This window comes from Heloderma suspectum, chromosome 10 (genome assembly GCF_057233095.1).
Source record: "Heloderma suspectum isolate Gila_16-S chromosome 10, 16-S_ref, whole genome shotgun sequence".
Taxonomy (NCBI): domain Eukaryota; kingdom Metazoa; phylum Chordata; class Lepidosauria; order Squamata; family Helodermatidae; genus Heloderma; species Heloderma suspectum.
Genome location: NC_139467.1, coordinates 46960255 through 47032081, shown reverse-complemented (window position 1 = coordinate 47032081; position 71827 = coordinate 46960255). Strand labels below are relative to the sequence as shown.

Here is a 71827-nt window from a genome sequence, read left to right as displayed (position 1 = left end):
TGTTATTTCTTGACTAGCCCAGGGCCAAGACGGTATGCATGCAACCTACAGTGAATTTCAGTTCAGTGAATTTCAGTGAAACACAAAAACTTCTTTGTGTTTTTGCCTGCAAAATAAATATCGAAATGAATTTGCAATTCCCATTCATTTCAATGGTGCTGGCACAAGAGTTTCCCTGGATGCCGGAACCAGATGTAGCTAGCCCAGTTCCTCATCCCTCCCCTTTCTAATTCTACTTCCAGCCCAATTACATGGGCCTGTAGTGCAGGGCATTCTTATTTTCTTGCTGCTGCTCAAGATGGGCAAAGAGACGTGTCATTTCTGTGCCCAAATTTCCAGAGGGAGTCGTGTTAGTCTGTTGGAGCAAAAACAACAAAGGGTCCCATGGCAGTTCTCCATGGGAGGGCGGGTGCTAGCAGATCTCCTTACAAAGGCCTTGGCAGGAGGAGGAAGCGTTTTGCAGTGGTTGCAGTGGTCTAGCCCTTCTCTTTCTGTCCAGCTGGAAAGAGACACCCCTGCTCTGCAGCCCTTGGAGAGGGAGATTCCACAGCCGTGGAACGTGCATCAGGGGAATGGGCTTTCTTCTGGTAGGTTATTTCAAACCGCCTTGAGCACACTTCGGTTTAGAAAGGCAGGATATATGGTCTTTAGACAATAAGGTTATTCTGGCTCTGACATGAATGCATTAGTAGAGAGCAGGATAGCTGTTTTTAAACCAAACATCCATTTTGTTGAAAGCAGATCTTTCAGTCAATTAAATAAAAGGATTTCATGATTCTAAAATTCTCTGTCAAAGTATCCTTCAAAGTGCTGACAGGCAGCAGGTGAATGTGTTGCTTCTCCAAAACATCTCTTCTTACACCTGAATCAGCTCCACAGCTATGATGTGGTGAGAGTTTGGGGCCTCTCCAAAGACATTCAACTTCCAGGAGATCAGCAGTGGTGCTAGTTGGTTGCAGCAAAACCAGCATCCACTGGTGACACCTTGGAAGGCTACCAGACGCCTTGTGGGGCAGTGATGTGGGGCAGAAAAATTTCCAAGGCTTTATTTTTCTGTGGAAAACTTTCCATTCCATAACTTCGTTAGTAAAAATGAATGAATGCCAGTTGCAAATGCAGTTAGGAAAGTGTGGCAGTTTCAAATTAAGGTTTTTCGGGGGACTGTTGTTAACAAGTATGTGAGAGAATACATACATGTCTCGGAGTGGAATGGAACTAATTAATAAGGAAAGTGAAACTGAAGGTGCCCCAACAAACTTAGTAGAAGAGAGTTGAACTCTGTTGAAATAGGTGAGTGGTTGTCAGCATATTATGGACATTTCTTTGGGCTGCTAAAATTAGTGTCTCAACAGTTTTCAGTATCTTTGTTTCCTTAAATTTAAATAATGTAAGGGAAGTATATGCTATTGTCTTGAAATTTTTAAATGTGTTTCAATAAAAAATTATACTTAATATAACATTTAAATCAATTTAAACATGCTATAATTTTTTCCTCAAATATTTGAGATCAAATACTTCTGGGTATTGGGACAAAAATTAGCATGGGGTACTTTATCTTTGTTTACAAAATATAATTAAAATAAACATGCTAAATTAAATCTCCATCAGAACATTTTCTGATGCAAATGAACCTGATTTGTATTGGAGAATTTTCCCGTACAACCTGAAAATTTTGCAGTGCCCATGAGCCCTCTCCTGTTCCTGTAGTCAGGGCTGCTTCGTCTTTGTGGTTGCTGCTCCCCAGGATTGCTTCCCACACCACTCTGGGGGGATGTCTGCTGTGCTTTCCTGGCAGCATCACCCAAGGCGCTGTTTGTGATTTTTGCTGGAGAGTCTCTGGGGACCTAACATGGGGTCAGAGGTGCCCTTGCTCTAGGAAGGCAAAGAGCGGCTGCAAGCCCTGTCCGGCTCAGGCTGGACCCAGCTGCAGGTCTGAAAGCAATTAGGCAGAGTTGTGTGCCTTGCTGAGGCAGTAACCCAAAACCACTGCACACATTAGGTTGAGAATAAAGTAGAGGATGGATTGGAATTTGTTACAGAGCGAAACACAACTTGTGGTAATGAAATAGAAGCATCAGGTTCTGCTCATGCAACCCTGTCACATAAAAAACTTTAATAGAATTATCCCATATGAGGCCTTTTATTGAAGAACAACTTATTAAAGACAAATGGAATATTTAAAAAAAATCATTCTAGGAAGAGGGAGGAGGAAAAGGCAAAGCTGGGAAGTAGAAGTAGAAATCAGCTCCTTGGAATCGGAGACCCCTGAAGAACTACCCTGAGCTGCAGTTGGTATCTTATTCCTGAAAACTGGATAAGAAGGGCAATTCTTGAAAGAATCTCAAGAAGGGAGCAAATGGGCCATCCAGGCCCAACTACTTTCCAAAACATGATCTGACCCACTTGTCAGATCAACCTGTGCAAGAAGCCAGATCTCCACGTACCAAAAGCCTAAAGCAGATGGTGAGGAGCAAACAGCTTGCAGCCCAGTAGCTCCCAATGACTGAGCAAATGCACAGAGCCGCAAAACAACAGCAAAGACAACCAGGGACAGTGCAGTCTTCCCCAACCTGGTGCCCTTCTGGTGTTTTTCAATCACAGTTCCCAGCATCCTCAGCCAGCATGGCACATGGTGAGGGAGGGTGTGAATTGAAGGGCAAAGCATCTGGAGGGTACTGGCTTGGGGGAGACTTGTATAGAAGGTCGGATTTGGGCCAGGGAGACCATTGTTCAGATCTTACTTTGGCCGTGTCACTTACTGGGTGACCTTTGCCCATTCTCAGCTAGCCTGCCATACAGGGTTATTGAGGTTAATATGGTATGCTTATGCCAGGATTCCTCACCCTGAATGGTTGATTCACAATGGGCTAGGATTGTGGGAAAAAATGGCCACCTCCTTTGCAGTGATGGCAAGCAGTGAAAAGTGCCAAGAAGTGAGGACAAGAGAAAAGAGCCCCTGGCAGTCCACAGAGCTGTTGGTGGCTGCTGGGGTAGAGGTCCAGAAGGCATAACTTGGCTCAAAGATTTGCAAGTGAGAGCCCAAGTGTGCTGAAAGATCCACTCCCCTGAATTGGGGGAGGTTGTCCCAATAGCTGGGCTTGGATCCAGCATTGGCTTTCCTCTTCAGCAATGGAAAGGCAGCTTGAGACACTGGCGATGGAGGCTGCTGTCCTGGCCCAGCCACTGTTTAGAGAGCCTGTCACGAGGCTGGACAGCCATCTGTCAGGGATACTCTGACTTGGATTCCTGCATTGAGCAGGGACTTGGACTCGATGGCCTTGTAGGCCCCTTCCGACCCTACTATTCTGTGATTCTATGATTCATATCCAGCAAATTAGCAGAGATGTTGGTGACCCCACCAAGCTGCTGCTCTCAACAGGAACTGCATACAGGGCTGGCAGCCTTACTGCCTTTGAAAAGTAGAGACCGTTCCAAATGAGGACATCAATGGAGTCTGGTGGCCTCAGAAGATTCGTTTATGCCAAATGGTGATAGCAGGATGGACTGTCTCAAGAGAGTGGCTACAGGCAGGCTGTTCAGCCAGTATGGTGAGGAATCTTTTTCCCAGCATGGCAAAAGAGGAGTGATAGATGTATGAGGGATAAACTAGTGCTGCCTCCCACAGGACCACCCCCTCTTGAGGCCACCCCAGATGGTAGGTGTGGGGCACTATTAAGGGTGGCAGATCCAACCCCTGAAACACAATTCACCTGAATGTTAGGAGCAAGTTGAGTTGAAATGAGCTGCGTGAGCGCTCTTGGTTCAAGCCAGAAGGAGCATCTGGCTTGAAACAAAGGCGTGTTTGTGGGACATGGGAGTGTCGTTTTGGGTCTTTGTGGAGCAAGGCCTTCTCAGCAGTGGCCCTGATGCTGTAGAACATAGTCCCGTGGGATGCTCACAAATGGCCATTCCCAAGGACTTTTGGAAAAGCTCTCCAGCCACCTTACCAGGATATTGAGGACTAACACTGCTGGAGGTGGCATTGATGGTGCTGTATTTGGGGGTTGGGTTTTTTAGTGGTTATGATTTGGCATTTTAATAATCTTAGAAAATTTGTGGTTTAAAAGTAGCAAAACCAACATGGAACCTTAAAGACTAACATTTATTATGGAATAAACTTCCATGCAGAGCTCTCCAACATGGCACCCACACGACCACTTTCAAGAGTAGCTAAGGCTCCTGCCAAGCTATTCCCCCCGCCCCACTTTTTTTGCAGGTGAATGGAGCAATCCCTCCATGCACTTGTGTAGCGGGGGAGGGGGGAGGCATCCTCCCTGACAAAATGGCTGGAGGAGTGTGTGAAGTGCACCCCCCACCAAGGACCATTTGGGCAACAGGTTCCTTGATAGGCTCATATGGGAGAAGATGGTCTTTCAGTAGCCTGGTCCCGAGCCATATAGGGCTTTGTATTTCAGGACTTTGAATTCTGCCTGGGAAGAGACCAGCGGCCCCTGAAACCCCTGTAACAAGGGGGGTCACGTGCTCCCTGTAACTGGCCCCAGTCAAATGTCTGGCTGCAGCATTCAGGACTAGCTGAAGTTTCTGAATGTTTTTCAAAAGCAGCCCCCTATAGAGCGCGTTACAGTAGCCCAAACGGGACGTAACTAAGGTGTGTGTGACAATGGCCAGATCAGGCGTCTCTAGGAATGGGCACAGATGGCACACTAGCCTCAGGGGTGCAAATGCACTCCTGGCCACTGCCAAGACCTGGGCATCCAAGTACACCCAAACCGTGAGCCTTCGGGGGAGTGTAGCCCCATCCAGCACAGGTTGAGTCCCTATTCCCTGATCTGCCTTTCAACTGACCAGGAGGACCTCTGTCTTGTCCAGATTACGTTTCAGTTGGTTTGCTCTCATCCAGTCCATTACTGACATCAGTTGCTGGTCTAGAACCAGAACAGCTTCCTTGGATTTGGATGGAAAGGAGAGAGAGTTGGGTGTCATCAGTATATTTGATGACACCGAACCCCAAAACTTAGGACAATCCTCCCAGCGGTTTCACATATATGTTGAATAGCATGGAGGATAATAGAATCGTAGGGTTGGAAGGGGCCTATAGGACCATACAGTCCAACCCCCTGCTCAGTGCAGGAATCCAAGTCAGAGCATCCCCGACAGATGGCTCTGTCCAGCCTTGTCTTGAATGCCTCCAGTGTGGGAGAGCCCACCGTCTCTCTAGGGAATTGGTTCCATTGTCGTATTGCTCTAACAATCAGGAAGTTTTTCCTGATGTTCAGCCAGAAGATGGAGCCCTGAGGGACACGACCTTGAACAGGAATCCCCCAGCAGCACCTTCTGAGATCGTCCCTCCGAGAAGGACCAGAGCCACTGTATGACAGTGCCTCCCAGCCCTGTCTCAGATTCCCCAGAAGGATACCATCGTCAGTAGTATCAAAAGCCACTGAGTGGTCCAGCAGGGACACAGTCCCCCTGTCCAGTTCCCGGCGTAGATCGTCCATCAAGGTGACCAAAGCAGTCCTTGTCCCATAATCAGGCCTGAAGGCAGATTGAAATGGGTCTATACAATCCGTTTCTTCCAGAAATCCCTGGAGCTGAGAAGCAAACACATGCTCCAGCACCTTGCCCAAAAATGTAATATTGGAGATTGGCTGGAAGTTATCCCACATGGTGGGGTTCAGGGAGGTTTTATTTTACCAAAGATCTTATCTTAGGTAAGACAGAATCACATCTTGCTGTGAAGAGGCATTCACCACTGACCTTACCCACTCAGCCAGTCCCCCTCTGGCTGCTTTTATAACCCAAGAAGGGCAAGGGTCCAGCACACAAGTGGCAGGCCTCGCTTCTCCAAGGATCCTGTCCACATCCTTGGGCTGTACAATTTGAAAAGTATCCACTGTAACCGGAAAGCAGGAGCCAAAGTTATGTCCACTGGACCTGTATCAACTACGGAGTCCAAATCGGCACGAATGCAGTTGACTTTATCTACAAAGTGTCACGCAAATGGGTCACAGTGGGCTATCGAGTGGCCCACCTCTTCTTGTGGGCCAGAGTGTAATAGGTCTCTGCCCACCAGAAAAAGCTCTGCTGGGTGACTCTGAGCAGATGCAATGGTGGTGGTGAAGTATAATTTCTTTACTCCAGATTCATCAATCCCTTGAGGCAGACCATCATACCTCTCCCCCCCCCCCCCCGGCTGATTACATCTTGACCTAAATGACAGTATTGCTCTAAGGAACTTCCTTTGAATCTTACCTCTTCTTTTGGCAGGACTGCAGGGGAGATTACACAACATGCTTGGATGAGTGTAGATTTGTGTCCACACACTGTCTGGTCCCAATAATTGCTATCATGCTCAGTTGCAGTAGAGTTCCTCACGTTTGTTCTCATAACTTCCCTAGTATGTGTGGTGAGGCTGCTCTTTCTCTCCACCTGGCACCAGATTGTTAGCTGCCTCAGGCATCTTATCTCCAGTCTCCGTTTTGGGATGTTGTCCCATCTTGATTTGTAATTCATGCTGTCAGATTGCTACAGTATGCACACAGGTTGCTGGCGCCCTGAATGTACATCCTGGTTCACACTCATCTTTATCCCACGCAGCTCTGTAGCTGCAAGTGCATACAGGATCATATGGAAGAGCTGGAAAGTGAACCAAGGATGGGTGTTGACACACTATGCCACAGCCATCTACACCTGCTCTCATTGCTGGTGAGGAGGTAGAAGATTTGGGGGGTGGGGAGGGAACAAATTCTTCCCTTTTCCTAACCTTTTCCCTATCCCAAAAATGTTTTTACACAGCTTGTTTGGTTCACTGTACCTTGCCTTTGACAACCTTTGTAAAAACCTTTTTAAAAGAAAGGAACCCATTTGTTCCCTTCCTGCTGCTGCATCATGGGAGGAGGGCAGGACCAAGCAACAGGCCGATTGACCAGGATGGAGCAGGGACAAAATAGCAGAGCAGCTGGGGGGGGGGGGCATCTTGCCCAGTGGGCCCTGCCCCCCCCCCCCCCAATAGCTGGCAGTACAGCTAAAATAGCAGCCAGAAGGTAGGAATGTTGCATTCCTATTTTATTGTATTTTTTTATTCATTCCCTTTTGGGTTGGGGGGGTATTTAATGTGTTTGTTTGGGCAATTACTTCTGAGTAATCCAGTCCACCTTACATATGTGTAGAGATGCATAAGCTAGATGTTTGTACGTGCTGCTTCTCACTGTTACTACTTAGGAGTTATGGAGAGGGGTGGCTGTGAAGATGCTCACTAAAAGAGTTTTGGGTTTGGGATGCTTTTCTGTGTGGTTCTGAGATTATCATTATTATAATCACTCAGTGCCTCTTTTTGCAATGGGTTGCTGCTGGGTTCCAAAGGCTTTTCTGTGTTGTTGCTGTGAAGATACCATCATCATCATCTTGTGTGGATTCCCACCCCACTGTTTTGCTCTCATGATCTCAAAGTCACTTGGTTTTCTGCAGTGGGAGTTATTTGTGGAACAGAATAATGTGTCCAAAGAAATGCTTTTGTGTGGCTGTGTGAATTATCCCACCAAGCACTGTACAGTACAGTGACAGATAAATGTTGCTATATTAAGAAATAAATTAAAAATAGAAGCTATCAGTATCCCAGGAAACTTGTGTGCCCCCCCATTTCATGCTGTTCAGGAACTAATAGCGGTAGCATGGACTGGGGCGCCAAAATATCTTGAGATGGCCCTGTATGGAGCGGGCCTGCTTCCCTTCTCTCCCTCTGCAGCAGCCAGGGGAAAATCCTGCTCCTTTTCACTGCAGCAGCCAGCTTCGTAATGGGTGCAGCTTGCATCTAACTGCACAGAGTCCAAGAGTAGGAAGTCACAGTATGCGTTGCCTTGTTCAGATAAGACTATTATGGGATTGAGGCTGGACTGAATGATCTCTCGGAGATCCCTTCCAATCCAGTGACTGTTAGTAAAAGATGGAGGATTAGTGGGGGACAAGGAGACAGTTTAAGAGAAAACCTGGTTTGATCCTACTCCTTAACTGACAGTTAAGTTGGTGCTTATCAACTCAGCTGCTACCTTTGTGAATGCACCAGGAAAATGGGAACCACCCAGAGAGCTTTGGCTATGGGGTGTTGTAGAAATATAATGAATGAATGAGATTCATCCTTTTGTCCTCCTGGCCTGGGAGAAAAAAGATGTGTAAAAGCAAGCAACTTGTATCCTGGAGGCAGAAAGGGCAGGCTGAGGGTCAGAGAGCTACAGTGGTGAGAAAAAGTTTTTGAACCCCTTATGATTGTCACACATTTCTAACCTAAAATGTTATTAGACCTTAATCGAACCCCCAAATCCTAAACAACAGTAGGTAACCTGATTAAACAAATGCCATACAAACATGCTTTTTCAACGTTTATTTATCCACAACTGATTCAACATTCAATATCCATGTGTGAAAAAGTGTGTGAACCATTCGATGCCGTGCCTGGTCGTGTCCCCCCCCCCAAGCAGCAATGACTTCAAGCAAGCATTTCCTGTAACTGTTTGGCAGTGTCTCGCATCAGTTTTGAGGAATTTTGGCCCATTCCTCCTAACAGAACTGCTTCAGCTCAGTGATATTTGAGGGCTTCCTTGCTTGAACAGCTCGCTTCAGGTCCTGCCACAACATTTCGATGGAGCTTAGGTCTGGATTTTGCCTAGGCCATTCTAAAACACATTTCTTCTTCCACAGCCATTCCTTTGTAGATCTGCTTGTATGTTTAGGATCATTGTCTTGTTGCACGACCGACTTTCAGTTCAGCTTCAGCTCACGGATGGATGGCCTGACATTCTCCTCTAGAACCTTCTGATACACTGCAGGATTCATGGTTGTGTCAAGGATGGCAAGCCATCCAGGTCCTGAGGCTGCAAAGGAGGCCCAAACCATCATGTTCCCACCACCATGCTTGACAGCTAGAATGAGGTTCTTGTTTGAACTTGGCATTCGTTTTTTGCCAAACGTAACGTTTCTCACTGAAGCCAAAGAGTTCTACCTTTGACTCATCCGTCCAGAGAACATTGTTCCAAAAGTCTTGGGGATCATCTGTGTGACCTTTAGCGAACTTCAGACAGGCAGCAATGTTCTTTTTAGAGAGCAGTGGTTTCCTCCGGGCTATCCTCCCATGAATGCCATTCTTGTTCAGTCTTTTGCTGATCACTGAATCATTGGTCTTGAACCTTCTCCATTTGTAGACTATCTGTCTGACAGTGGATTGGTGGAGCTCCAAATCCTTAGGTTTTGTAACCTTTTCTAGCCTGATGAGCGGCAATAACTGCTTTTCTGTGGTCTTCAGAGATGTCTTTTGATTGTGGCATAACATGTTTCCACACAACTGCATGGTGAAGACCAAACTCACAAAGTTTCTGCTCCTTTTATACATGGGGCCTCCCAAACTCACCCCCGAAGATCTACCTAATTAAACACCTGATCCTAATTATTCCCTGTGAAGGATTGCTTGTTTTACCCCCAACAACCCTGCAAGGTAGACCAGGCCCAACTTGGCCACAAGTTCTCCCAGAATTAACCCAGTAGCTCCCTCCCAGGCCAACAGGCATTGTATTTAGCACTGAAGTTATTCAGGACACAACACACCAACTGAAAGTTGGATAAAAGTTTATTAGGGGAAAGGAACAAAGAGGAAGGAACAGGGAGAGGTGGTAGGTTGCACAGGAAATTACAAGCAAGGTACAAAACTCTAAGCAAAACCAGAAGCGCCAATCACCAAGGCACACCCTCCCTGGAGCAAAGCAATAAGCTAGCTAGTCTATCCTATACATACCGAAGTACCGGCCTCCCAGGATAGCCGTCGGCCAGCAGCACACCCTAATGCAGTCAGGGCCCAGAAGAGACACCTGCCCCTTCCTTAGCCCTCCTTTTATTGCCCAGCCCTAGCAACTCCAGGCGGATTTGAAGCACCCAATCTAAACCCAAGCGCAGGACACCCCACCCCACCCTCCAAAGAGGTTTATCTTCCCACCAGGCACGCTGTTATCATTTCCCCAATTAGTCTGAGCAAACTGTGGCCTTGAGCTGCAGGGCTGAGAAACAGCTAAAAACAATCAACCTCCAGGTGGCTGCTTTGTACCTGACTACCCCAGCGGCCCTCATGGCTCCCACTACTATGAACCCATTCTTGACATTCCCTTTGAGCTGATGCAACCAGGGGTTCACTTATTTTTGCAAATACCCAGACTCTTAAGTACTCATTGTTGGCCTAATTTATACATTGCTTTATTTCACAAGACATGAAGTTGGTTAATATAAACTCTATTGGATATTTAGGAAAGGACTGGTTTTGATTCACAAAGGCTATCATGGCTCAAAGCGGAGCAACAAGGGAGAGGCTCTTCTCAGTGGCGGCCCCCCATTTATGGAATGATCTCCCTGACGAGGCCTGCCTGGCACCAGCATTCATCTTTTCAGCATTAGGTTAAAACTGCCCTCTTCTCTCAGGCATTTGGCAGCATATAGTTTTTTTTTATCAGGTCCTGCCTGGATGGTCTCTGACTGATGGTTTTAAATTGTTTTAGATATGTGTTATGTGTGTGCTATCTGTTTTATGTATAATGTGTTTTAATGGTTTTTAATTTTTGTGAACCACCCAGAGAGCTTCGGCTATGGAGCAGTATAGAAATATACGGAATGAAATGAAATGGTAAAACTATGGAATTTCCATAATTAGCATTACGGTTTACAAACATTTTCTCGCCACTCTAAATAGCTTAGGAATGGGGGGGGGGGTGTATGTTGGAGTGTTAAGCTGCGAATCTTCATGTATACTCAACCTGTGTATTTGTAAATAAACACAGGTATCACAGAATGCCAACAAGCCCCCAGTGACCTTATTCCAAGGGACACTGAACCGGGCTGAGTGCTGGAGAATGTGAAACTGCTGGGCTATGCTGCCTCCTTGTGCCAGGATGTAAGTTGCTAGCGAGGCAGCTGTTGCAGAGCCAAGGAACTTGATTTGCTCCACAGTAGCCTCAGTATTTTTTCTTTCATCCTTAATATAAGGGTGGATTGCAGGAAAGCTCCAGATACAAACTGCCATTAGAAGGATTTATTCAAGCTTGGAAACCTGGTGCTACGAAGCTTGTCAGAGCCCTGTCTGCAGATCAGCCAACCTCTGACTCCTCCCCCCACCCCCTGAACACAAATGCACGCATGCGCGCGCACACACAGGGCTGACAAGGCTGAGCAGAGCATCAGCCCCATTGATAACAACCCACAATGGAAATGCTGTTATTGTCCCCAGCAACTGACAAGGCAAATGGCTATTTGAATTACAGCTCCCAGATTTCCCCACCCTAAATTGCATTACAGGATTGCAGCCACCAAATGTATCTAACATCAGAAGAGCTGCACCGGGTTTACACACACCCGTCGAGCCCAGGATTGTCTCCTCTGACTGCAGCAGTGGCTCTCCAAGGGCCCAGGCAGAGGGACAGCTTGTCCTTCACCACCTATCTGGCCCTTTTGATGGGGGCTAAAGCCTGCCAGGACATTCTGCTTGTGTTCTTGGAGCCCAGGGGAAGGGCACTGCCTTTCCCCCCCCGGGACATTGTTGGAGTGTGTGTGACCTGCACAGGACTTGTTGCTGCATGGCCTCCCTGGAGCACCCAGAAGTGCCGCAAGAGGGTATGCTCTGTGCTTGGCTGAGTCCACTCTAAGGGGCATGGCGGGGGGGGGGAGATGGAATGAGGTCTCAAGAGCCCCCACTTGGTCACAGCAAAAGCAGCACCAGCCAAGGTTCCTTGCAGGATTTCTGTCTCGTACCTGACATGCAGGGCTCTGTCACTGCCACATGGTGGAGACATCCTGGTGCTGATTTCTGTCTCTTCCAGCTCCAGGACCAAGCCCTCCTCAGACAAAAGTGGCTGCCTGTGTGCTGGCTGACCGCCCAACAGCGGAGAAGGGAGAGGAATGGGATCTCATTTAAGCCCACTTTGGTTGTAAATAAACTATAATCACTTCAGATGTTTTGCTTAATAAGGAAAGGATGTTAACCATTAGGCAAACACTCAGCAAGCGCATTACTGCCAGATTGGACATACCAATGAGGAATGTGATGCCACTTGAGCTGTTAAAATAAACTCGTTTGCAGGTTTGGAAAAGAGTTTGCATTTCTTTAGATCTGGGTCTTTTTCAGGCCTGCTGCCTGAAAAAGACTCTAGATCCAACTAATCAAATCAGACTTAGGACTGGGGAGAGAGGAGGTGCAAGAGCTGCTTCCTAGGCACTACCCAGAGTGGGGAGTAGCTCAGCTCCTGGCTGAGAAGCAAGTGTCAGGGTGTCAGAAGCTGCAAAGGAAGCTCTGCCAGAACCACACGTTGCCCCTGCTGCAGCAGTCTGGTACCACCCAAAGCCACATGTTGTGGCCTTTCACTGAGAACATGTCATGGGATGCTTCCCAACTGGCACAGGAGATCCCCACATTTCTTGCAATGCCATAGACCTTTGTCACCATCTCCAAGCCAAAGCAGTGTTTTTTCACCATAGGCAGTTCACACATCCATCTGTAGGGGTATATGGATTACTTACCCCGTTCCTCTGGGGCTGCCCACTGGGGGGCGGGGAGGTGATCTATCTCTCCCCCCTGGAATCCTCCCTGGCCAGCTCCACTCTGTGGGGAGCCTGCAGAACCGCCATCCGGGGCCGCCCGCAGCTGGACTTCTGTCCACTGCTGGGCTGCGGCTGCCATTTGTGTCCCTGTGGTAGCCCTGATAGGCTATGTATATATTTACGTACCTATCACGGCAAAAGGCAGGGACGCAAATGGCATCCCTGTGTTAGCCGTGATAGGCTACATACTTATGTAGCCTATCATGGCTAAAGTAGAGAGGAAATGGCAGCTGCAGACCGGGGCAGTGGACAGCTGAAAAAGGTAGGCTCTGTCCCAGGTAAATTTCATGGGGTGGCGGGGGGGGGGGTTGCTCCGTTCTGCCACGGACTCCAGACTTCTTTAGAATCTGGCCTCAGCAGAGTCGGTGGCGGTATTCTCTAACATCCCTATCCATCTGCGAGTCATCCTGGCAAGGAATGCAGTGATGAGCATCCCCATGCTGATCAACCAAGCTGTCATTCTTCAGCACATGCTATTGTACCAAGACCTTTGCGACTGGTGGTGCCTCCTCAACCCTCTTCACTTTGACCTTCCATAATGCAAAGTACCGGTGCCATGGAGACAGCTGGGGAATGCTACTGGCTTTGTAAAACTTCAGGATAACATCATTCAAAAGCTGGACTAGGAGCCTGTGTATTTGCAGCTCTGCAGAGCGGTGGGCAGTGCGGGCAGGAGTCCACTGACGCTGCACCCTGGGGTGCAAGGGCTTCCTTCCCACTGTGCTCAACGGAGAAGGGGAAATAAATACGAGGTCGCTGCCCCCAAAGGGCTGCCCCGCCCGTCCCCATGACAGGTGGAGTACAGGATGCGGCACGAATTAACACCCTCCTCATAGCACACCCACACCCACGTATGGCTCTCCCCCAGGAAGGCCAGGCGCTCGGGCGCGCGCCAAGGGGCCGCAACTGCTCTGGAACAGGATCGCCGTGCGCAGGCGGGTGTGTGTGTGTGTGTGTAAGCCTTCCCGCCCTCCCATCCACACACGCTGTGGGGCGTAAAAAAGAAAGAGCGACGCCAGCAGAGGCTCCCTTTTAGCCCCTCCACGCACAGGGGGTGGAGAACCGTGGGGCTCCGGGCCCGGGCACCCGCATGCTTACAGCAAGGTCAACAAAATGGCGAGGCTCCGCTGCACGCTCCGCCTGTCACGGCGCCGCAGGGCAGCCCCTTGAGCTCGCAAGGGGAGCTGCGGAGAACAGGCGGTCAGTACGCGCGGGGCTGCGCTCTGGGAGCTCGAGACCGGCCAGCGCTCCCCCGCCTGGAAGCCGACAGGCGCCTCCGCCGAGGTTCCGGGCGCGAAGCCCAGCCGCGCGGGGTGCCGGAAGAGCCCCGCCGGGAAGCGAGGGAGGGCGCAGCCCGCCCGCCGCGGGGCCTGCCGCACTCGCCGCCGCGCCCAACTGTATGGCGCGAAGGGGAGCCCCCAGCGCAGCTGCTGGCCCGCGCCCCGTTGGCGGAGGCCAGGCGCCCGCGCCCGCCGGCCGAGCACTCGCCAGCGCCTCTGCCGCGCAGGCCTCGGCGCGGAGGCCGGGCGTGGCGGGACCCGCCCCGCCCCGCCGCGCCGCGCCGCGCCGCGCTCCCGTGCGCGGCCACGGCGCTCTCCGGTCCCACGCCGAGGGCGCGCCCAGGCCGGGCAGGGGGCGCCCCAGGCCTCTCTCCCGCCCTCCCTCGCTGTCTCGCCGCCGCGGGCATCCAGCTGCCGCACGGCGCAGCACGGCAGGGCCTCCGCGCGGGACTCCCGGGGGCCGGGCAGGGAGCCGGACGGACCCAGAGCCGGCGCGCCCCGCCCGCGCGCGCTCCTGGGCCGTCTGGGAGCGGCGGCCCCCGCGCTGCGCAAGTCGGGCGGCGGCGGCCGAGGGGCGCGAGGCGGGGGTCCGGCGGGGCCAGCGCCCGGGCAGCGCAGGGGCCGACGGTCGCGCGGGCTGCCAGGAGCGGGCCAGAGCCGGGCCGCTGGTCAGGCCCGCACTCCCGCTCGCGCAGCGGGCCCCCTGCAGGACAGAGGCTCCGGGCGTGGGCACGGAGCCCCTGCGGACGAGGCCGGAGCTGCGCCGCCAGGGCAGCTGATACGGGGGGCGCTGCAGCTGCCGCTAGGGGAGCTGCTGCCGCCCCAGCTCCTTGGCCCCCCGGACCCGTGCCAGCAGCTGTCTCCTCATTCCGGGGGTAGGGGAACCATTCTTACAATGGCAACTCCCTCCGTTTCTGGCAGTACAGGCAGTTGCCATTTTAAAAACGGCTCCCCCCTCCAGAACAACAAGATGGCTGCTGCCACGCATCCATAGGACCCAGGTTGGGGGCAGCAGTGGCAGTGGTGTGGCAACTGGGCTTCTGGATCATGCCGAAGCATTTTGGAGCAACCCGATTCACTTTGTGCCACTTCATGCCCCCTCCACCTCGCCTTGGAGGCAGCCTGAAGCAGCCTGCTTTGACTCTGGGCTCAGGCTTCGCGCCAAAGCAGTGCACAGCCCTAATATCTGGCCCACAGTGGTTCCCCATCTGGCCCGTGGAGCCTTCACTTGTTCCTTCTTGGCCTCCAAGCCATGCCTCTGGAGGAATCCCTGCTGTTATCTCTGATCTGTGATTAGAGATCACAGCTGGGGATGTGGCCAGCTGAGTCTGTTTCAGGGTTGTGCGCTGCTCCAGGGACTCACCTGTGCAGCGCCCTTCGCATTGGGGACGATGCCACAGAGGCTCCTCCAGCCACCGACTTGGTCAGGACCATATGGTCAGGATTCATCCTATGGGATGAATCCTGTAAGATTCTATTCCTACCTATAGGATGCCATATAGGATTCAGCAGCCACTGCTGCCTGTGTATCAGCGTATGTCTATCCCCAGTGGAACTGGTCTTTGTTGGCCCCAAGGGCTGCTTGTGGTGCCAGGTGGTGGGGTTGAAGGGCTGTGCATGCACCCCTACACACATGGGACGGGAACACTCCGAGAGCATGGGGCCAGTGATTTGGTGGGCTATCAGAAGTGCAGTTGGGCTAGGGAAGAGGAAAGAGTCATCCCCCTGCGGCCTCTTTCCCAGCACAATTGTGCTGCCTTGGGGCAGGAGCCCAAAGGCCATTGGGAGCCCCTGGGGGTCCTGCGGTGGGCCACACAGGCATCAGGTTGCCCACCCCTGGTGTAGAGGATTGCTTGGTTATTTATAAGGCAAGATATTTTACTTGCCAGTTTGCTGCATCTCTGCATTCAAAAACATGCAAGGGATAACACTTGAGACCAGGGACCAAGAATTAAATAACAGAACACGTAACACATATTGTGAGCAAACAGGCAGCGGTTTTATCAGCTAAGCGCAGCCTGACTAATGGAAAGTACCTGGTCATCTAACAGTGGAATCCTACATACATCTACTCAGAATTAAGTCTCAGTGAATTCAATGGGATATACACCCAGGCACAGCCGTAGAGGATTGCAACCTACATCCCCAGGACTTGTACATGTCCAGACTGAGCAAACAGCTCTCCAGAGTGGGCTTTGTTTTGTTTTGCACTCTTCATGATAGACCCTTTGGAACTTATAGGCATGTTTGCTTCGTGTTGAGTGTTAGAGGAAAAAACGGTTTCTTCATCTTCCTCCCTTCCTTCCAAAGTTGTTCCTGGAGTCCCGGTTCTCTTTTCCTCTCTGTGGGTGTTTCCAGACGAGGCTTCTATAGCACCATCACACTACCTCATTCACAGAATTTTACAGGGGGGTCCAGATGTCACCTTCTGCTCATAGTCCTATTGTGTTTTCCCAATGTTTCTTCTTTTTTCCTACCGCAGAAAATCCATTAAGGAAAAAAAGACAGCATGGATGCACAAGGTCTTCTCTTTTGGCCGTGCTAGGACCCTCCCCTGTCTAGAAGCACCTTGTGCATCCACCTGCCAGCCTGAAGGAGCATTTCACTCATTCCCAGGAAAATCCAGACATGTGGAGTGACATGGATTCACGGGAGGGCAGGGATCCAGTAAGCATTGAGATATGGTTGACCTGGATGTTCTCCCCACTTCTCAGGACAGATTGGAGACAGGGCAGAGAGATGCCGTGTGGAGCTCTCTTCACCAGCTCTCCTGGCCCAGCTGGAATGAGCCAGTTGCGCAAATAGAAGGGCCAATGGCCACTGTAGAGAAATCCAAGAACACACCTGCACAATAGATGCGGTGCTCAAGGGTTTCCAAGGAAACTCTTTGAGCTTTACTACACGAGGCATTTATTGTGCGCTTGTAATTCTTTACTCCTTCAGCAAAGGAGATCATTACCTTGTCGTGGTGCTGGAGCTTGAGCACCTCAATGACATCATGAGCTAAACCATGAAGGGACACCCAAGACGGGAATGTCATGGCAGAGAGGTCAGACTAAATACAATCCCTGGGGATGGAAACAGCAACCCACCCCAGTATTCTTGCCATGAAAACTAAATGGATCAGTACAACCAGAGATATGTCGGTATACCATCGGAAGATGGGACCCCCAGGTTGGAAGATGGTCAAAATGCTACTGGGGAGGAACAGAGGATAAGTTCAACTAGCCCCAGATGTGATGATGCAGCTAGCTCAAAAGTTGAAAGGATGGCTAGCAGCTGATGGTGCTGGTGGTGAACGATGAATCCAGTGTTCTAAAGATCAACACACCATAGGAACCTGGAATGTAAGATCTATGAGCCAGGGCAAATTGGATGTGGTTATTGGGGAGATGTCAAGATTAAATATAGACATTTTGGGTGTCAGTGAACTGAAATGGACTGGAATGGGCCACTTCACATCAAATGATCACCAGATCTACTACTGTGGACAAGAGGACCACAGAAGAAATGGAGTAGCCTTCATAATTAATAAAGTGGCTAAAGCAGTGCTTGGATACAATCCCCAAAATGACAGAATGATCTCAATTCGAATTCAGGGTTTCAGGGTGATGCCATTTAACATCACAGTGATCCAAATATACGCCCCAGCCACAGATGCTGAAGAAGCAGAAGTAGATCAGTTCTATGAGGATCTGCAGCACCTACTGGATAGTACGCCAAAAAAAGATGTTATTTTCATTACAGGAGATTGGAATGCTAAGGTGGGTAGTCAAACGACACCTGGAATTACAGGCAAGCATGGTTTGGGAGAACAAAATGAAGCGGGACATAGGCTGATAGAATTTTGCCAAGACAACTCACTGTGTGTAACAAACACTCTCTTCCAACAACCTAAGAGACGACTTTATACATGGACTTCACCAGACGGTCGACACCGAAATCAGATTGACTACATCCTTTGTAACCAAAGGTGGCGGACATCTCTGCAGTTGGTAAAAACAAGACCTGGAGCTGATCACCAAGTTCTTATTGCACAATTTAGAATCAGACTAAAGAGAATAGGGAAGACCCACAGATCAGTTAGATATGAGCTCACTAATATTCCTCATGAATATGCAGTGGAAGTGAAGAATAGATTTAAGGAACTAGACTTAGTAGATAGGGTCCCGGAAGAACTATGGACAGAAGTTCACAACATTGTTCAGGAGGCGGCCAGCAACAAAAAACGTCCCCAAGAAAAAGAAAACCAAGAAGGCAAGATGGCTGTCTGCTGAGACACTGGAAGCAGCCCAAGAAAGAAGGAAAGCAAAAGGCAACAGTGATAGGGGGAGATATGCCCAATTAAATGCAAAATTCCAGAGGTTAGCCAGAAGAGAGAAGGAATTATTTTTAAACAAGCAATGCATGGAAGCGGAAGAAGGTAACAGAATAGGAAGGACAAGAGACCTCTTCCAGAAAATTAGAAACATCGGAGGTAAATTCCAGGCAAAAATGGGTATGATCAAAAACAAAGATGGCAAGGACCTAACAGAAGCAGAAGAGAGCAAGAAAAGGTGGCAAGAATATACGGAAGATCTGTGTAGGAAGGATAATAATATCGGGGATAGATTTGACAGTGTGGTCAGTGAGCTAGAGCCAGACATCCTGAAGAGTGAGGTTGAATGGGCCTTAAGAAGCATTGCTAATAACAAGGCAGCAGGAGATGACGGTATCCCAGCTGAACTGTTTAAAATCTTGCAAGATGATGCTGTCAAGGTGATGCATGCCATATGCCAGCAAATTTGGAAAACACAAGAATGGCCAACAGATTGGAAAAAATCAACTTATATCCCCATACCAAAAAAGGGAAGCACCAAAGAATGTTCAAACTATCGAACAGTGGCACTTATTTCACATGCCAGTAATGTAATGCTCAAGATCTTGCAAGGTAGACTCCAGCAATTCATGGAACGAGAATTGCCAGATGTACAAGCTGGGTTTAGAAAAGGCAGAGGAACTAGAGACCAAATTGCCAATATCCGCTGGATAATGGAGAAAGCCAGGGAGTTTCAGAAAGATCTATTTCTGTTTTATTGACTATTCTAAAGCCTTTGACTGTGTGGACCATAACACATTGTGGCAAGTTCTTGGTGGTATGGGGATACCAAGTCATCTTGTCTGCCTCCTGAGGAATCTGTATAATGACCAAGTAGCAACGGGAAGAACAGACCACGGAACAACGGACTGGTTTAAGATTGGGACAGGAGTACGGCAGGGTTGTATACTTTCACCCTACCTATTCAACCTGTACGCAGAACACATCATGCGACGTGCTGGGCTTGATGAAGCCAAGGCTGGAGTTAAAATCGCTGGAAGAAACATTAACAATCTCAGATATGCAGATGATACCACTTTGATGGCTGAAAGCGAGGAGGAGCTGAGGAACCTCATGACAAAGGTGAAAGAAGAAAGTGCAAAAGCTGGGTTGCAGTTAAGCCTAAAAAAAACAACAAGATTATGGCAACCAGCTTGATTGATAACTGGCAAATAGAGGGAGAAAACGTGGAGGCAGTGACAGACTTTGTCTTTCTAGGCGCAAAGATTACTGCAGACGCTGACTGCAGCCAGGAAATCGGAAGACGTTTACTTCTTGGGAGGAGAGCAATGACAAATCTTGATAAAATAGTCAAGAGCAGAGACATCACACTGACAACAAAGGTCCGCATAGTTCAAGCAATGGTCTTCCCCGTAGTAACCTATGGCTGCGAGAGCTGGACCATAAGGAAGGCTGAGTGAAGGAAGATAGATGCTTTTGAACTGTGGTGCTGGAGGAAAATTCTGAGAGTGCCTTGGACTGCCAGAAGATCAAACCAGACTGCTCACTTGAGGGAAGGATATTAAAGGCAAAACTGAAGTACTTTGGCCACATAATGAGAAGACAGGATACCCTGGAGAAGATGCTGATGCTAGGGAAAGTGGAAGGCCAAAGGAAGAGGGGCCAACCAAGGGCAAGATGGATGGATGATATTCTGGAGGTGACGGACTCGACCTTGGGGGAGCTGGGGCCGACAGGAAGCTCTGGCATGGGCTGGTCCATGAAGTCACGAAGAGTCGGAAGCGACTGACCAAATAAATTATTTACTCACAGTTGTTTACGGGTTCTTTAGATGGCGACATGATCCTTCAGATTCACTTGTTTTTTCAGCGCGCTTCCCCCCCCCCTTTTTTTAGAATGGGGAAAATGGGGTATTATTTCTGAAAGCACTATTTCTACTTACGTATTTGCTATTCTGCTATAGCGCATAGAGGTTATGTAGCAGAAAAGCAGGAAAGGTAAAGCTACTTGTGCAGATCTCAGACCTCAATTCTGCAAGGAAACCAAAAATAAATACAAAGATTAACAGCCTTGTGTAGAAAAGCGCTTTATCAAGGGGAATGTTTAATTCTTTTTAATAAAAATGGGTTGGGACAACTTCACTTCAGCTCACCTAGTAATGTGATACTGAGTCAGACCCTGGGTCCATCTAGTCTGGTGTTGTCAACACTGATTGACAGCAGTGGCTCTCCAGGGTTTCTGGCAGGATTCCTTCCTAGCCCTACCTGGAGATGCCAGGGACTGAATGTGTGACCTTCTGTAGGCAAAGCAGTGGCTCTGCCACTGAACTATGATCCCTTCCTTTTTAGGGAGCCTGCCCACTTGGTCTGTCCCTTCAAATGTGCTGGGAACCATAGTTATTGTGTAGCAGCCTTTCTGACACCATGACTGAGCATGATACACAGTTGGGCTAGAAGACTAGGAAAAAGACCTATCTGCCCCCTCCTCTTTTGGAGTGGGTGGGTGTATTCTGGCCTGTTATTGCAAAATGTTATTTATGCAGTGGTGAGCTCATGAGCAGCTCAGGCACTGTCAAATTTAAAGCTTTTTTCAGCAAAGGGAATGAAAATTATTTTAACATGAATATCCAAAGCAATCCCCTTCATGGATCACTGCCTTGTTGTGGCGAAGGGGATTGCGTAACTCAGTGAAGCCATAAGCTATGCCGTGCAGGGCCACCCAAGACGGACAGGTCATGGCAGAGAGTTCTGACAAAATGTGGTCCACTGGAGAAGGAAATGGCAACCCACTCCAGTATTCTTGCCAAGAAAACCCCATGGAACGTATCACAAGGCTAAAAGAGATGACGCCGGAAGATGAGCCCCTCAGGTCGGAAGGTGTCCAATATGCTACTGGGGAAGAGCAGAGGGTATCTCCAAGTAGCGCCAGAAAGAGTGAAGCGGCTGGGCCAAACCCGAAAGGACACTCAGCTGTGGATGTGTCTGGTGGTGAAAAGAAAATCCGATGCTGTAAAGAACAATATTGTTTAGGAACCTGGAATGTCAGATCAATGAATCAAGGTAAGCTGGAGGTGGTCAAACATGAGATGGCAAGATTGAACATCGACATCTTGGGAATCAGCGAACTAAAATGGACAGGCATGGGCGAATTTAATTCAGGTGACCATCATATCTACTACTGTGGGCAAGAATCCCTTAGAAGAAATGGAGTAGCACTCATAGTCAACAAAAGGGTGGGAAAAGCAGTACTGGGGTACAATCTTAAAAACGATAGAATGATCTCAGTACGAATCCAAGGCAAACCATTCAACATCACAGTAATTCAAGTCTATGCCCCAACCACTGAGGCCGAAGAAGCTGAGGTTGATCGGTTCTATGAAGACCTACAACACCTTCTAGAACTAACACCAAACAAAGATGTCCTCTTCATCATAGGGGATTGGAATGCTAAAGTAGGAAGTCAAGAAATCACCGGGATAACAGGCAGGCATGGCCTTGGTGTACAAAATGAAGCAGGACAAAAGCTAATAGAGTTTTGCCAAGAGAACATGCTGATCATAGCAAACACTCTTTTCCAACAGCACAAGAGGCGACTCTACACATGGACGTCACCAGATGGTCAATATCGAAATCAGATTGATTATGTCCTTTGCAGCCAAAGATGGAGAAGCTCCATACAGTCAGTAAAAACAAGACCTGGAGCTGACTGTGGCTCAGATCATGAGCTGCTTCTTGCAAAATTTCGGCTTAAATTGAAGAACGTCGGGAAAACCACTAAACCGTTCAGGTATGACCTAAATCATATCCCTGATGAATATACAGTGGAGGTGAGGAATAGATTTCAGGGATTAGACCTGATAGACAGAGTGCCTGAGGAACTATGGACGGAGGTCCGTAACATTGTTCAGGAGGCAGCAACTCAATCCATCCCAAAGAAAAAGAAATGCAAGAAAGCCAAGTGGCTGTCTGATGAGGCTTTACAAGTAGCTGAGGAAAGAAGGGAAGCGAAAAGCAAGGGAGAAAGGGGAAGATATAGCCAACTGAATGCAGAGTTCCAGAGAATAGCAAGGAGAGACAAGAAGGCCTTCTTAAATGAACAATGCAAAGAAATCGAGGAAAACAACAGAATGGGAAAGACTAGAGATCTCTTCAAGAAAATTGGAGATCTCAAGGGAACATTTTGTGCAAAGACGGGCATGATCAAGGACAAAGAAGGCAGGGACCTAACAGAAGCAGATGAGATTAAGAAGAGGTGGCAAGAATACACAGAAGAACTATACAGGAAAGATCTGAATGTCCCTGATAGCCATGATAGTGCAGTCACTGAACTTGAGCCGGACATCCTCGAGAGTGAAGTCAAGTGGGCCTTAGGAAGCATTAGTAACAACAAAGCTAGCGGAGATGACAGTATTCCAGCCGAGCTATTTAAAATCCTAAAAGATGATGCTGTTAAAGTGCTGCATTCAATATGCCAACAAATCTGGAACACTCAACAGTGGCCACAAGACTGGAAAAGGTCAGTTTACATTCCAATTCCAAAGAAGAGCAACGCCAAAGAGTGTTCAAACTACCGCACAATTGCGCTCATTTCACATGCCAGCAAGGTGATGCTCAAAATCCTACAAGCTAGGCTTCAGCAGTATGCGAACCGAGAACTACCGGAAGTGCAAGCTGGGTTTAGAAGAGGCAGAGGAACTAGAGATCAAATCGCCAACATTCGCTGCATCATGGAGAAAGCAAGAGAATTCCAGAAAAACGTCTATTTCTGCTTCATTGACTACGCTAAAGCCTTTGATTGTGTGGCTCACAACAAACTGTGGCAAATTCTGAAAGTGATGGGAGTACCAGACCACCTTACCTGTCTCCTGAGAAACCTGTACGAGGGTCAAGAAGCAACAGTCAGAACCAGACATGGAACAACTGATTGGTTCAAAATTGGGAAAGGAGTACGACAAGGCTGCATATTGTCACCCTGCTTATTTAACTTATATGCAGAGTACATCATGAGAAATGCCGGGTTGGATGAATCAGAGGTTGGAATTAAGATTGCCGGGAGAATTATCAACACCTCCGATATGCAGACGATACCACCCTAATGGCAGAAAGCGAAGAGGATCTCAAGAGCCTCTTGTTGAGGGTGAAAGAGGAGAGTGCAAAAGCTGGTTTGAAACTCAACATTAAAAAAACTAAGATCATGGCATCTGGCCCCATCACTTCCTGGCATAGAGAAGGGGAAGAAATGGAAGCAGTGACAGATTTTACTTTCTTGGGCTCCAAGATCACCGCAGACGGTGACTGTAGCCATGAAATTAAAAGACGCTTGCTCCTTGGGAGGAAAGCTATGGCCAACCTAGACAGCATAGTAAGAAGCAGAGACATCACCTTGCCGACAAAGGTCCGTCTAATCAAAGCTATGGTTTTCCCAGTAGTAATGTATGGCTGTGAGAGCTGGACTATAAGGAAGGCTGAGCGCCGAAGAATTGATGCTTTCGAACTGTGGTGCTGGAGAAGACTCTTACGAGTGCCCTGGACTGCAAGGAGGTCAAATCAGTCCATCCTAAAGGAAATCAACCCTGAGTGCTCATTGGAGGGACAGATACTGAAGCTGAAGCTCCAATATTTTGGCCACCTAATGCGAAGAGAAAACTCCCTGGAAAAGACCCTGATGCTGGGAAAGACTGAAGGCAAAAGGAGAAGGGGACGGCAGAGGATGAGATGGCTAGATAGCATCACGGATGCAATGAATATGAACTTGAGCACACTCCGGGAGAGAGCGCAGGACAGGAAGGCCTGGCGTGCTATGGTCCATGGGGTCACGAAGAGTCGGACACGACTGAACGACTGAACAACAACATCCAAAGCAAAGACCTGTGGATTCTGGACAGCTTTATGGAGATAAGCTATACATTCTATGATCAAAAATGTATTTCTTTGCTCATAGAAAGAAACGTCTCAGCTCATGTCTCAGCTCTTTGGCTTCTCCAGTGTTATTTTAAAATTAGTTTTTTGCTACCACTGGCCCAAACCTTCAGCCAGTTCCAAAGATGGACTTTTCATCAACTCTTAGGCCAGGTTCAAGCAGGACCCACAAGCAGGACATGAGTGCAACAGCATCTTCCCACCCATGTTCCCCAGCATACAAAGACATACTGCCTCTGATTATATATAGATCTATCATCTATCTTGAATCTCCAACCACGGCTTCATGGGATGACTCTGGATTCTAAAAACCTCTGCCTCTCCACTTTCTCCACACTGTGGATGATGGTGTACACCCCACTCGTGTCTCCCCCTACGCACCTAAACAGTCCCAGATACCTTCTCTCATAGGACAGTTGCTCCAGGCCCCTTGATCATTTGGTTTCCCTTTTATGCACCTTTTCCAACTCTACAATATCCTGTTTTGAGGTGCGGTGACCAAAACTGTACACGATATTCTTAAGTTTTGTATAAAGGCAGTATGATACTGGCAGTTTTATTTTTAATTCCTTTTCTAATTCTGCCCAATATGGAATTTGCCTTTTTCACAGCAGCAGCACATTGGGCTGACAGTTCCATCAAGCTGCCCACCACAATCCCAAGATCTCGTTCTTGGTCAGTCACCACCGGCTTGGATCCTGTCGGCATATATGTGAACTTCGGTATTTTTAAACACCAACATGCATCGTTTTACACCCTTGCTTAGATTGAACTGCATTTGCCATTTAAATGCCCTTTCTCTTCATCTCTCAGAAGGTGGGGGAAGGAACAAGGGGATCTGCTATCCTGGACTTAATCCTGACCAACAGGGAAGAACTGGATGATGAAGTGGCAGGAACCTTGGAGGAAAGTAACTGTGTCATCTTGGAATTCATGACAGCAAGGGATAGGGAAACTGAGCATTTACACATGTGATTCCTGGACTTTTGGATAGCCAATTTCAACAAGGTCAAAGAAAGGTAGGGTAGGATCCCATGGCTAGAAATTCTGAAGGAGAAAGGAGTTCAAGGGGGATGGGAGATCTTGGAAAGTGAAATACTGAAGACACCATCACAAACTCTTCCAATGAGAAGGAGAAATGGGAAACAGCTAAAGAAGCCCGTGTGGTTTCACAGGGAGCTCTCTGATGAGCTGAGACATGTATAAGAGGGGGGAGGGGGGACATGCAGTGCCTTGCATAAGTATTCACCCCCCTTTGACTTTTCCCCATTTTGTTGTGTTACAACCTGGAATTAAAATGGATTTAATTGGCATTTTACCATTTGATTTACGCAACATACTTAACACTTTGAAGGTGCAAAATATTTTTGATTGTGGCACTGAAGTTAAATAAACAAAGGCAAACAGGCATTTGTTGGTTGCACAAGTATTCACCCCTTGGTAGAAGCACCTTTGGCAGCAATTACAGCTGTGAGTCTTTGGGGGTCTCTACCAGCCTTGTGCATCTGGATCCTGCAATTTTTGCCCATTCTTGGCAAAATTGCTCAAGCTCTGTCAGGTTGAATGGGGACCATTGGTGAACAGCAATTTTCAAATCTCGCCACAGATGCTCAATGGGATTGAGGTCTGGGCTTTGGGCCATTCTATGACATTCAGGTTCTTGTTTTTAAACCAGTCCAGTGTAACTTTGGACTCATTATCCAAATGATAATTTCATTTTTGGGGTCATTATCCTGCTGGAAGGTGAACCTCCGCCCCAGTCCCAGGTCTCTTGCAGTCTGAAACAGGTTTTCCTCTAGAATTGCCCTGTATTTGGCTCCATCCATCTTGCCCTTGATCCTGGCCAGTTTCCCAGTCCCTGCCAGTGAAAAGCATCCCCACAACATGATGCTTCCACCACCGTGCTTCACAGTGAGGATGGTGTTCGCAGGGTGAGGAGCACTGTTGGCTTTGCACCGCACAGAGCGTCCTGTGGTAAGGCCGAAACGTTCAATTTTGGTCTCCTTAGCCCAGAGAAATTTTTTCCACATGTTTGCTGCGTCTCCCATGTGCCTTTTGGCAAAATCCAAATGGGATTTGATATGGGTTTTTTTCAGCAATGGCTTTCTTTTCACCACTCTTCCATAAAGCCCAGCTTTGTGGAGGATCCTGGTGATAGTTGTCTAATGAACGGTTTCTCCCATCTCAGCTGTGGATCTCTCCAGCTCCTTCAGAGTTACCATTGGCCTCTTGGTTGCTTCTCTGATTAAGGCTCTCCTTACCTGGTCACTGAGTTTTGGTGGACAGCCTTCTCTAGGGAGAGTCACAGTCGTGCTATATTCTTTCCATTTTGTAATAATGGATTGAACGGTGCTCCAGGGTATGTTCATAGTTTGGGATATTATTTTATAACCCAACCCTGGTTGGTGCTTCTCCAGAACTTTATCTCGGATTTGTTTTGATAGCTCCTTGGTCTTCATGATGCTGTTTGTTTAGATATGCTCTCCAACAAACTCTGGGGCCTTTCAGAAACAGGTGTATTTAATCTGAGAGATCATGTGACACTTGAATTGCACACAGGTGGACTCCATGCGACTAATTATGTGACTTATGAAGGCAGTTGGTTGCACCAGAGCTTTTTTAGGAGTGTCACAGCAAAGGGGGTGAATACTTACGCAATCCAGAATTTTCCATTTTTTATTTGTAAATCATTTCCCCTCTTTGACATCATGGACTATTTTGTGTAGATCAATGACAAGAAATTCTAATTAAATCCATTTTAATTCCAGGTTGTAATACAACAGAATGTGGAAAAGTCAAAGGGGGGTGAATACCTGTGCAAGGCACTATATGTCCAAGGAGGAGTGCAACAGACAAGTTGAACCTGTAAGGATATCAGGAAGGTAAGGATCAGAATGAGCAGAGGCTTCCAAGGTATTCAAAAAATATATGTATCTACTGTTAAGGAAATACCCAAGGCAGGTTAGGTTGAACAGTCAGAAATTTATTAAAGCACATCACGACCGTGAGAGGGACAGACGAAACTGTGTCTCTCCCAAATAAAAGAAACAGGATGCATTTATTCAGACTGAAAGTTGGAGAACAAAGAAAATACACTATGCATGCTCAGAAGCAGTCTTATCAGCACAGCGGCCTTCTTTAGGGATTAGTTTGGTGGATAGGAATTTCTTGCTTATAAGAAATAAGTCATGGTCAAATAGATACACACTCACTCTCAATCCCATCAGGCACCTCGCCTGAACCAAACTACTTACAGGGCCTAGTCAGGCCGACCTTCACACTACTCATGCCTGAACTGAGCCCTTCTGTGAGTGCTCCCTGCACTTGAAGTACAGAGGGCGGCCATGAGTGGTGGCCCCAGGCTGTGGAACACTGTCCAGTCTGGCCTTTTATGACTGACCAGAGATGCCTTCTTCCATGTGTGGAAGGGAGCCCAGGCAAAATAGTGTGCCGTCCTGCCCCCGCCGCCTTTTTTCCCTTTCCTTCCAGCAACCTTGTCTGCTGCCACCCAGTGGAAATCTTTTCTTGTCTGGCTGCCTCCACCAAACCCGCCTTCAAACTTGTTGGGTCTCAAGTGTCCGTTTTTAAGTAGTGTGGAAGTTGGCTTTCAGCCAAGGGGTAGGTAACCCAAGACCAAAAAGTTTAGAAGTTAATGAAAAGAAATGTTAATAGAAAAAAGGTTTTATCTCTGATTACAGCAAACAAAAGACCATATGAGCAATAGGGCAATACATTAACTAGGCATCCAGCTAACCTGTGTCCCTATTTTATCCAAGTTCCCAGTGATCAGTATATTATTGTCAGAGAACCCACATTCTCTTCTGGGCCTCCCAGATCAGCCTTTTGCTTCCTCTAGGACTGAGTTTCTTTCTGAGGTTTTCTCTGTGGTCCCCTCTCTTCTAAAATTGGCCCTGCCTCAGGCTTAGATAGATAGCCCATATTTCCGCCTCTCCCATCAGTTGGGAGGGAGGGTCGCTTCTTATCAACTTCTCCCTAAATTCTTATCCTGAGTCCTTCTCCTGACTTCCTGTTGAACCTCCTGCAAACCCTCATTATATTATCCTCAGTGCAGACTTCATGACTCCTAACCCACCTTATCTTCTCTGACCATGAACCTCCTGCCCAGTTCCTTTTTTCCTCTTACTCTGCAGAGGTTTGGGTTCCCAGAGCCATCTCCAAGCCCTTGGCTTCCTGAGCACACATCCTGATTCCAATAATCATGAACTAAACTTTTGACCTTTTGGCTCTTACTGACCAGTTCATGTACAAAAAGGATTTAACCCCATAATATCCAGACCAAACTATATACAAAAATCTGACAGTTCTGTTTCCTCACACTTCTACAGTAACATCTTTTTGATGTCAGGCAAATACCTCTTTGTTCACCTGGGACTTTTAACAGAAGGAGGAGGAGGCGGCTTCAATGCTATGGTCCCTAGAAAGGATTCCCAGGAGGGAGCTCTGCCCTCAGAGAAGGATGTCTGCCCTCATAAGCCTCCCTGTTGCAAGTGTGGAAACATCTCCAGCCCTTGCCTCTCAGATGTCGGAGAGGGCGAAAAGGAGGTGTGCCTGGGGTACATGGGGGGAAGCATGAATCTGGCATTCCCTCCTCCCCGCCCCGCATACTGGCCGCAAAACTACACCAGCCCTGGAGCTGGTGTAATTAATTACCATCCCATTGAAGCCAATTGGGGAGGGGGGAAGAAGAATGATGAGGGAACCAGAGAGAATAAAAAGGTAAAAGGCCCCCTTCCTAAGAATTGAAGGCACACATACAGGATAGGGGAGGTCTGCCTTGCTCACAATACATGTGGAAAGGACCTGGTTGTCTTAGTTGATCACAAGAGGGTGATTCACACAACCCGTCCCCCAAACATTGATGGAGTGAGTGAGGGGGCTGCATGGGCTAGCCCTGCCCCTGAGGCAGGAATGCTTCCCTGCTGTTGTGTGTTCAACTAGCGTGGGAAAGGATTCTACACACACCCTGACATGTTTAAAGCCCTTTCCCATGCCTGCCAAATGCAAGGATGGCAGGGAAGCATTTTTGCTGAAGATATCAAGGAGTGGGGCCCTGCAAACCCCTCCCCCCCCATGCATTCTTTTAACATGGAGGGGGCATATGAACCCTCCAGCTGTGTGATGCACCTGGTAAGATAACAGAAACGTAGGCAGCATGAAGCATTGTGCCCAGATCACAAAAATAAAAGGTTCCTCTCTCTTCTGTGCTGGTCAGATTGCATATAGAGTATGGTGTCCACTTCCAGGGATCACATTTTAAGAAGGATTTTGTGAAGGTAGGCCAGACTAGGCCTCTTGAGTAATTTGGTTCAGACAAACAACCAAGGTGCCTGATGGGATTGAAATAATGTATACGTGTCTGACCTTGAGAAGTTAATTGTAACTTGCTCATTATAGGCAGGAAATTCTTTTTTTAAGAAGTAGCTTAGGACTTCAGAAGTAAGAGATAATGATGCAGCTATACTGATAAGACTGTTACTGAGTACTAACTGGTTTCTGAGCATGTGTAGTGTGTTTTGTTTGTTCTCCAAGTCTGAGGATGTATAAATACTTCTTTTTTGAGCTGGCTCAGTTTTTGGCTGATTCCCACAGCTGTGATGTGCTTTAATAAATTTTTGTCTGTTCAAGCTAACCTGCCTTGGATATTTCCTTAACAATTTGGTGCCATGACTCAGATCCCAACTGCTGACAAGAATCAAAACAATTTGGACCACCATTCACTGAATGTCCCAGAAGTGCATCAGGGTAAGAGACCTTTTGAAATCTCCAAGTCTGGGACTCAGTGTGGGGCTGACCGTGGGATGATTCTGCCTTGGCTGATGGGATACTGCCTTTAAAGAGCCAGTCAATAATTTAAGCACTTGGTAAGTTTTTGTTTTGTTTTGTTTTGGGGGGTTACAGAGGTCCATGGGATATGGTGTCAGGTGAATTGAGAGTTGCCTTTTGTGAATTGAGGAAAAGAACTGAACGAGAGTTGCCTGGTATAAAGTGAGGTAAAAAAGATCAAGGCAAATTTTAGTTGCTGGAACCTTGTGTGAGTGGGTTTTCCTCCTTCCCTCCATGGTATGAGCTGGCCACCAAGGCATAGACCTCCTGAATAAATTATTCCTAAATGAACAGAGATTGTAGTACATGACCCGACCTTTCCTTCACTCCCTGCCGTGGTATGAGGTCCCTTGACCGCGAGTGACTGATTGCGCCTCCAGTTCAGTGGGAGTCGGTCTCTGACTCTACCTTGGACTTTATCAGTGACTTTTGTTTCCTGCAACCTGTGAAGACCTCCTGATTGTTTTCCTGTATGCTATGTGAATTGAGGATGGGGTTGGATTCTTCCAAAGAAATTCCGCAACCCCCAAAAGGGACACCTTCACTGTACATGTACAGGAATGATGGACCTAAGGCTTGCAAGTTTTGGACAAAAGGAACTTGACCCATCCAAACAATTTCCCTTGGTTGGGACCTTTGATTTGGACAGAATTGTGCATTTAAAGGGAGCCTTGGAATCTCAAGGTCCAAGGTGGCACAGGGTCAATGGGAATGCATTCTTTGATTAGTATGTTGAGACGTCAAAAAGGTCACCTAAGACCTGGGGAGTGGAGTCTTAAGGACTCCCAAGAAAAATGGAAAGACCAGGTCAAATTTAGAAACATCAGAGAAAAGCCACAGAAATTTAGAGAAGAATTGCGAACAGCGATCACTTGTTAACATCCTAATTGTGCTAGCTTGAACCAACTCATGCGAGTTATTTTGCCCCAAGAAGGGCAAATTATTTTGCCACTAGATTAAAGGAACAAGCAGATTGGCCAAATCAAGAATCAGCTGGCCTTGATACTTTAGACAAAGCGCACATCAGAAAAATGTTCTAGCATTGCTGCCATTTTATTTATTTTGTTGGTAGTCAAAGCTGAGCACAAGAAAAACAAGCATCGCCACTGGCCTGGCCAGCTGATGGAAGCATTTCACACCTCTGAGCCGCTTTTCCCCTCTCCCCCAGAACTTCTAAGGCAGCCGAGAGGTTTGTAACTTCATCAGCGCCAGTTCCTTTCTGTTGACCAGAGACCTTTTGTATAAACTTGGTTGCACTATCTTTGTTCCCTGACAGAGTATATTTAGATATTCCTGAGCCACTTCCCTGGCCTTCCAAGGCTGAATCTGTTTTCACGGCTCCAAAACAAGCACTGTTCTAAAACAATTGGGCTTCTTGATTATTTTATTCACTTTCTTCTGTTATGAAAAACAGGGGGGTGGGGGGGAAGTATTGTGCTCTTCGTGTGCTTACCCAAAAGCATGGAAATAAGAACTGACCAGTAACATATTACAGTAGTTTCCTTGATTCTTCAGCCGCTGCCCTCCTTGTTCAAGCCTCTGAAACTATTGTGTGAAGTTCTCCTTTAACTCATTGTGTACCTCACTCAGTGGCAGCTGCTTAAAACAAAGACTTGTCACCTATCTCAATCATGCCTCTTTAGGTATGACATTTTGCTTCTCTCCAGCAGTCATATTACAGTGCAACGTTGTTCCACTCTAAATCCTACTTCTTTGCTGCCTGGTCCTTCTGAAAGTATCCCTTATGATTGTTTAGAAGTGGTTGAGCACTTAGCAGAGCCACAACCAGACTTGTCAGATGAGCCACTGACTAACGTAGATTGTGTATATTTTGTGAATGGGACTTGTCAAAGAAATGCTGAAGAGATATGCTGTCTGTAATGGAACAAATTATTTTGCCTAACTGTACTTCTGCTCAAGTAGCAGAACTTTTTGCCGTCACTAAGGCTACTGCCTTATTCTTTTCAGCAATAAACCAGTTTCCCATGACAACTTCCGAAGATGTTGCTCAACTCCAATATCAGGCCCAAATGTTAAAAAGAAAAGTGGAGACTGGCTGGTTGTTCTCAGGACACTGACCATTTGTGGCACTCCCCGGACGGCCACCTGGTAGCGCCCCTGGTCCTTCTTCCCCACCATGTAGTAGCAGATAAGAAGGGTGGAATCGATTAAGTGAAGCCCCCAAGGGGTGAAGGTGCCACAATGATTTAGATCAAGCAAGTTGCATCAATGTGAATAATGTGTTTAATGTACTCAGTAACTTTGTTTTTGCTTTTAGAGAAATGTCTTGATACCGGTCTTTGTGCCTGTTGTTCCTGCCATGCGAGAGTGTCAGCTTTTAACTCATCTTAGTCATCAAATGGTTGTCCTTTGGGTCTGCTGGACAGATTGTCCAGTATGCCACCTGAAAGCTACAACAACAACAGCTTTTCCTGTGTAAAAATCAAGATGCAATGAGTGTGTGTGACTGGCAATAGAGAGTGAGTGTTGGCTGAGGACTGTCTGTATGGTCATGCATTAGCCATTGTGTTTGAACATGTATTGTAGCTTAGGCTCAGCCTTCTGTGTGTACCAGTAAGCATTATTTCACAAAGAAGAAAATGCAAGCAAAAATGAATGTTCGTTGAGGGAAGCTGCATGTGCTAGAATGATGCTGTCAAGATGAGAATGAGATTTTTAAAGTGGTCTAAAATAAGTGTAAACTTCTGTTGAAAGTCACTGGTGAGATATATTGGTACACTGAAGTAACTGTACACTGGAAATCCTATGTGTTGTGCCTTATCCCATTGTTACATTAGTTGTTATTTTCTTGCTTTATCTTTTTCCTTTGTATGTAGGCTAGCAAGCTTAAAGATATATGATTTGTTTTTATTGTTTAATAAACAACTGCATATAGAATCTGTGAGAATTCAAGGAGGGAGTGTATTAGATTTGGTTTCGGAAGAACAGCAGGCAGGTGTGAATTTGCCCAGAATCATATGCAGTAATGATGCAGTAATAAATAGCGCAAGTACACTGATTTGCTAGAAAGTTGGCAATTTTCATGATTTAGAGTTTGTTCTCATAGCTGTATTCACATACAGTGAAAGCAACACTTTTTGAGGGGGTTGGACTCGATGGCCTTGTAGGCCCCTTCCAACCCTACTATTCTATGATTCTATGAAAACAAGGCACCGTAATCACTCTTCACACTGTGTGCCTTCTAACCGATAAGGAGTGCTTCTTTCTGTACTGTGAAAAACATAGTTTGCTGCCAAAAGAGAAAGGCCTTGATGAAGGGGGCCAGCAGCGTGTGTACTTTCTGAGAGTTGTCTAACTTCGTGAGACTTGCTCTATAAAATCCTGAGTGAATTGGCCTGTTACCTGTTCTCGTCTGAGAACGGGAAAAGATGCACCACCTGCTCAGATATCCAGCCCTGAAGTAAAGCACTCCATCATTCCCCTGGAAACCAGAGTGACTGAATCAAGAGCTGAGGGACGTGTAAGCTTTCTTTTAGCATACAAATAGATTTCATTCAGATGAAGAAATGTTGTTCTTTTAAATATGCATTCGTAGTTGTGTGTTCAAAGCTCTGCAAATTCAACAGCATTTCCAGTAGGGATGGCAGAGAATTCCGCCACGGATCTGAATTCCCCCGAAATCTGTGGCGGAACGGCCTGCCTCCCCCCGCGGATCCCCCCCAAGATGAGACTTACCTGGGGCGGATCTTCCAGGCGGCGGTGGCTCCGGCGGCCGTGGCTGCAGCGGCTGGTCTTCCAACCGGTTGCCGCCGCCGCCATTTGCAGTCTTGTCGCTTTGTTGTTGTTTTTTTACAAGACATGATAGGCTACATAAAGACTTACGTAGCCTATCACGTCTGGCTTAAAAAACAAAACGCGTATGCAAATGGCGGCGGCGGCCAGTTGGAAGGCCGCTGCCTTTTGCGTTCCTTATTTTTGGCCGTCTTAGTCTACGTAAATATTTACGTAGACTAAGACGGTGAAAATAAGGGGAACGCAAATAGCGTAGCGGACGCTATTTGCGTTCCCCCTTATTTTCGCCGTCTTAGTCTACATTAATATTTACGTAGACTAAGACAGCTAAAAATAAGGAACGCAAATGGCGGCGGCCGTAGCCACCGCCATTTGTGTACGCACGTTTTGTTTTGTTTTTTTTAAGCCAGACGTGATAGGCTATGTAAGTCTTTACGTAGCCTATCACGGCTGACTACAGGGACGCAAACAGCATCGGCTACGGCCGCCACCATTTGCGTCCCTGCTGGCCAGCGGCCGGATGTCCGGCTGCTGGTGGAGCCGGCTGGCGGCTCCGCAGAATCCCCGTGAGGATTCTGCGGGGGGAGGGACGGAGCGCCTCCCCCCCCCAGCGGAACCTGGCAAGCCAGGTAAGGGGACTTTCATACATCCCTAATTTCCAGTGCTTCTACCATCCCCAGCCAGCAAGGCTGGTAGAAAAAAAGAATGGAGTCTTAAAGAACAATTAGCCAAAATCTGTGTGGAAACTGGACTTAAATGGCCTGACGCTCTAACTTTGGCCGTGCTGAGCATGTGTGCCACTTCACACGGACTTAGTAGACTCAGTCCGCATGAGATCCTTATGGGAAGATCCATGACACTCCCGCCTTCAGCACCTATTAAAAAACATCTTACAAACTTCAAGTATTTGAAAGCCTGTCACAGAGAGGAAGGCCAGGATCTCTTCTCCATCATCCCAGAGTGCAGGACACAGAATACTGGGCTCAAGTGACAGGAATCCAGATTCTGGCTGAACATCAGGAGAAACTTCCTGACTGTTAGAGCAATATGACAGTGGAACCAATTCCCTAGGGACGTGGTGGGCTCTCCCACACTGGAGGCCTTCAAGATGAGGCTGGACAGCCATCTGTCAGGAATTCTCTTAGATTCCTGCATTGAGCAGGGGGTTGGACTCGATGGTCTTATAGGCCCCTTCCAACCCTACTATTCCATGATTCTATGAACTTACATTTAAGTGATTAGACTGTGTTGAACTATTGCCAAGAATTAATGAAGTGTGCGAAGGCTTTCCATTCACAGGTTAAAAAGTACTTCTAGATGTTCCTATGAGACAGTATCACAACCCATAGCCTAGAGATTGAGTCTAAATCAAAGTCCATCAGAAGAAGTCTTCCCTCAAGCCTCACTGGAAAAGATCCCATCAGGTGCTGTTGACCACCCATGCTGACGTGAAGCTGCAAAGACAGGCTACCTGGTCCCTGCATCCCACTGCAAGGAAATATTGCCCCCTGAAGACAGCGTGCCCCAGAACCAGACAATGCTGGATGTGCCTTAACACAGAGTTCATCAGCCCTTTGGGTTGATTTGAACCCAAAAGAGAAGAACATCTCTGGTTACCGTCGCAGTACTAGCTGTTGCCCTTTTTCCTGCTATTGTGTGAAATCTTAGACTTTTGGCAGTTTGGTCTCCTCTGGATTACAAAATAGCCACCGCTAAAGAACCAGTAGTGATCCAAGCACTTGCTGGCAAGGTAAGCATAAGCCTAGCAGTGAGCCCAGCTCCTGTTAGTGAAGAAAGAATTGTCTCCACATCCACCAGTGGCACATTGTCGTGATGTGGCCCACCTGCATCTTGCTGCTGCTTGGCATCTTTTGTTGCATGAAAGCAAAGAACACTTTCCTGAAAGTGGTGAATGAAATTCAAGTAGACTTGAATATATCCATCTGCTAGATCTGCAGCCATGTGCCAGTCCATGCCCGTAGGCATGAACACCAATGATCCAAATCCCATTAAATCAGACTAAAATTTATTAAACCCTATTACCTAGATCTACCAGAAACAGCAACCTAGCAAGATGTGCAATGTAAAAAGCATAATTGTTCTTTGTATTGTTTTGTTCCATGTGATCATTGCTTTGATTAAATGTTGTATCAAAGTCCTTACTAAAACTATACATAAAGCTGAACTGCACCTGATAGTAGAATGCAAAGAAATGTGAAAGAAAGAGATTGAACAACTGATGACCATACAAGCATAGATGGTGAGCCTGATAGGCTCAAAGGGGGGATTGTGAAGGTGGGCCTGACCAGGCCTCTTGAATAATTTGGTTCAAGCAATCACCCAAGGTGCCTGATGGGACTGAAGGAATGTATACCTGTCTGACCTTGAGAAGGTAATTGTAACTTGCTCATTATAGGCAGGAAATTCCTTTTTTAGGGAGTAGCTTAGGACTTCAGAAGTAAGAGATAATGATGCAGCTGTACTGATAAGACCGTTACTGAGCACTAATTGGTTTCTGAGCATGTGTAGTGTGTTTTCTTTGTTCTCCAAGTTTGAGGATGTATAAATATACCCTGTTTCTTTTTTGAGCTAACTCAGTTTTTGGCTGATTCCCACAGACAGCTATGATGTGCTTTAATAATTTGTTGTCTGTTCAACCTAACCTGCCTTGGATACTTCCGTGACAGTTTAGACAAATAAGCATGTCTGTAGGGCAAGCAGAATTGTGAGGGGTCTGTGAGGCATGGATGAAAGAATGTATGGGTATATGTTTAGCATGGAGAAGAGAAGATGAAGGGGAGACATGACAGTGGTCTTCAGATATCTGAAAAGCTGTCATCATGCAGAAGATGGAGCAGACTTGTTCTTTGTTGGCAGGACTAGAACCAATCGGTGGAAATTGCAGGGAAGCCACTAAACATTAGGAGAAATGTCTTAGTAAGAGCTGTTCAACGGTAGAACAGTCTCTGCCTCCGGCAGTGACACATTCTCTGTCGGAGGAATTGAAGCACAGGCTGGACGGCCGCCTGCCAGGGATACTGCCATTGCGAGGTCCCTGCATTTCGTAGAGGGCTGGACTAGAGGGGCTTCAAGGTCCCTTCTGTCTCTAAAGCTCTGAGATGGTATGTTTATGTCCCTCGGTGCACAGGGCAGACATTTGTGCAACCACAGCAGACACTGTACTCCAAACTACAGTTGAGTGCATTCGCTAACAAGAGAAATATTGCATAAACTTTTATCCCTGGGGAAATGTGATTTGCATACAGCCAAGGTATTAGAATTCCTTTTCAAGAACTAAGTAGCTAAGAAAAACTAAGAAGGTTTTTCATCTCAGTAGTCATGAGGCCTGACTATTGAGGCAGACAGACTGGTTTCTTTGACGCTCCTTCCACTGCACATCCCTCCAGAAGCTCTCAGACATGCAGGAGGGAAGGTGGGTGGGGAGCTCCTCTAGAACTTACATGCCTTTGCAATCTCTTGCTTCGGAATTATTTCCCCCCATTTTTGAACAACGTGGTTTACATTAAGGTTGCTATATTTTGGGGGGGGGGAAGTATGTGTATGTATTCCCACAAATTATTTTGGGAGATTTAAAGTTTATAAATCCAATAATTCGGGGGAACTGAAAGGAGATTTCATACGAGGGGGAGATAAATCAGCTCTTCATTTGCATGCTTAACTCGTTCCATATTTTGTTCACCAGCCTTCTTGGAAAGGATTCAAAGGGATTTCTCTGAAGGATCTGCCTTTTGCAACATCTCCCGCTGCTGCTCAGACCAGAGATAGAAAGGGAATGTCACTCTAGCACGGGCCAAGTGTTGCACCCAGATGTCATGGCCTCAGCCCCCTCCCGCAGATTCATTGGTTTCCCAAGGCCCCTTGTCATCCCTGCTAGACGGAGAGGATAGAAATGGGCTCCTCTGTCAAATGGAGAGGTGGCTTTAGATACAGCTTCCGCAAATGGAAGCAGGGGGTGTGGGAATGTGGAGCCACCACAAGTACATTCAGCTGGTGCTTCAGATAGGGATGGACAAATATGTCTGTTTTGCTTTCTTCCACATTTATGGTTTTTTAATCTCAAGTTCTTTCTGTCTTGTTTATGAAGAAATCTGAGACATTCGACAAGTTCTTATCAAACAATGAACCGAACGAAATTCTTATCCATCTGTACTGGCCAAATCCAGTCGGCACAGCTATTCCCAGCATGGAGAAGACCCTTCATTTAGCTGTTAAAGATGAGCCTGCCAGGGAAAAAAAGAGGTGGTCATGGCAACCCTAACTCAGCACCATGAACATGGCTGAACACACAGGGATTCAAAGTCAGACTTTTAAGAGCTGAGCACTCAAAGCCCTGGGCCTGGATGGATGGATCTCTCAGTTTCGCTTTCTCCCTCACACAATTTTTTGAAAAGATTTCAAGTTCTTTCTATCCCATTTATGAAGAAATGTGTAAATTTTGATAAGTCCTTATCGAAACCAGAAGCAAATGAAATTATCACCTATCTCTACTCCAGTGTCTGTACTGGCTGCCTGTAGTTTCCAAGGTCTTGGACCATGTCTCCACGACAATGGAAGGAGAAGCGAATGTAGGAATACTGGATTTTTAAAAAAGGAATTGGCTTTGCTATGCTTTGGTCCATGCAGGGCTCCATGAGCAGATTCTCTGCACCAGTAAAAATTGCTTCACAGAACATACTTCCTGGTGGGGGTTGGAGTGAATGTCATCTGACTGGCAGGGGCTGTTCAACCGATAAGAGAGGCTCCCCCCTTTCTCCTTTCCCCTGAAGGTCCAGATGCACCTGCATTTCAGGAGCAAGCCTCACTGAGCACAATGGAGTTACTTCTGAGCAGACACATATGCGTGTGCTGGGAAAGGTGGGGCACAGGTATAGAAAGCCAGCCTCCTTTCTAACTGCAGGATCTCAATCACAACGGTGTGAAGTAGTTACTTCCCAAGGCAATAAACCAAGCAGGTTTGGTAAAGCTCTTTACAGGCTTCAGATTCAATGCTTTAAACTCTGTATTCAATTTAGGGGGATCTCTGTAAATTCTGATGTGGGCATTCAGAAAGCAAGCCTAGTTCAGCACAATGGGAGATACTTCTGAGGAGGCACTGATGGGTTTGTTGTGGGAAAGACAGCCGTAAACACAAAGACAGGAAACCAGCCCCCATTGTGATGCTGTGCAGGATCTCTCTAATGAAGGGTAAAGTAGTTACTTCCCAAGGCAATAAACCAAACAATGGAGAATTGGAGCCTCGAGAGCATGCTTTACAGCACTTGGGAATTTGGGCTTTAAACTGTGCAATTTCAATTGAGGGGGATCTCTCTAAGTTCTGATGTGGGCATTTAGGGGAGAAGCCTCATTGAGCACAATGGGAGTTACTGCCGAGTAGACACTAATTGGTTTGTGCAGGGACAGGAAACACACAGGAAACCCCCCTTGACTGGTGTCATGGTGAAAGGCACACCCCTGGGCAGGGCTAGCATGCCCAGGGTATACGTGGGGTTGGGGCACACAGCAACTATACCAGTGAGAACCCGACTTAAGGAAAAGAATCGGACTTTAAGCAGTCTCAGGAAATCCAGTTTTTCCCTGATAAGCACTGAGGTGGCTGCTAAATGGCCACGACATTGTATATCCCTAACGACCTCCAAACGCAGCCAACTCAAAGTAAATCGCTTGAGGAGACACCCCCTTGGATTCTGTGTGGCCTTAGCTGTGGCAGTGTGGTGGACAGGTCTGGGGGGGCAATGGAGCCCAAATCCATACTTGGCTATGACTGGCCTTGTGCAAGTCACTGTCTCTTAACAGAACTAACTACCTGACAGCATTGCTGGGAGGACAGTATGGGAGGCCTTGTGTGAGTAGCTGCCCTGAGTGCCCTGGAAGACTCGAGGTGTACTTTAATGCTGGCTAGACTGAAAGAGGCAGCACATTTTGGATGGCAATGTGGTCTGGAGACTCCATCAGCCCAACTCTGCCCTCACCATCTGGACAGCTTCCCCTCACTCCCCACCAACCTGGATTGTTGTTTCCTGAAGCCTGTCAGGTGGAGTTTAAATTCTTCTCTCTTCTCCAGTGTTCCACCAGCAGATCATTCTGAGGTTTCTGATCTTCTTATCCAGTGCTGGAAGATGTGCTCAACCTGACTGTCAGAGCGGTTGGCCTCAAGGCCTGCTCTGCTTTGTGTCCAGGAGAAAAAAATCCCGTTTTGTCGGCTGAAGAACAGGTGCTGAGACACCCGCATCTGTTGAAACACCGCAGACGTTGGCAGCCTGGGCCCTTTTTTTGATAGGCTTCAAAGCATTTTTCCAGAGTAATAAATTACAAGTCCAATTGTCAGCAGATGAAGATGGCAACTTTTATGGACTCAGCAGTATCTCAGAGAGCTGTGTTGGGGCAGGGAGTGCAAGAGGCCAGGGACAGAGAGCCATGCCAAGAGGTGTCTGGGGCATGTACAGGCCTCTCCACTATTCAGGGTGATGGCCTGACAAGTGCAAACAGGCTATTGCTGCTCTTGGGAAATAAGGTGGCACAGCAGGAGTAGGAGAGAAAAGAGAGAGTGGTGGGACTTGGGATAAGTTAAGGTCTCGGGGCTGTGTAGTGTTGTGCAAACCACAGTGTTGCATGTTCTGTAATTGGAGCGTTGTCTACCTGAAACAAACAAAAGCATTTGCACTCAGAGCTCTGCATGGACCCCCTCTCCTTCACTGGAAAATGACAGCACTTTCATGTGGGGGTTGCCAGGTGGTCTTTCCTCTTTTCTCCCCCCACCCCCTTTAAACAAACCAAAGCCACTGCTTGGCTGCACATGGCAGCCTGGCTACTGGAGGCATTGAACATGTCGCTGCAATGCCCCTGGGAGCAATGCAACATCGCCCCATCCCCAGGGGAATTCCTGGGGGGGAGGCAGTTGCTCCCCTGGAAAAGGAGTGGTCACGGGGAGCACACAAACAACACGCACACATGGCTCTTGCTCGGGTTCTTTTAATGTTTGCAGGCTGTGGGTGTTGCAGGCAGAGCACCGGCACCTGCCCTTAGCAGAGAAGCGCTGGAACTTCAGCTGTGCCGGCCTCTCTGAGGAGCAGCTCTCCTCCTTCCTGGGCTGGTGCAGCACGCGCACATTGGGATTCCCAGATCACTCTTCTAGTTCCTCCACAAAAGCACAGTCCAGTCCTCACAGGAGGGTGCTTGGTTTCCTGCTGCCCTCAGAGTGTGGATCAAGCCAGCAAAGCCTGTTGTGCCCCACCATTGCCTCTCTGTCTGAGAGGCATCTTCACAATAAGGGAATGAGAAGCATGTTGGAGTACTATCTGGATTTTCATGGAATCGGCTTTGGTCCATCACAAACACACGAAGCAAGAAAAACTGAGTGTACCGTACCTTTAAAAAATGCTTTTCACGGGTCACACAACCCTTGAAAGGACCATATGTCCGGGTGGGGTGGGGGAGTAGAACTGAACATCATCAGCTGGGCAGGGGCTGCTCAACCAATGAGAGAGGCTTGTTTTGTGGCCCGTATCCAGGCTCCCACCTGCTTTATTAATGGAGAGCAACTAATTTTTCCAATGTGTGCAGATTTCCCTGAAGAAGTCAAAATCCCTGGTTCTCAAGTGCAGCATCTGAAGGATCCTCCTTACAGCATCCCGCCCCCCCATTTCACCTCATTCCAGCAATCTGCCACGGAGTTATTTATCCCACCCCATTTCCCCCATTTTTGCTTTGAAAAGCCAATATCCCCAGTTCTCCAGTGCAGGATCTGAAGGATGCCCTGACAGCAGCCCACCCCCACAATTTTGCCCCATTCTAGCAAACTCTCACGGAGTTATTCCTCTCTGCCCTGTTCCCCGATGTGCACACTTTTGCCTTTAGAAGCCAAAATCTCCAGTTCTCCATTGCAGCATCTGAAGGATCCCCCTGAAAGCACCCCTGCCCCAATTTCACCCCATTCCTGCAAACTGTTGCAGAATTATTGCTTACACACACATGTGCCTTTCTTCTTCTCTGGGCACTTTCTCACTGCTTGCAATGACAGGCTCCAAAGACCTCACCAGATCCGAGAAGCGGCTTCATATAGCATCAAAGAAGTGACTTTACACAATATTGGAGATGCGATTTACACAACAGTGGAGAAGCGAAGTACTGCAAACATCAGAGAAGTGCATCATCACAGAGGCTAATTACTGGCGAAATGGGAGTGCAGGGCGATTCTGAAGGCTGGAAAGGCTCAGTGAGGTCACTGCCAGATGAAAGACACACCCCTGGGCAGGGCTAACATGCCAAAGTAAATGCAGAGGATAGGGCCATACAGCACCAGAAGTGCAGAGAATCCGAATTAAACAAAACAGAGTAAAAGTAGTCTCAGAAAATCCAGCTTTTTCCCACCAGAAATCTCCAGGGTGGCTACAGATTGGCCACAATGTCATCTGCCCCAACGACCTTGAAATGCTCATCCCCTGAGAGGACAGCCCCTCTGTCTCTCTGGCAAGGCCAAATGATTCCAGATCTGCTCTTCGTTGATTCTTGAAAGAGGCCACAACATGTGTGATCTGGCCCTCATGCAGCCCTTCCTTCTATTAGACATAAATGGAAACTGGGCTGCTTCACTTTTTGTTTGTTTCAAGAGATAAACCCAGCCAACAGAGACCTTTTCAGAACCGTTATTAGATGCAATATATTTCATTTAAGTAGAAAACTGCCACTCTTCCCTTTGACCTCACCACATCACATGCCCCCAGTTTGCCCAAAGGCTCTGTGGTTTCCACCTTTGGCTGAGGAATATGGAAGGATTCAACAAGGCTCTGCTCACCCTCCTCAGACCTACAACCCACAGGGCCCAGAAGAGAGGAGGAGGAAGAGGCTCAGTGTGTCAGGCTGGCTGGTTCAGGAAGGAAGGTTCCAAGGTCACACCTGCTCAGGACACTTCCCTGCACAGCGCCTCTCTCTTCTCCAGGAGGTGTAACTGAGCCCTTTTAATCTTTCAGAAAGACTTTGTGCAAAATCAGCCATGTTCCTTCATCATTATCCTCCATACACCTTCTCCATGCAGGTCCTGTCTTGTTGCCACCGGCTCCCCATTGGCTTCTGGGCCCAACCCAAAGTGCTGATTTTGACTTTCTTCAAAGCCAGGGACATCAGTGTGGGCCTCCTCCCCACATACCCTAAGGGGATCTATTGAGCTCCTCCTCCAAGCCCCCCCCCTTGCTTGGAGAGTGGCTACTGGAAATAGAGCCTTTTCAGTTGTGGTGCCCCAACCCACTCTGAAACACTTTCCCCAGGGAAAGGTCCCTGGTATCAACATGGTTTTCTTTCCATTGCCAGGTTAAAACATTTTTGTTCTCCCAGGCCTTTTAAATCTTTGCTATTTTAATCCTTATTACATGTTAGTGGTCTTAACTCCTGTTTTATATCTTGGGTGGTTTTAGCTCCATATTTTGTACCACATTTTATCAGATTGGCTGCTGTATTTGCATCTGTATTTTTATTGTGTTGGTTTTGTATTTTTACTTTGTTTCTATTTTATTGTATTGTTGTTGTATTTTAAAATAATTGCATGATGCCTAGAGAGCTTGTTTTACAGGTGCCTTATAAATACAAATAATAAATAAATAAATTTAGTATCTCCTCCTGGAGACTTTGTGGGTTGCCTGCAAATACTCGGCAAGGTCTGCTAGCATTTCATCAGTGACCTCTGTCTCTTCTGTCTGAACTCACCATGGTTATCACATCTCATAGGGATAAAATGTCTCTGCCGCTTCCCTTAATAAGCTGGAGATTGCCATAGCCTGGTCCTTCTCCATGGAGACTGCGTGGAGCATTTGTGACATTTGCCTTCTATGTATATGACCCCTAAATTCTTTCATCAAGCCTCCCAGACTATTATCATTCTCTAATAAGAGGTTCATCCTCCATCACTGTAATTTGTCTTCAACTCATATCCAGACATCTTATTTCCTGCTGTTGAACTGCAGGGTTGTTGGGTTGAACCTATTGTGGTCTTAGCTGTATTTTTGTGGGAAAAGATGCATTTTATCTTAATTCCAAAATCCATATTGGTCTAATTCCTTTTTTAGGCTAATTCAAAGGCCACAAAAACTGCAAGCTTTCAAGATCTCCAGATTTCTTCATCAGGCAAGATGTTGCAAAAAGCACAGGGGGGGGGGGAATAGGAGAAAAAACACAAGCGGACTTGATGTTAAAGTCCTGATGTCTGCATAGTTACCTGTCAGGGATGCTCTGACTTGGATTCCTGCATTGAGCAGCGGGTTGGACTCGATGGCCTTGTAGGCCCCTTCCAGCCCTACCATTCTATGATTCTAGTTACAGCCTTAAGAGGATGTGGTAGAGGAGGGTTTGCAGACATCCAGATGGGGTGCTCTCAGGTGATGTGATGGTTTCAGGTCTTACCCAGCTTGTATGATCGCCAGGTGGTTAACAAGCCACGCTTCAAGCCTGGTGTGGGTGGGTTGCTGCCATGGTTAACAAACTACCCAGAACCCATGGGCTGTTTTAGGGTTTGGGGCTGGTTCCCCAACCATGGCAGCAGGCCACCCTTAGCAGGTCCAGACAACGCGGTGAGCTGCATTGGAGAGGGTAACCGAGCAGACTGGGCCAGCATGCAGCCGGCACACACAGCGTGGCTGACAGCCTGCCGGTTGCATGAGCTGGCCGGTGCCTCTACGCCCACTGGGAGCAAGAGGGTGGCAGACCACTGCCCATCCCCCACTTCTGAAAATATAAAATCCAGCTGTTAATTCAGAACTGTCTCCAGACGGTTTCCTCGATCAGTGGAAAACAGAAGCAGAAATTAACTAGGCAGTTTTTATATCAACAAAGCTGAAGATAATTTTAGATCAGGGGTGAGGAACCTTTTCTGGTCCGAGGGCTGAACTGGTTCTGGCCAAGCACATCACAGGCTGAATGCCAGCAACGGGCAGGGCCAAAGGCAAAGTGACTGGAACTGGGGGCTGGAAACAAAGCCCTGTGAGGAGAGACTGAAGGAACTGGGCATGTTGAGCCTTGAGAAGAGAAGACTGAGGGGAGATAGGATAGCGCTCTTCAAGTACTTGAAAGGTTGTCCCAGAGAGGAAGGCCAGGATCTCTTCTCGATCATCCCAGGGTGCAGGACACGGAATAATGGGCTCAAGTGACAGGAAGCCAGATTCTAGCTGAACATCGAGAAAAACTTCCTGTGTGTCAGAGCAATACGACAATGGAACCAATGACCTGGGGCGGTGGTGGGCTCTCCCACACTGGAGGCCTTCAAGACGAGGCTGGACAGCCATCTGTCAGGGATGCTCTGACTTGGATTCCTGTACTGAGCAGGGGGTTGGACTCGATGGCCTTGTAGGCCCCTTCCAACCCTACTATTGATGCAGATTTCTGCCCCCATGTGATGAACCCTGAAGTCTCCCATCTACAGTTAGCACCTGAACAGCAGACCAAATGGGTTCATCACATGAGGGCAGAAATCCGCATCAATACCAGGGGTTCCTCCATCCAGTTTCATCACGTGATTTGATCAGGCTCCTTTACGCAGGTGTTTCTATCTTGTTATATTCTGTTCCTTACCTTTTCACGTGGTGGCTACTTTTCTGTGAAAAGCCATTACACGCACTGGGAGCATTACAAAATGTCCTCCCTTGTTCCTGCCCTTTCCCTCCCCTCGCAAATTACTGGTGATTTGGTTGTGATTGACACACAATTCAGGTGGACAGCAACCTCCACCAAACTGCCCAAACCCCACCCTCACAGGCACCAGCTACCTGGCGAACTGCTGGAATGCCGGCATGCCGGCCATTCTCTGTTGTGGAGTAAGCAGCTGAAGTTGGGAGTAAAAGTCAGTGCATTGCATGTAGTCACAGCATGGCAGCAAGCCGGCAAGTCAGTATATTGTCATACCCACCACCCCGACGTCATTTCCGTCATCATCATGACCGCACCCCCAACAAACCAAAACAACCACCCACAGCCGTGCACATACAGCGGTTTCTTTGTGCTATGGGAGAAATAGGGAGGTTATGGCACTCCTGTTGCATGGGCTGAAAAAATACTGCATGTTTTCCATTTCGGGATAACACAGGATAGGCAGGGGGAAATGGCAGGAAAACCACTGGAGGATTACAATGTCGTGTAATGGACCCACAAGATTCCCCAAGCAGTCACCTGGCCGCAGTCTCCCACACTGTGGTAAGTGTACTACTGTATTTCTATTTAAATTATAGTAATTATTTCCAAATTTGCATATCAGCATATGTAAAAGTTATGCAAATAGGTGTTCTCCGTTGACCTCTTTTTTGGTGATGTCCTGTTTTTTGGCAATCCTCAAGTGGCCACCCTACATTAGACTAATTTGCAAGAACCCTGCACACTGTTGGTTTAGTTTTACAGTGAGGTTTTATCAAAACCTGAGTCTTCTGTGGCCCTGGGATGTTCCCCTGTAACCATTCAGGAATGTGCCATCTCCCTGCAGAAAGTGGGTGCAGGGAAACAACACAATGCTACTGAGACTTATTGCAGAGTTTGGGCAAGAGTCTGGGGCTAGAGAGGATGCCAGGTCTCTCAGCTTTGAATGGGTCTGGGTGGGAGAACAGACTTGCTGTGGAGGATTCATGTCCAGGTACAAACCAGGCCTCTTTCAAGTGAAATTCCCTCAGGGACACACACACACACACACACACACAAACACACACCCCACAGAGGAGCAACGAAAAGATCCTGAGTGGGGCATCTGCCCCACCTGTGGGCCCATCTTTTCTCACCAACGCTGCTGCTGGCTGGGGCCATACTGGAGGAGGGAGAAGGGCCGCTGCAGCACCCCTTCTTCCTGCTATGACACCAGGCTTCACGGGGAGAGAAGCAAGTGAAGAGACGCTGCCATCTCGGCTGAAGCACTGCTCCCCGTGCAGGAACCCAGCCGCTCCCCCTCCGTGTCAGCATCAGCGCTGCCTCCTCCTGACCCCTCCTCACCACGTGTCTCCAGCATGGCCAGCAAATGGGAGCAGCACAGGAGAGGGGGGGTCCCAGGAGGACCCAGGAGCTCGGCGCCTTCCTGCGCATGAGGGCACCGGAGAGGAGCCGGCGGAGGGGTCCGTGGGTGGGTGGGCAGCAGGGCGCCTGCTGTGGCTGGCCCTTGACAGCCGTCTCCACTTTGCCTCACTTGCGGGGAGCCGCATCCCTTGCGCTGGCTTTGCCCAGGCCAGGCCGGTTCCCGCTGTCTCTCTAAACCACTGTCTGGCAGAGCGGTGAGGAGCTCGGCTCTCTCCACCGTAGGTGGAGCGGATGAGCTGCCTGGCAGGCAAGGGCTGCCCCCACCTGAGGCTCCGCGTGGCCCGGGCCAGGGAACGGCCAGCGGCCGGGGTGGGCAGCACTCCCAGCTGGCGCTCCTGAGCAGCCCTGCAGGGCGCTGGGTGTCGTGGCCCACAGCCTCTCTGCGTCGTCCACAGAACCTTCGGGCAGGGCACCGACGCAGGCCAGGGGCCCAGGTGGGGGGGCTGATCGGGACACGGACCTGGGCGCCGGAGGGCCGCCGCGGGCAGCAGTGGGACATGGCACCCACATGGCGGGGGCCCCGAGGGCCGTGGCTTTGCATGGAGATGCAGGAGCCTGGTGGCCTTCTGCTCCTGGCTGGGCCCTGGGCCTGCTGCTGCTGCTGCTGCCGCGCCAGCCAGGCCCAGGGCCCCGAGCCCAAGGGGTGCCTCCAGGGCCTCCATGAGCCCTGCAGAGGGTGGCGGGTGGGAGTCCCTGCTGGACAGGGCCAGGGTGGGAGATGAACTGGCAGCTTTGGGGGCTCTCTGCCCCTGCCACCCCCATAAGGGAAGAGCCAGCCAGCCTCAACCAGCTGCACGGACGCTATTTTTTCGTGCAGCCACTGCAGCACCCAACACCTGCCCTGCCCTGCCCGGTAAGGACAGCCAAGGAGAGCACCACCGCAGCATGAGCCCTGTCAAGATGCTTATATAGCATGTAAATAAATCCCAGGGTTTAGCCATGATCCAATTTCCTAGCCACAAGAGTCAGTCTAGATGAGAGGAGGACATTTTGCTGGCATGATTGCTTTCTTGGATGGCAAGATGATGGGGGGGGGGGTGCACAGTTGGGACCTTCTCTCAGCCCCAGCTGACATTCTGAAAAGACCTCAGAAATCTTGAATGGAAACAAATGCAAAAATTATAGGTACATTTGTAATCTATTACCACTCAGCCTTTATGAAACCCTAAATGTGCTGGCAAGAGGAGGGAGAGACAGAGAGAGAGAGGGTGGCTTCCAAAATATTTCTTTTTAAATGAGAACGTTACTTCAGATCCAGTCTGTTCTCAGGCAGCTGCCTCTGGAAGAGGCCTGGCTCTGCCATCGAAGCTGAAAAAGCTCTCTCGGGGAAGAAAACAAAGCTGCCCACCTCCCCCCCAGTGCCCTTCTCTCGCCAGAGGCACAGTCGTGAGCCTCTGACACTACCAGGCTAATGGGCTGCCCTTCCGGAGGGACGGGGTGGCCTCTCTTCTCTTGGGGTTCCTCTCCCTACATTTTGCCTCAGCACTTGGGGACTTCCTGGAGAAAAGGCTTTGGGACAATGAGTGCTATAAGCGAGGGCACTCAAAGCGGTCTGGGAAGGAGGAATGTCCCTTCCACATTGGCCTGTTTGTGCCCATTGAAGGCAGAATGATATTGTTTGTTTGTTTACTTTTATAAATAATGTCATTAAAAAGTTACCAGTGAAGACATTCAGTAACATCACCACAATACATGCTAGTCGGTTCATTCTTTTACCAGGGAGAAAGCACAAGAGCTTTAAACTTCCATGGCCGAGGATGCAGATGAGAAGCAGAGCAACCCTGTGGTCTCAGCTGCACCAGTTGCTGCCAGTTTTTGGTGTCATTTCAGCGGAGCAGAGTTGGGACCCTTCACTGCCTTCTCTGCAGAAAAAGTCAACAGCGACCCGTGATCGTAGCACAGACTGCAGCCACTCTGCCAGCCACCTGCCATGGCCCGTGGCAACGCCACCCACCTCCTCCCGCCAGTCACAGAGCCAACGTGCCCACAGCACCCTCACTGCAGCCACACATGGAAGCATTTGCCCACAGCAATGGGGACGCCCCCCGCTGACCTTCCAGCCACAAAGATACCACGGTGCCCCCCACACCATGCACCCCTGTGCAGCAGGCAGCACAAGCCCCCTGCTGGTGGCAAGCTCTTCAGCCACTGTGACAAACAGGAGACTGCACGACTAACCCTGCAAGGTAGGGCAGGCTGTTGTAGATGTCAGAGGTAGGTCTGCCACTATCTATGCAATTAATAATAATTCTCAGCCTGGGCATGGAGGAATCCAGGCTTATGAGCTGGATTTATGGGGAAGGGAAGGACCTTAAATGCCTCTGTTGTAAGGGGGTGAATCATGGGTGTGTGTGAAAGGGGTCTGAAAGAGTCAGACCTGGATGTGTAGCAATGAAGATGCTAGCGCCCAGGGATGCCTGGACCTGTCTGCACATGTTCTTTGTTAAGAGACATTTCTAGAAAGGAGAGGGGAAGTTGGGATCATCACAACCGCTTACACCCAGAGCCTGCAAACAGCTGCTCTTTTGAGTGGCTGGCACACAGGGAAGGAAGGACGGATGGACAGACAGGCCAGGCAGACACCCAGATGGCACCGCTAATCCCCAGCAGCATATGCAGGTAGGGCTAAGAAAGGAATCCTGCCTGCAAACCTGGGGAGCCGCTGCTGCCAGCCAGTGTCAACAATACTGGGCTAGGTGGGCCAAGGGTCTGGCTCAGTGTCAGGCAGCTTCCTGTGTTCCGACGTTCCCTTGAGTAGAGCCAGACATAGCACATGTACTAGTGGGGAGCCACACACATCGGGGGGGGGGGGGCTTTTGCCAGGCCAGGAAAGTAGGGGAAGCCTCAGCAGCACCTCACAGGAACAGGCCCCTGTTACTCATGGGAAGGGGAAGCAGGCTTGATCCTGGCAGGCTAAAAGGGCAACCCTGCTTAGCCAGAAGCAGTCATGTCAGAGGGAGGCCTGGCAGGACCAGGACTGCCCATCACACAGCCACTCTCGAGCCACCTGGCAAGACAAAAGGAGGAGAAGGGCCGTCACGCAGTGGCAGAAGCCCTTCTCTGTCTGGAAACTTGGAGAGCCTCTGCCAGTGCTGCACTAGATGGACCAGTGGCCTAGCTAGATAAAAGGCAGCCCCCTGGGCTCTTACATCACCCCGCAGCTGCTTCCCCCAAAGTCCCAGCCATATGCACCCAAACCGAGCACATCCCACTCTAGGCAATGCAGACTTACATTTGCGCTATGGGCCCGTGACATGCAGGCGCTGGCCTCATCCATCGGCCAGAGACCCAAGGGCCACAGGGAGGCTGCTCTCACGAAGAACACTGCGGCAAGGGGGAGACCACCCTGGCCACATACATCAGCCAGAGGAGCTGCTGCAGGAGCTGGCTTCACCCTTCTCTGCCAGACAGAACACCTATCAGGACACTGAAGCTAAGGACTGGTGCCTGGGTTTCGTTTGTGTTTTCCTCCTCCCTCCCAATCCCTTTTCCTTTTGTGTTGTGTCTTTTCAACTGCAAGCCTGAGGGCAGGGACCAGCTCATTAGTAATCTCTGTAAGCTGCTCCAGGAGCCTCTTTTGGCTGAAGAACAGGGTGAAAATACTGTGGGCATCTCTACACCAGCCTAAAATCCTGCATTTAAGACTGGGCTTTCTGCTTCCCTTTTAAATGCACACAACTGACTCCCTTTACACCCACTTCCTTTCCCCCCTCCCCTTCCCCCCTCCTTCTCCCCGTATCTGAGTCTTCCATTGTCTTTCATTGACCTCGCTCCTCTTCTTGCCGCTTTTCCTCTTTTCACGGAGGGAACTCAAGACACAAGGGGGTATCTTGATAGCTCATTATCTGCGATCTATTTAAAAATGGAACAACGGGCATTTAGTGCAGGAGACGCCCTTGAGGGTTTGGCAATTGCAATTGCAATCTCAATTGCAGGATAAAAGCTCAGTGTGAAGGAGCCCTCAAAATAAATGCAACAACTGACACGAGGATCCCCAGTGACAATGGCCCTGGTCTTCTGCCCTTGATTTAGCTGGAAGTCCTTCCGGCAGGTTTTACCCATTCACTGTGAGGACATGGACACATCAGGTGCTTCTAAACAGATGACTCCTAACACTGCTAGTCAAAAGACTATTCCATCTTTTCCTCTTTATCAGACATTCTGTGGAAAGAAATAAAATCAGAAGAAGTGGTGGGAAGACAATGGAGGGTTACAAATGGAAGACAATATCTGTAACACACATACCCCCATAACATTCTATGACCGAGGCAGGGTGATTGCACAAGAAAAGCCTTGTTTGGAAGTGCAAATAGAAATGATGAACCTTTTGATTTTATGAGACAGCTCAATGGGATAAAACCTAAAATGGCTGAGAACCTGGGGGGGCTGGAACAATATGGAAAGCTGTGGCATCCTGAAAAACAGCAGAGGGAACGCACGTGCTTAGACTGGATTCACGCAACCCATGCAGATATTCATGCAGCCCAGTCCTGTGAAGAACCTCCACCCAAGCCAGCCAACCATCATGAGCTCAAACAGTGTCAGAAAATAGACTTGCGGAGATTCATGGTGGCCCAAAATCTGAACACACGTTGATTTGTTCAGAAGACAGAGCTCCTCCCACCTGAACCTCTTCTGCCACATAGAGATGGGATTGAGCTCCTGGATCCTGCAGCAGCCCAACCTCTTGCAATAGCTGGAAGTCTCTGGATCATGCTCAGCCATATGTAGCAAACACTGGAAGAACAGGGAGATGCAGACATGTTGACGACTTTAAAATGGTATATGGAAGACAGAGGAATGGCTGTAAAACATTCCACAGTGAATAGTCTGGAAATTCAAAGGGTGAATGCATCCTTGACTTGGGAATCTATTGGGACCACAGGTTTTTTTTCCACTAGGCATCAATTATCAATTCTTGGGCCACATTCCATTCAGAAGACTCCATTGCAGAGCCAGCTCGCTTTCCTTTGACTTGCTCAGCCCACAGTGTCCAGTGCTGTTACCAGTTAATATGCATTCCCCTTGTTAGTGATATTTAATGTTGATTAGTCTTGTGGCTGACACAAAACACATGGGCCCTTCGTTTGTTTTTATTGTACCACATCTGTTGCACCAGGGTCCCTGCGCCCCTCCCCCCACTCTCTGCACCATTCAGTTAGCTTTTTTATTGTCATATTATGGGATAAACAAAAACCCAAATGCTATTTTTAATTATTGGCAGGGAAAGGAAAAAGTATACTTACTACAAAACTGAAGATTTGCGCATGAATGAATCCATAGTAGAAACAACTGGGAAATCTGCTGTGGCGCCTCAAGAGGCGAATGAGTTTGTTCGGTATCAGTCTCCATGAGTGACAGTCAGCTGTGTCCGAGCCACCTGAGATGGAGATGTCGGTGGGGCTGGATGCCTGTTTATCCAGTGACACTTAAGCCTCACTAACTGGCTGCTGACATATAGACATTATTGGAGGCTTCCATAATAACAGTGTCCTGAGATCTGGTGCACCTGTAGCCACAGATCTACATACAGCCATTCAAGCAGGTACCCAGCATGGAGAAACTGCTGCTCCAGTTCCTGCCTGACCCAGTCTCTTTGACTCTTGGCAGGGTGGTCATGAAGATCCTGTCCGGCTACTGGAGATCCTTTTCTGGAGGATACAAGCACATGTTGTTCTCCTTCAGGTACTGCCTATTCTGTAAAACTTGTTTCCCTGCTTCACAAGCTGCATCATTCAGAGGCACTTTTGCATAGACGATATCCAACATCCCAGCATTTCCCCCTGTGTGCTCCGTTAGCTGCATGAGATGGAGGGGAGTGGCAGCTGCAAGCACTGGCGATAATCTATGGCTTGGGGGTCACAAAATAGTTTCCCTAATTGGATCATGTTGGAAGGCTGGTGGGTCACAAGCAAAATGACGATTTCATCTGTCTCTGATTGCTGGAGAGCACAGCCCTTGTGGATATTAGCACAAATGCCAGACTTATGAACAACTGGCCAGTATTCTGTGCTTGTGCATGATGCTTGTCCAGGATCCCGTCACATCCTGACCTACTTGACATGCAAGCACAGGCAGAGTTCCTATACTGCAGAGGCTGAGCGAGAGGAGAGGGAGCAGAGCCTGGCAGGAGCAGCTCGGGCTCTTTGACATCTGGCTGGATGTGGAGGGAAATGGAGGCCAGCAGTTTTTCAGACCAGCAGTTCCACAGATCCAAAAGCATTCAGCAGCCATTTCTGGTTCTGCTTAACATTTCTAACAAAGTTTGAAGTCCCCACTGTGGTTGTGGTGGTGGTTTAAACTTCTTTGCGATCTTTTTGGCATTATTTTCTTGATAAAATGTACAGTTAACAAAAATAAACCCTAGGAATCTTGGGAGACATAAAAGGTCACTATTTCATTATGTAACACAAAACAAGAGTGCCAGGGTGCCTTCAAGGATCTACAGCGAATGCTCGCTCCGGTGACTTGAGCACATCTGGACTGTGCGCTGGGGAGAAGCAGCATTGGACCACTTGTGCTCGATGTGTTTGGGCAGTTTGGTTTTGCAACCCTTTTGGTTTCATTTCAGTCTGTCGCAGTTTGGAGAGCTGGGTGTTTGGACAGCATCTTTGGGTCCTTCCACAAGCTGGTCGCAGCCCGTGTCCCAGATGTTTCTCAGGTCATCCAAGCTAGAGTTAGCTGCAGTTCCTTGAAGGACGCCCTGAAGCCCCTTGAGTGGTGGGCGTGGCCCAGCTTGTCAAGGGTTAAGGTTAATTGGAGCAGCTTCTCTTGTTTAGATTCTTTTCGGGTTTCGTGATTCCAGTTATTGCCACATGAAATCACTTGCAGGCGGCCCAGCTCTCTGCTGGAGGGGTGGGGGATGGGGGCTGAAGCTGTAACAGATGTGAGCTAATTGGAAGCAAAGCAGCAGCTGCAACAAGTGCTGGGCTGCAAGTGAGGGGCAGCCATGAGGATCCTGCCATTCCTGAGCTGTGCCCAGCAGAGGACAGGCAGAGCAGGAGTCACGCATTACGTCAGCCAAGAAGCGGCCCCAAATCATTCTGCTGGGAGGGAGCCCAGAAATTCTGGTTGCCCTGATCAGAAAAGAGATGGCCTGGATTAAAGCCCTTCTCCTCGTGAACTATGTTGGGGCTGCAGTTACTGCACCGTTGGCATGATGCTCACTGCTGTTATCACTATCGCCACCTCCACCGGCACCCCCCCCACCTGCCAAGTCTGGGGCTCCTTCACACTGGGCTTTTACCCTGCATCTGCGATGGCTCCCTCACGGAGGTTTGCGAGCTCTTTATGTGCGGCCGTGACCCTGCTGTGACCCTCCTGCACGAAATGCCCTCTGCTCCGTTTTTAAACAGATCTCAGATAATGAGTGATCAAGTTATCCCGTTGTGTTCCGCTTGAGTTCCCTCCGTGAAAAGAGGAAAAGAGGCAAGAAGGGGAGCAAGATCCATGAAAGCCAATGGAAGGCTCAGATATGGGGAGAAGGGCAGGGGAGGGGAGGGGGGAAGGAAGCACGTGAAAAAGGGAGTCCCTGTGATCCTGCATTTAAAACGGAAGCAGAAAGCCCCATTTTAAATGCAGGATTTTAGGCTGGTGTAGAAATGCCCTGAGTTTGACAATATTGTGGAATTGGGTGAGGAAATCATGTGTTCTGAATTTCTCCCCTGTCCTAGAAGTGATGCCTCTATCCTTGTGGCTAATCCCAAGTGCCTCCAGAGCCTCCTTCCCTTGGCTCCAGACCAAAATGGCTTCCTCCTGTATCCTTGGGGCAAATGCCACGCTACTGATCCCAAATGTTTAGGCTGAACAATGCCAGACACACGTGTGTGTATGTGTGAGTGTGTGGGGGAAATAACCCATATGGGCCTAATCACATCTGCAAGTCTAAAAGCATACGTGCTCTGTGCCACAGCCTGTCTCTGGGTCAATCTCTGCTGGTTTCTTTGGTGTGATGGCCCTGGAAGCCCTCCTGAAATGGCTGAAATTTCTTGCTAGTGGGTGGGAGCAATGGAGGCAAAGCCTTTCAGACCAGAACAGACCAGCCTTTCAGCTGGAATGGGATTGTGGCTGCTTTCAGCCAACCTACTCGGCCCCTCCAGGGCTGATGTCAACTGACCCTGGTTGTAACTTGTCTGTCCCTCACTGTAACCCACCTGTCCATTAGCAATAATGGACAACTTACTGGGATTAGAGAGAATGTCATAAATGTCTCCAAAATAAACACTTTTTCCTGCAAGTTAAGCCTCTTTTGATCCAACCAGGAACAGATGTGCAAACCAGCCCATGAATTGGAAACATCTGAAACAACTTGCCTCAATGAAGTACAATAAATATACCTTTCATCGCAGTCCTTGTGAGATACTTGAGCTGGGCTTTCTTGAGCATCGCCTCTGGGACCAGACCAGAGTGGCAAAGGAAGCCAGTTGGCAAAGTCATCTCCCAACACTGTTTTTGCCACGATGCTTGTCCAGGGTTTGCTTGGGTGCCCCTCTCTCATTGGGCCTCCTGCACCTCCATGCATGATGATACCTGTGGCTTTTTGGCACGTGGAGATCTCAGGAACAACGAAGAACCCAGGGAGGAGGATGAGAAGGGAATCCGAACCCAAGCAGCGCCATGCTGGAGGAGACCAAGGTGGGCCCTCTAGCTCAGCCTCCTGTTGCCCACAAGGGGGACCGGCCAGCCAGATGCTTCACGGAAGCTCACAAGCACATTGAGAAGACAGGTGGCAGGCTCCGTATCTGCCCCATGGATCCCTGGCTTCTGCAGCGAGGGACTGATAGCCTCTGAACAGGAAAGTTCTATGGAGCGCTCCTGACCAGCAGCTGTTGACAGACACACGGACACACCCCGTCCTGTCTTTTTAAAAGCCATGGTGGGAGGCTGTGGCACGATTGGTCCTTTGGATGGAAGACTGCTCAGCCATAGGTAAGAGTGTCTGTAGGTGGGCTCACCTGGAGGGAGGAGGTCCCTCCCAAAGAGGTGATCCAGGGCTGGCACCACAGCCTGAGGCTCACCCCATGCCCACCTTCCTGCAAGTCTGCTGCTGAAACAGTGTCGATGCCCAGCAGGCATAGAGCTGGCCTGTGCCTGGACAGGAGACTTCTGGGAGCCACTTGAGCTTCCTAAAGCAGGACTCCTGAGCTAGAAGCATTTTTAAAGACACGTAGTGACCCTTGCTAGCCCAGAGGGCAAACCAGGGTGTCAGCATCTCAAAGGCAGGATTGCTGCAGGATGGATGACACCACATTGTGCAGAGCGCGTGCCCCTGTGCTCCTGCACCCCCGCCCCTGCAGGGTGCAGGGCCACCCCATCCATGCCTCTGCAGCTGCATCGCTCCCACGGCTGTGCCCGCAGCCACGTCCCCTTGCTCTGCTCCCTGACCTGTGCCTTAGTGGTGCTGCCAGGGCCACCTTTGCCAGGGCATCTCCAGGCTGGCCTGGAATCAGAGCTCCCGAGCTGGAGGTAGTACGGTGGCTTCTGGAGTATTTTGCCTGCTCCGTGAAGCCTTCTGGCAAGTTGCTAATCCAGCAAAAGCCTCTGGAGGAGGGAGGGGGAGGGAGGACAAGCCGGGGATCTTCCATTCAAATGGTTTGTGCTTGTGCTCTTTGAGGCTTTCCGATCTGCATTTCTCCTGGGAGCTGCTACTGAACTCTGGAGCAGGGAGGGAATCCCACCAACTCAACCAACCCAGGCCACTCAGGCTATGATCCGTACTGAGGAGTCAGCCCCATTGAACACGCATAGAATAGCACTGCAAGAGAAGTGATAACAGAGCTGAACCGTGGGATGGGCGCTTTGCTGCTTCAGGAGCTGGAGGCCATTCCAGGAATTGACTGTTTCACCAAGCAACTATTTTTGGACCAGGAGTCCATTAAATGTTCCTGGGTCACTCTTTTCAAAAACAAACTTGCATATCTGGTTGCTCTCAGTGCCCCCTCCTCAGTGAAGGAGCAATTTGCAGCACGATCCCACGCTCCACTTGTGCCCAGGGCGGGGGTGGGGCAAGACACCACTGCTGGGCCTGCACAGTGGCTGCCACGGCCTGTGTGTGCTCAGGGAGGGGGAAACGCGCAAGACAGAAGTTCAGAGCTAGAAGCAGCACTGGTGCTTTTTTTTAAACCATGGCTAGGTTTAAAAAAAAAAGAAAAAAAAGACGTGATAGGCTACGTAAATCTTTACGTAGCCTATCATAGTTGGGGGTGGGATTAGAAAAAAACAACTGTGTACGCAAATGGAGGCGGCTATGGCCGCCGCCATTTGTGTTCCTTATTTTTGGCTGTCTGAATCTACGTAAATATTTACGTAGACTGTGACGGCGAAAAGAAAGGGGAACGCAAATAGCGTAGCGGGCGCTATTTGCGTCCCCTTTTGATTCACCGTTTTAGCCTACGTAAAGATTTACGTAGGCTAAAACGGTGAATGAAAAGGGGACGCAAATAGCGCCCGCTACGCTATTTGTGTTCCCCTTTCTTTTCGCCGTCATAGTCTACGTAAATATTTACGTAGATTAAGACGGTAAAAAAGAAGGAACACAAATGGCAGCGGCCGTAGCCGCCTCCATTTGCGTACACAGTTTTTTTTTTTAAACCCACCCCCAACTATGATAGGCTACGTAAAGATTTACGTAGCCTATCACGTCTTTTTTTTCTTTTTTTTTAAACCTAGCCATGATAGGCTACGTAAATCTTTATGTAGCCTATCACGTCTTTTTTTCTTTTTTTTTCACAAGCCTGGAAATGGCGGCGGCGGTGGCCGGTCAGAAGACCGGCCGCCGCCGGAGCCGCCGCCGGAGCCGCTGCTACCTGGAAGATCCACCCCAGGTAAGTCTCGTCCCGGGGGGGGATCCGCGGGGGGGGTGGGGGCTGGCAGGCCATTGCGCCACAGATTTCGGGGGGCCGAATGCACTGGTATTCAGCCTCACCGAGATCCGTGGCGGAAGTCTCTGACATCCCTACCATTTACCACTCAGGAATCTTTTGGTTCCCCTTCATGGATCACTGCCTTGTTGTGGCGAAGGGGCTTGCGTAACTCAGTGAAGCCATAAGCTACGCCGTGCAGGGCCACCCAAGACGGACAGGTCATGGCAGAGAGTTCTGACAAAATGTGGTCCACTGGAGAAGGAAATGGCAACCCACTCCAGTATTCTTGCCAAGAAAACCCCATGGAACGTATCACAAGGCTAAAAGAGATGACGCCGGAAGATGAGCCCCTCAGGTCGGAAGGTGTCCAATATGCTACTGGGGAAGAGCAGAGGGTATTTCCAAGTAGCGCCAGAAAGAGTGAAGCGGCTGGGCCAAACCCGAAAGGACACTCAGCTGTGGATGTGTCTGGCGGTGAAAAGAAAATCCGATGCTGTAAAGAACAATATTGTTTAGGAACCTGGAATGTCAGATCAATGAATCAAGGTAAGCTGGAGGTGGTCAAACATGAGATGGCAAGATTGAACATCGACATCTTGGGAATCAGCGAACTCAAATGGACAGGCATAGGCGAATTTAATTCAGGTGACCATCATATCTACTATTGTGGGCAAGAATCCCTTAGAAGAAATGGAGTAGCACTCATAGTCAACAAAAGGGTGGGAAAAGCAGTACTGGGGTACAATCTTAAAAATGATAGAATGATCTCAGTACGAATCCAAGGCAAACCATTCAACATCACAGTAATTCAAGTCTATGCCCCAACCACCGAGGCCGAAGAAGCTGAGGTTGATCGGTTCTATGAAGACCTACAACACCTTCTAGAACTAACACCAAACAAAGATGTCCTCTTCATCATAGGGGATTGGAATGCTAAAGTAGGAAGTCAAGAAATCACCGGGATAACAGGCAGGCATGGCCTTGGTGTACAAAATGAAGCAGGACAAAAGCTAATAGAGTTTTGCCAAGAGAACATGCTGATCATAGCAAACACTCTTTTCCAACAGCACAAGAGGCGACTCTACACATGGACGTCACCAGATGGTCAATATCGAAATCAGATTGATTATGTCCTTTGCAGCCAAAGATGGAGAAGCTCCATACAGTCAGTAAAAACAAGACCTGGAGCTGACTGTGGCTCAGATCATGAGCTGCTTCTTGCAAAATTTCGGCTTAAATTGAAGAACGTCGGGAAAACCACTAAACCGTTCAGGTATGACCTAAATCATATCCCTGATGAATATACAGTGGAGGTGAGGAATAGATTTCAGGGATTAGACCTGATAGACAGAGTGCCTGAGGAACTATGGACGGAGGTCCGTAACATTGTTCAGGAGGCAGCAACAAAATCCGTCCCAAAGAAAAAGAAATGCAAGAAAGCCAAGTGGCTGTCTGATGAGGCTTTACAAGTAGCTCACGAAAGAAGGGAAGCGAAAAGCAAGGGAGAAAGGGGAAGTTATATCCAAATGAATGCAGAGTTCCAGAGAATAGCAAGGAGAGACAAGAAGGCCTTCTTAAATGAACAATGCAAAGAAATCGAGGAAAACAACAGAATGGGAAAGACTAGAGATCTCTTCAAGAAAATTGGAGATCTCAAGGGTACGTTTTGTGCAAAGACGGGCATGATAAAGGACAAAGAAGGCAGGGACCTAACAGAAGCAGATGAGATTAAGAAGAGGTGGCAAGAATACACAGAAGAACTATACAGGAAAGATCTGAATGTCCCTGATAGCCATGATAGTGCGGTCACTGAACTTGAGCCGGACATCCTCGAGAGTGAAGTCAAGTGGGCCTTAGGAAGCATTAGTAACAACAAAGCTAGCGGAGATGACAGTCTCCCAGCTGAGCTATTTAAAATCCTAAAAGATGATGCTGTTAAAGTGCTGCATTCAATATGCCAACAAATCTGGAACACTCAACAGTGGCCACAAGACTGGAAAAGGTCAGTTTACATTCCAATTCCAAAGAAGGGCAATGCCAAAGAGTGTTCAAACTACCGCACCATTGCGCTCATTTCGCATGCCAGCAAGGTGATGCTCAAAATCCTACAAGCTAGGCTTCAGCAGTATGCGAACCGAGAACTACCAGAAGTACAAGCTGGGTTTCGAAGAGGCAGAGGAACTAGAGATCAAATTGCCAACATTCGCTGCATCATGGAGAAAGCAAGAGAATTCCAGAAAAACGTCTATTTCTGCTTCATTGACTACGCTAAAGCCTTTGATTGTGTGGATCACAACAAACTATGGCAAATTCTTAAACTGATGGGAGTACCAGACCACCTTACCTGTCTCCTGAGAAACCTGTACGAGGGTCAAGAAGCAACAGTAAGAACCAGAGATGGAACAACCGAGTGGTTCAAAATTGGGAAAGGAGTACGACAAGGCTGCATATTGTCACCCTGCTTATTTAACTTATATGCAGAGTACATCATGAGAAATGCCGGATTGGATGAATCAGAGGTCGGAATTAAGATTGCCGGGAGAATTATCAACAACCTCCGATATGCAGACGATACCACCCTAATGGCAGAAAGCGAAGAGGATCTAAAGGGCCTCTTGTTGAGGGTGAAAGAGGAGAGTGCAAAAGCTGGTTTGAAACTCAACATTAAAAAAACTAAGATCATGTCATCTGGCCCTATCACTTCCTGGCATATAGAAGGGGAAGAAATGGAAGCAGTGACAGATTTTACTTTCTTGGGCTCCAAGATCACCGCAGATGGTGACTGTAGCCATGAAATTAAAAGACGCTTGCTCCTTGGGAGGAAAGCTATGGCAAACCTAGACAGCATAGTAAGAAGCAGAGACATCACCTTGCCGACAAAGGTCCGTCTAATCAAAGCTATGGTTTTCCCAGTAGTAATGTATAGCTGTGAGAGCTGGACTATAAGGAAGGCTGAGCGCCGAAGAATTGATGCTTTCGAACTGTGGTGCTGGAGAAGACTCTTACGAGTCCCCTGGACTGCAAGGAGGTCAAATCAGTCCATCCTAAAGGAAATCAACCCTGACTGCTCATTGGAAGGACAGATAATGAAGCTGAAGCTCCAATATTTTGGCCACCTAATGCGAAGAGAAAACTCCCTGGAAAAGACCCTGATGCTGGGAAAGACTGAAGGCAAAAGGAGAAGGGGACGGCAGAGGATGAGATGGCTAGATAGCATCACGGATGCAATGAATATGAACTTGAGCACACTCCGGGAGAGAGCGCAGGACAGGAAGGCCTGGCGTGCTATGGTCCATGGGGTCACGAAGAGTCGGACACGACTGAACGACTGAACAACAACAACAACAACAATCTTTTGGTTAAATTCTGTAAATAAAATAAATAAATACATCTGTGAGTAGGATCTTCACACCTCTGATGGTAATTGTAGGTTACCCAGGACTAATGCACCCTCATTCATTGTCTGGCACAGAGCAGAGTTCCTGAAACAAATGCATCATGATTTCCCCTGCTCTACCCTTCTTTGATATCAATATATCACCCGATGTGGTCTGTTGTCATCTGAAGTAGAATGGAGTAAAAACTCTTGCCATTGATTTACTTGTCAGCCTGTCCAATGGGGGCAACTGTCAACAGATGTGTCCTGTCCACAGCACCGAGAGTATTCTATCTTTCCAACGCCATCCATGATCTGTACCGAATTAAGACAAAGAAGTGAATTAAGTACACAATTTCAGCATCTGTGTAAACATTAAGAACATTGTTGCAACTGACCAAAGCTGAAATGGCAGTTCACATACGTGACTTATACATTGGCTGAAAATCAAATCAAAACCTAAATTAACCATTCTGGACAAAGGTGTACAATTCCTGCCTACCACCACAATCAAACTGCGTATCACAGTAGTGGAATTTAGATGTTGCACAAGACCTGCATTTATTTATATATTTACATCTGGATGGATGGATGGACGGACGGACGGACGGACGGACAGACAGACAGATTAAGGGAACCACTTAAAATGGTGGCTGGCATGAGGGATAGAATGAAAGTCAGATACTTGAAGAAAAGGGAGTAGGGAGAGGGGAAAAGACCAGCAGCAGGAAAAAATGAAAACCTTCACCTTGCGGTAGTTGTCCAAGTCCATTGACTGGTGGAGGAGCAGGTGCTGGATGGCGATGCGCTCCTTGAGAAGACTCTGTCTGCGTGGCGTGTCACAGTTGGGCTCCAGGCTGGGAAGTCCCCCATAGCTGCAGCCACCCATTTCCCAATGGAGATGCCTCCCTCACGATTGCTCTCTGTCCCTGGAGTCGGGGTTGAAGCTGCTTCTAAGGGGATGCCTCTGCTCATGCAGGAGTGTTCAGTCTTTTTTCATCATCCCAAATACCAATAGCAAACTTCTCACACCAATCTGTACTTGCAAGGCAGACCCACCAGCAACATGGTAGCTGTAAGCTTGGGTGAAAGCAAGGGTGTTGTGTCTGGGCCTTCTCTGCCGGCACCACTGAAGGATCACGTGCCTATTCTTGCAAACTAGAAGTGTGGATTGATGCCCTGCTTGGACTCGGACTCTGATTCCACCCCTTGGAAAATGACTCACTTCTGTTCAGACTGATCCTGAGTCAGTCCACTTCAACTTAATCCAAGCTGAGATTATGAAAACCAAGGCTTTGTGCTTTTCGTTGACTATTATGGGAAATCTAAAAATGGCTATAACATTCTTTATCTTGATCAGAAATGGATGATAGTTGCAAGCAGAGGAGACTCTTGGGAGGGGAGTAGGCCTGCCCAATATCTGAAAAATAGGTGCAGAGGATTTTGTGCTTCACATCTTTATATCTGATTTTGTTCTAAGGGAACTGGCAACAACATTTTTATTTCTTGGCAGAATTGGATGAAAAATGCAGATAGTTGCCCATTATGAGGGGATTAAGCTGTCCCAATTTCAGAATGGTAGCCACGTGGGCTTTTGTGCAAGAGCAGAATAGATATTTTGAGGGTCTCCAAAAGAGGACATGCTTATCTTTGTAGAGCATTGTTTTGAAAATTACAAGCAGCCTAGAGGCGTCCTAAGGTTTAGAATGATAGGTGCAGTGGTTAATGTGGAAGGGAAGTTTTCCCGCCTCCCAGCTGAGCAGAGCAGAGCAGAGCAAGCTGCTCCAGCTGGTCCAGGGACTACAGAAGCAGGCAAGCTCCCAGAGAGCGAGCGAACAGGGGGAGCAAACAGGAGTTGGCCAGGGGAGTTCGGCAGGGGAGGTCAAGGGGGAGGCCCCTAACATTTTTTTTATTTTATTTTATTTTATTTTATTTTATTTTATTTTACTAACTTTTTTTCATTTATTTGTCTTGTAACACACACTTCCACACCAGTGGGACTCTGCTTTTAACCTCTACTGAGTAGAGGAGCAGGCACAGGCTAGTCTAGAACAATCACAAAGCTAGACACAAAAAGGGAAAAGAGGCTATGGAAGGACAAGACTCTCCAGTGGTGGTGACCTGCAAGGTGTGTGCAATGTTTGTTTTCTTGCCTGAGAACAACATGGCCTACACCTGCAACAAGTGCAAGTTGATCACGCTGCTGGAGGAAAAAGTAAGTGGACTGGAGCGGCGACTGTCAACCCTCCGGGGAATAAGAGAACACGAAGAGTTCTTGGACAGAATGGGGGAACTACAGCAGCAAAGGGCAGACCACAAGCTTGAAGAGCAACAGCAAGATGAGGCAGTGGGAAATGCTGAGGTGAAGAAAAATGGAGTAGAGGATACTCCTTGGAAAACGGTGACAGTTAGGAGAAGAAGAACTAGACGACACTCTGCACCAGTGGAAGCGGTGGAGCTGTGGAACCGATTCCAGGTACTTGCAGATGAGACTGGAGGACAGCCTGCAGAGGAAGAATCACAGGGGAACCTGCATGAGAGTGAGCAAGAGGCTAAAGGTCAGTCAAACAGAGGCGATGAAACCCAGGCCTACAAGAAGAAGAAGAGAAGAGTGGTAGTAGTGGGAGACTCCTTGCTGCGTGGGATCGAGACCCAAGTATGTCGCGAAGACCCGTGGACTCGCCAGGTATGTTGTCTCCCGGGAGGACAGATTAGAGACGTGACTGAAAGGTTGCCTGCACTCATAAAGCCCACTGACAGGTATCCCTTTCTTCTCATCCATGTGGGAACAAATGATACCGCCAAGCGGAGCTACGAAGAGATCACGTCAGACTTTGAAGCTTTGGGAAGGAAACTCAAGAACTTTGGGGCCCAGATAGTTTTCTCATCCATCCTTCCAGTAGTTAGAAGAGGGATAGAAAGGGAACGAAAAATACTCCGGGTGAATGACTGGCTACGAAGGTGGTGCCGACGAGAGAGATTTGGATTCTGGGACCACGGGCTATACTTCCTGGAAGATGGGCTGTTGGCTAGGGATGGGTTGCACCTCACAAAGGCTGGGAAGAATGTGTTTGGCCACAGCATGAAGAACTTCATCAGGAGGGCTTTAAACTGAATCCTACGGGGAAGGGAGATGTAATGTTGGGGGTAACAATGGACGTAGGCGCATGCACTGCAATGGAGAGAACAGCTCTGATAGCGTCCAATAATAGTCTTCAGACACAGGTAGGAAGAAAGCCAGACTATGAAGCACATGGTCTTCGATGTCTGTATACTAATGCCCAGAGTATGGGAAACAAACAGAACGAACTTGAACTCTTAATACAGGAGGGAAATTATGACTTGATAGGTATAACTGAGACTTGGTGGGATGACTCTCATGACTGGAATACAGCAGTTGAAGGATATAACTTGTTCAAAAAGAACAGGAGGAACAGAAAGGGAGGCGGGGTTGCACTGTATGTGAAAAATACATATCTCTGCACAGAAATACAGGAGGAGGAGCTTGGTAGCCCCATCGAGAGCATCTGGGTTGAAATAAATGGAGCAAAGAATAAAAGGAACCTGGTGGTCGGAGTCTACTACCGGCCACCCAATCAAGGAGAAGACAAGGATGAAACTTTTGAAAAGCAAATAGCCAATGTTTTAAGGAAGCATGATGTAGTAGTAATGGGGGACTTCAATTTCCCCGATATTTGTTGGGAGACAAATTCTGCAAAACATGGCCCCTCCAGGAAATTCCTGACTTGTGTGGCGGATAACTTCCTCCTACAGAAAGTAGAGGAAGGAACTAGAGGATCGGCTATCCTTGACTTGATCCTAACCAACAGAGATGACTTAGTGGATAAAGTAGCAGTTACAGGAACTCTGGGGGAAAGCGACCATGTTGTACTTGAGTTTTTGGTTCTAAGGGAAGCAAAAGCCGAGTGTACTCAAACGCGTACCCTGGATTTTAGGAAAGCTGATTTTAATAAACTCAGAACAATGATCAGTAAGGTCCCATGGCAAGCAATGCTAGCGAGAAAAGGAGTCCAAGATGGGTGGGAACTTTTAAAAAAGGAAATTCTCAAGGCACAATCACAAACAATTCCAACAAGAAGAAAAGGTGGAAGACAACAGAAGAAGCCAATGTGGCTTCACAAAAAGCTTAGGGATGACCTGAAAACAAAAAAGGACACATATAGGAAGTGGAAAGAAGGCCAAGTAACAAAGGAAGAGTACAGGCAGGTAGCACAGAATTGCAGGGATGGCGTCAGGAAGGCTAAAGCGGAGAACGAGGTGAGGTTAGCGAGGGATGCTAAAAACAACAAAAAGGCTTTCTTCAGCTACGTGCATAGTAAAAGGCAGAGGAAAGAAATGGTTGTTCAGCTATTAAATAAGGATGGCAAAATGATAACAGAGGACAAAGAAAAGGCAGAGGTGCTCAATTCCTACTTTGGCTCAGTCTTCTCCCAAAAGAGGGTCTATGACCCCCCTGGCAAAGGCGAAGTACAGGCTGAAGGGGCAGGATTGCAGCTTGAGATCGACAGGCATATGGTCAAGGAACACCTCATTACTTTGAATGAGTTCAAATCTCCAGGGCCAGATGAACTGCATCCTAGAGTCATAAAGGAACTGGCAGAAGAACTCTCAGAACCGCTGTCTATTCTCTTTGAGAAATCATGGAGGACAGGGGAAGTGCCAGATGACTGGAGGAGGGCTAACGTTGTCCCTATCTTCAAAAAGGGTAAAAAGGAGGAACCTGGGAACTACAGACCAGTCAGTCTGACATCAATCCCTGGGAAAATTCTGGAGCAGATCATAAAGCAATCCATCTGGAAGCACCTTGACAACAATGCCGTGATTACTCGAAGCCAACATGGATTTGTCAAAAACAAGTCCTGCCAGACAAATCTGATCTCATTTTTTGATCAAGTCACCTCCCTTGTAGACCGTGGGAATGCTGTAGACATCATATACCTCGACTTCAGCAAAGCTTTCGACAAAGTGCCCCATGATATCCTGATGAGCAAACTAGCTCGAAGTGGGCTAGATGAAACAACGATCCGGTGGATCCACAGTTGGCTACAGAATCGGACTCAAAGAGTGCTTATCAATGGGACCTTCTCAAGCTGGGGAGAGGTAACGAGTGGGGTACCGCAGGGCTCAGTCCTGGGCCCAGTGCTCTTCAACATTTTTATTAATGACTTGGAGGAGGAGGTGCAGGGAATGCTGATCAAATTTGCAGATGACACAAAATTGGGAGGGATAGCTAATACTTTGGAAGACAGAAACAAAATTCAAAGTGATCTGGATAGACTGGAGTGCTGGGCAGAAAACAACAGAATGGCATTTAATAGGGACAAATGCCAAGTTCTGCACATAGGAAAAAGAAACCAAATGCACAGTTACAAGATGGGGGATACGTGGCTCAACCACACTACGAGCGAGAAGGATCTTGGAATTGTCGTCGATCACAAGCTGAATATGAGCCAACAGTGTGATGTGGCTGCAAAAAAGGCAAATGCTATTTTGGGCTGCATTCATAGAAGCATCGCTTCCAAATCCCGGGAAGTACTAGTTCCCCTCTACTCAGCACTGGTTAGGCCTCATCTGGAGTACTGTGTCCAGTTCTGGGCACCACACTTTAAGAAGGATGCAGACAAGCTGGAGAGGGTTCAAAGGAGGGCAACAAAGATGATCAGGGGACTGGAAACAAAGCCCTATGAAGAGAGACTGAAAGAACTGGGCATGTTTAGCCTTGAGAAGAGAAGACTGAGGGGAGATATGATAGCACTCTTCAAGTACTTGAAAGGTTGTCACAGAGAAGAAGGCCAGGATCTCTTCTTGATCATCCCAGAGTGCAGGACACGGAATAATGGGCTCAAGTTACAGGAAGCCAGATTCCGACTGAACATCAGGAAAAACTTCCTGAGTGTCAGAGCAATACGGCAATGGAACCAATTACCTGGGGAGGTGGTGGGCTCTCCCACACTGGAGGCCTTCAAGACGAGGCTGGACAGCCATTTGTCAGGGATGCTCTGACTTGGATTCCTGCACTGAGCAGGGGGTTGGACTCGATGGCCTTGTAGGCCCCTTCCAACCCTACTATTCTATGATTCTATGATTCTATGATTCTATTCCAATTTGGGGGTGGGGGAGGTAATTAATTTCCACTTCCCCCACCCCCCTAGTGTAGTTTTTTTTTTAAATCAATTTGTATGAAAATGGCAGACTTCATGGAGGTGTTTCCAGGCAAGAAATGTTCACAGTTCCAGAAGGATAGGTGCAAAGGCAACAGAGTTATGATGTTTGAAAGCCAGTATTATGTGTTTTCATAGTGAAGTGTGGTGGCACTGGAAGAATAGCCGAGTTGTGGTTCCCTCCTTGCCCTCCCCCAAAAGCAGAATTGGAGCTCATGGTAGAATGTACATTAGGGTTAGAAGGTGGATTTGTCAGACACTCAGTGGCACCCCCGCCCCCTGCAGCACTTGGAGGAATGAAACCAAAACATAAAGTCTGCAGGAGTGTATTGTATCTGAAACGTGAGACAGTAATGAAGCCTCATTCTGGAATGGTTTTGGTTCTGTTGTCTTTGGAGGACAGATGGTGGGGAGGACAGCCATAGCTGCATTCCATCATGCTCTGCCTACCAGTACACTTGGGATATGGTTGGATAATATTGGGCTGTGGGGAGGATCAAGAAATTAAGGAAGCGTTCAGTAATCTAGAAGGTGAATTGTAATTCTGCACATACAAAATGCAAAATGGATAACAACTGTCTGTACATGCAAGAAGGCACCTGTCTGGAAGCACCACAGATAAGGCTTAAGTATTGTGGAATAAAGTAGAACTATTACTTCTCATGACTTGGAAACTATGGATCGAGTCCAAACTTAGGACCAATCTCCATGGAAACAGAATGAGAAGTGCTTTCTGGTTATGTCCAGATTGTCATGAAATCGCTTTGGTCTATCAAGGACACAAAGCATGAAAAGAGGAGCATGCACTACCTAAAAAACCACTTTCATGGGTCACAGCAGTTGCAACCCCCATACTTTGGGGTTGGGTGGGCAGAATAGAACTGAACGTCATCAACTGCATAGGTGCTGCTCAGCGCCCAAGAGAGGCTTGTTCTCTGCCACTCTCCACACTCCCCTGCTCAGGGAGGTTTACTGGAATTGCTGAATTAAGCCCCTGTAGTTTACCCCACACCTCTCCCTTCTCATCCACCATCGGGATATTGTAAAAGATTAAACGATACTGTGCCATTGTGAATGGGGAAAACAGGCTGTATGCTACGAATGGGTAAAGCAGCTACTGTGATACTGTGAATGCTTGGAACAGCACTACTGCGCTATTATGAATGGGAAAAACAGGCTGCATACTGTGAATTAGGACTGTGCACAGACCCCCCGATCCACTTCAGATGCCACTTTGGGTCCTCTGAAGTGACTCCTATCTGCTTCGGACCGATTCGGACCCCCTCTGTTCTGACTTGGATCCGAATCCGAAGCAAGATTCGGATATCCGGATCATCCATTTGGGGTGTTTTCCCATTAACCAGCATGGGAAAACACAAATGGTCATAACTTTTTTAGTTTTTATGATAAAGGCATGAAATTTGGGGACATCTCCAACCCCTGGACAGGAGGCCACATGCAAAATTTCAGACAGTTTGGCCCAATGGTTTTTGTGCTATGCAGAGTTAAAATCTGATGTTTTCCAAAGAGACTTCTCCCTGTTTCCACACACACATGTGAAACCAGAGCCCCTCCTGGCTCCCCTCGAGGGCATCCCACCCACCAAAGTCCAGGCCGTTTGGCCCACTGGCTTGTGTGCTAGGCGGGTTGAATTTGATATTCCCAGAAACTCAGACCAAACTCAGAAGGGAAAGCGTGTTGAAGCAGATATCACGATCCCTGATCTGTGCTGCAGGTATCTTTGAAGTGCAAAACAACCCACACATTACCTGGCAGCCAGCTGGAAGGGGTTATTTTTTATCCCACGCGATGCTGCCCTGATGTTTCTGTGGAGACAAAGATGGCCTGCCTTGAGTCTGGGGGGGCCCCGCATGAGTGGGGGGAACAATGGAGGAGGGGCCGGGTGCTGGAGCCTCTGCTTGCTGCTCCTCCTCCCCTGCACCCTGGAGGGCCTCCCCTCCTTGCCCTCCACCACGCTGAGGACGTCAGGCACCTCCGACCGAACGTCCATCCGCGGGCTCCCCGCTTCCCCGCAGAAGGAGATGCTGCTCCGCCTTGGGCAAGGGTGCAACTGCCGCACCTGCCCACGCCAGCCTCCCCGACAGGGGCCTCCAGGCACGGCAGCTGGCCGCCGCGCTCTGCTGCCCTGCTCCACCGGGACGCCCTGTCTGGACCAGGGGGCAGGCAGCTGGCCTTGCGGAGCTGGCAGCGGCCGCAGCACCTCGCCCACCTCTGCCCTGGCCAGCACCCTGGAGATGCCTTGTATTGCACTGGATCGCTTCGCCGCGCAGTGGAGCGTTATAGGAATAAGGAGGTGATTAAGATAAATACTATGCGTCTCGTGCGTTTTCCACACTGCCTTGAAATGTGGACATGTAGCGTTGGTGGAGCAACAACCTAGCATGCGCACGCGTACACTCATGCCCACGGACACAGACACGCAAGAGATAAGGAAAAGCTGAACTACCTAAGCAATTTAAATGATGGGTGTCTTTAATTTATTGTTTTCTATTTCATGTCCTTTTATGGAAGGCGGGGTAACTTCAAGAAATACAGGATTACAGCACAGGCGATAAGAGCCAAATCAAACAATAATTTTAAAAAATTCTTCATTAATTCCTGTTTTGGGAGGATCAACACAGAGAGAAGACACATATGGTTCACTTCAGCATGGGGAGGGGAGGAACCAAACACTACACACATAGGTTGCTATGCCTTTCTTTAAGAATTTAGAAAGCAAGAAAAAACTAAATGCTTGAATATGACCTAAAGGGGGGCAGGGAGGAATATGCCCAAAAGTCAATGTTTGCTTTTAAAAATTGAAATAAGACTGGGTTTGTAAAATCTAAAAGAGACAGAGTTGATTGACAAAAATGACAAGGAATGACAAGTGAGGGTTGACCTTAAACAACAAACACAGCCTTTTCCAGAGCCCACAAGCGACATGAACAAACAAACACAGGAATGGCGGGGGAGTGGGGAGCGTAGCAGCAGCAAGCGAGGAAAAGCTATGCTAGTTTGAAAAAATATGGAAAGGAGAGATGAATCTAATCAAATACAAATAACAAATGAGTCGGAGGTAGAAAGAAATAGGAGAAGGCAGCTGGAAGGGGTGCTGCAAAGACACCGTCCCAAAGGGGACAGATGAGCAAGGAGCGAGGGAAGGATCCCACTGCAACCAAGCTGTTTCCTTTTAATCTAAAAATTGAAGAAAGCCTAATGGCATTCAAAATCAAATAAACTGAATGAACAACTCCAAGGAATGCACGCACGCACGCACGCACAAACACACACACACACGCACAATCATCTACCCACACCAGTCCTCCCCCAAAGACAGAGCTAGCACAATAACCAAATGCAGCCTTTCACCAAAGTATATATACCCCCTTCCTCCACCACTCTCTCTGATTGGAGACTGCTGGCATCGGTTCTGGCTGAGAGGTCCTATTTGCCAAAGCACACTCCCTTCTCCTCCCGCACTTGCCTTCCCACCTCCCCACACCTTCCCGTGTCTGCTCACCTTCTCCCTCCCTCCCTCCCTCCCTCCCTCCCTCCCTTCCTTCTCCTCCTCCTCCTCCTCCTCCTCCTCCTCCTCCTCCTCCTCCTCCTCATGCCCCTCTGCGAGTATTCAGAAGCTGATACATTTTGGAGAAAGCCTGTCTGGACTGTGCAGGCACTAAGGAGAGCTCCGAATATACAGGGTGGAGTAGGTGCTTCGTGGGGGGGGGGTTGCAATTTGCCCCAGGGTGCCTCGGTATTGCTCTGACCTGCCTTATATCATGAGGATTTTGCTTCGAATAAGCCCGCTTCGCCTCGTTGTTCAGGCTTTGTAATGAGGTGGTGCACAGCCCTACTGTGAATGGGTAAAGTGGCTACAGCACTAGGCTACATATTGTGAATGGGAAAATGGCACTACTGCGATATAGTGAAAGGATGAAACAGCGCAAAGTAGTGCTAAGTGGGAAAGAAAGTGGGAAATCTATTCCTCACCTCCACTGTATATTCATCAGGGATATGATTTAGGTCATACCTGAACGGTTTAGTGGTTTTCCCGACGTTCTTCAATTTAAGCCGAAATTTTGCAAGAAGCAGCTCATGATCTGAGCCACAGTCAGCTCCAGGTCTTGTTTTTACTGACTGTATGGAGCTTCTCCATCTTTGGCTGCAAAGGACATAATCAATCTGATTTCGATATTGACCATCTGGTGCTGTCCATGTGTAGAGTCGCCTCTTGTGCTGTTGGAAAAGAGTGTTTGCTATGATCAGCGTGTTCTCATGGCAAAAGTCTATTAGCCTTTGTCCTGTTTAGATTTTATACACCAAGGCCATGCTTGCCTGTTATCCCGGTGATTTCTTGACTTCCTACTTTAGCATTCCAATCCACGATGATGAAGAGGACATCTTTGTTTGGTGTTAGTTCTAGAAGGTGTTGTAGGTCTTCATAGAACCGATCAACCTCAGCTTCTTCGGCATCAGTGGTTGGGGCATTGACTTGAACTACTGTGATGTTGAATGGTTTGCCTTGGATTCGTACTGTGCTGACTGTGGCTCAGATCATGAGCTTCTTGTTGCAAAATTTCGGCTTAAATTGAAGAACATAGGGAAAACCACTAAACCATTCAGGTATGAGCTAAAGCATATCCCTTACGAATA

The 71827-nt window shown here is 48.2% G+C and overlaps 1 protein-coding gene and 1 long non-coding RNA gene across 19 annotated transcripts in view; both read left to right on the top strand.

Annotated features, from left to right (window-relative positions):
• Window positions 1-12074, top strand: part of AIRIM (AFG2 interacting ribosome maturation factor) — a 17928-nt gene extending 5854 nt beyond the window's left edge. For 3 of the 18 annotated variants that reach the window (XR_014785207.1, XR_014785214.1, XR_014785211.1), the window contains exon 7: window positions 11808-12073. The gene's annotated coding sequence lies outside the window, so the exon portion shown is untranslated. Of the gene's footprint in view, window positions 2120-8655; window positions 10788-11807 lie in introns of those variants that run through there. The other 15 variants (XR_014785206.1, XR_014785213.1, XR_014785209.1 and 12 more) reach the window with 11 other exon arrangements.
• A 1377-nt stretch (window positions 12075-13451) lies between these two features.
• On the top strand, window positions 13452-32961 carry LOC146338253 (uncharacterized). The gene is made up of 3 exons (XR_014785220.1): window positions 13452-13524; window positions 26870-26983; window positions 32224-32961. It is a non-coding gene; the product is annotated as an uncharacterized LOC146338253 (long non-coding RNA).
• Window positions 32962-71827: the final 38866 nt, after the last annotated feature.